The following is a 72089-nucleotide window of genomic DNA, read 5'->3' on the forward strand; positions in this document are numbered from 1 at the left end:
TGCTCAGCATGTTGTGTTCTTTCAAGCGTGATGCCAGCAATTCGGATTTCGCCTTCGATAAGTCGAGATCTCGCACCAAATCATTAAATTCGGATTGTGTAAACAGTTTTGGGTTTCTTTCCAATTCCACCTCGAAGTCTTCCTCGCATTCCTCCTTGAATTCCTCCTCACTTTTTGTAACGGTCGATTCAACAGAGGGCGCTCGTTTCCGCTTTGGATAAACAGGATACGGGACCGAACTTGAATGTGGAACAGGTTTTGTCATAGAAGCCACTTGTGGATACTCAACTGTTTTGTGACGTCCTTGTTGCTTAACTTTTGTCAAGCAGAAATAACAATCCGTTGCATGACAAAACGGTCGACGCCATATGGTGGGCATGTCAAAGGACAAATAACGACTGACAGATAACAAATAAGTGAGTTAGTAAGTAAGACATTAACACTTATCAAAAATAGATGAAGTAAGATAATGTCGATCAGGAAAGAACAAAGCACTACCATGCTGTACATAAATTGTTTATATGAAAGTTATTCAAAAAATCAATTTACCTTGCGCCTGACATCCACCTAGCCAAGCACGTTTTGCACGAACTACATAATACTTTTGGAATCCACGGTTCGTCAAAGTCTCCAGGATCAATTTTAAAATAAAGCCTGTATGCAGTTTGCAACGAAGCAGTGAAATTGACCGATTTTGTAAATATATAGTTGCCACACGCGTAACAAAACTTTTGAGGATCATTTTTACACTTGAATTCACGTTTTGTCGTATACATCGTTAAGCAATGTTAAAGAAAGAAAGCTGTCAAATTGAGTTGGTTGCGTTAGGTTCTCGCCGAGCGGTCTCACAAACACTAGCGTAAATTATATTGTTGAAAATATCCCATTTAATTTTGCGTGACAGCTGGTAGTGTTAGTGAAATGCACCGTATGCGTACACGTCCGCAGAAAGGCTTACTGGAAGTGGTGCATGAACCTAGGAGCGGGACAACGGCCAATCTTGGAACATTCAATTTCCATGATTTTACAAAAAATTTCATAACTTCGACAATTTCCAACCGATTTCATCCATTAAAGGCTCATTTTCTCCAGTTTTTAATGGACTTTAAGAATAAATTATGGAATGATTTTTTGAATCTTTTTATCCCATTAAAAATGTTGATTAAAACAAGATTTTTATGGAAAATTCGCAGGAAAAATAAAAAAAATAAATGCTGTAAATTTTTAAATGACTTCAAAATTAAATTTTTAATTATGACATAATATTCGAGTGAACGATAGCAAATTTATTTAGCTTCACTTTCATAAAAAAAGATTTAAAATTGGTGCACTAGTCCCAAAGATATTGACATTTTAGTAATCGTACTTTTGTCCAAAATTCAAAAAATCAAAATTTTTGTATATCTCAAAAATGGCTCTACTTTATTTTTTTCTGACCACGGCATTGAATTCAGCGTAGGATTTTGCATTAGAAACGTTGGTCAACCACTAAAGTTCACACTTTTTATGTTGTTTTGTAAACTAGTGTAATCAAAAATTTTATCGCATAAACTCTGTTACAACTCATATAAGTCGAATAAAAGCTTCTCGACATAATTATACAACACCAGTAGTGTTCAATGTTGTGGTTGAATAAATTCTCCAGATTTGTGTGGAACAAAGCCTGAACAGAAGTTATTATTAAAAATAGTACAAGTACTATTAAGCATGCAGTTGAATAAATGGCCAACCAGTCGTTTCTTCAATAGACGATTGTTTGTTTGGATGTCCAGTCTGCAAAGATTCATTAATAAGTCCAGCAAGATGTGGCCATAGCAATCTTGAATAACTCTAGCATTAACATTATCTACTCCAGTCGATTTTTCCAATGAAAAGCAAATAACTCTAAGTTCATCTAATGTAATTGGGTGAAGACCTTCAAATCTACAACATATTTTCAGTATGATAGACCAAGTATTTTCCGCAGGAGAGGAGACCCTTTTGACTCAAGAGTAATTTTTGAAAAGGGCCTATGTGTTTTTGCACACATACTTAAAAAAAATGTAGTTCGAAAACAGTTGGTTGTAGAAAAAAATTTACTAAGAAGGAGTTGTAGGCTTTATAAAAAAATATAAACAAAAAATTTTTTTTTTCGTTTTTTTACAAAAAAAATTGAAAATAAACCTCAAAATTTGATTTTTTTAATATTTTTTTTATAAAAACTTGAATAGAAAGCAGAAGTTTTGAAAACAACTCTAGGCTGGACAAACTTTCAATAAAAAAGTTTTAACTTTTGAGGCATTTTTAAAAATTTCATTATTACGGCAAAATGTTCAGTTTGATGTTAGTATATGATTATAAAAATCATTTCAAACGATAGTGCTCATATCGATAAACTTCCTAAATATAACCGTTTTCGAGATATTTCAAATTTACTTTCTTCAAAATCATTTCTTTTGTAGAAAATAAGCCATTTTCATAAGTTTATTTATTTATTTATTTATTTATTTGAGAGGGAAAAGCCCACTTCAGAAGGACCAAACTTGCCCCTTCTCAAGTGGGTGGAAAACCTCTTCTTTTCGTATCAACAGATAACATAAAATCCTACAGATACATATATACTTAAAGTAAATCAGGAAACATTTATCTTTATTTAATCAGGATGCCAAAACATTATAAAATAAATACTTAAGGCACGGAAAGCATTGAAGTCAAAAAAGTTATAACATTTATTGAACATTTTAGTTATGAGAAAGTTAATCGTGATTCTCCATCAGCATTGATAAGTTTAGCAAGATACACATATATTTACCTTCAATTTGAATTTTGACGATTGATTTGACGATCAGACAACCCGTTTAGAATTTACAGGGGAAATGAAAACACTATTATTTTAAATATAGAAACCAACACAAGTTAAGTTGCACTTATTTTCATTATCAAGCGTAGTTTCATCCTATTTATGTTGTTAATATTGATGTACCTATCCATCTTATTATTTTAGGTACATTATAATGTCTTCCATGGTATTTTTCATGAAAAAAAGAGCTTCTCTGTAGAGTAGCTTCAATACCAAAACAATATTTATACCTGAATATCCAAATGGTACCTACGTTTGTATATAAGCATGACCATCCTTTTGAAAGCAGACATCACTAAAAAAAATCTTTTTGAGTGAACAAGTATAATTTGAATATGGAATTCAAGAAGGTCGAGTGTTGCAAGCCGTTTCCTAATAAACGGTGTTCGTCAAAGCTTCGTAAATTATCCGAAAATTTGATTGAAAAACATAAGTTCCTAGAGTGGAGATTTAATTTGGATACATCTCTATCAATCTGTGATACGTGTCGCTTGAATTTAAATAGAATCGAACCATGTGCTGAAAATCTGGAACTAGAAGTGCAACCGTCAGTCATGGACATCGCGGAGCCGCAGCCATCTACATCTCGACATGGCCTCGAAGAAATACCATCAACTACGTCAATAACAACAGCATCATCTCAGGATAATGGAGAGCAACAATTTTCCAGGACACATAATATTGAGCTATTCAACAAGGACATAGCTGGTATCAACGTATCGCCAATATCGACAAAAAAATTCCAGTATGTTAACTATCCCCGGAGAAAGTATATGAACATTACCAATGGCATTAAGAAACGCATCTTCGGTTTTCAAGCGGAAAAAGATGACCTGGAGCAACTAAAATTGAAAGGTGCGGAACACAATGAGATGATCGGACAACTGAAGGAGAGATTTGCTGATCCAGGTTCATCGAGAGACGATCAAATAAGGATTCTGAAGATTTTGCCGAAATCTTGGTCAACGCAAACGGTAATGGACGAGTTTGAAACAAATAAATACATTGTATTGCAAGCTCGATGCTTGGCAAACGGGAAAGGAGTATTGGCCACCCCCAACGAAAGGTTAGGACACGGTTTGGATCCCGAAATTAAAAACGAGGTATTGCAGTTCTTCGAAAGCGACCAGATAAGCAGAGCCACGCTAGGACTAATCGATTACGTTTCAGTGAAGAAGGAAGGTAAGAAGGTTCATATTCAAAAGCGACTTTTAGTTTTTACATTGCGAGAAGCTTTTATTGAATTTCAAGAAGTTAGTAAAAATAGCATTGGATTTAGTTCATTTGCAGCACTAAAATCAAAGCATTGCAAATTACTTGGTAGTTCAAGTTCTCACTATATTTGTGTTTGTACCATCTATGAAAATATTAATTTAATGCTTCATTGTCTTAGAAAATATTTATTCGAAAAAGATTTCAACCATTATTTTGAAGAAATATTATGCAGCTCATCATCCAGAACTAAACATTGTTATCTCCGCGAATGCGAACGTTGTCCAGGTCTCTCAGATTTTAAAAGAAGTTTTTCAGAAAAAATCGAGGAACAGGGTATGTCTGAAATATGTTTTGAACAATGGGTTTCAACTGATCGATGTAGTTTAGAGAAACTTTTAAAACCAGTAGATGGATTTGTTCCTTATTTTTGCGAAAAGTTGGAAAAACTGGTATCCCATTGTAGAGAATAAAAGTGAAAGAGACGAATAAATAAATATCTCCTGAAATAAAACTGTTTTGCGACTTGAAAGATTTCGTACCCATTGAATTCCACCTCGCTAAACAAAAAAAAAGGGATATTGGCTTCATTTGGATGGTTAATATCTCGATGTAATAAAAAATATCTAAACTGGCGAACGGCAAAACAAAACAGCAGCAGCGAGTAGGGTATAAAAGTAACTGTGCCATATTCCGTTGCTCATTCGACTGACTGACGACAAAGCGGACGGACGCAAACAACAGCAAGCACAGCACCAGCCACCTACATAAGGTGCAGTGCCACATTCCGTGGCTCACTCAGCAGTCGGACGACAAAGCGGACGGACGCAACAGCAGCAAGCACAGCAGCAGCCACCTACATAAGGTGCAGTGCCACATTCCGTGGCTCACTCAGCAGTCGGACGACAAAGCGGACGGACGCAAACAGCAGCAAGCACTGCAGCAGCAAGCACAGCAGCAGCCACCTACATAAAGTGCAGTGCCACATTACGTGACTCACTCAGCAGTCGGACGACAAAGCGGACGGACGCCAACAGCAGCAAGCACCGCAGCAGCCACCTACATAAGGTGCAGTGCCACATTACGTGGCTCACTCAGCAGTCGGACGACAAAGCGGACGGACGCAAACAGCAGCAAGCACAGCAGTAGCAGGCACCGCAGCAGCGAGCGAGACCTGATCATGGATCATCATATGTTCGTTAGGGCACCTGGCGAACAGACCACCGGAAATCACAACAATGGCGCAGCTGGTACTGGAACCGCTTCATCTCCCAATCTGTAAGTATAATTATATTCTCATCAGAAAAGTACAAATGGAACTGTAGTCGAGGCAGTATCCTGAAAACACAATGGGCCTCTGATTGACGAAGCAGAGTGCCCAAAGCAAAAAAAAAATTAAACGGAACTGTAGTCGAGGCAGTATCCTGAAACTATAATTGACCTCTGATAGACAAGGCAGAGTCTTTAGCTATCTAAAAAAAAAAAAAAATTGAGTGAACGGAACCGTAGTCGAGGCAGTATCCTAAAATGCAATTGACCTTAATTGCCGAAACAGAATAATTGTGATTGTGTCTTTTTTGTTACTGGGCGAAATTGAAATCAAAAAGCAAAATCTCAAAGAAGAGGCTTTTGGAGGAACTGTTAGCAGTCAAACACAAATTGGCTACTATAAGGTCCGAAAAAGTCCAGTTGCTTCACGCTATGGAAGTCAACAGTACGGAAAACGATCAAGCCAGATGCAATGCTTCCGAAGATCGTCAGGCACCAGGAAACGAGTCTCTAATGGTTACAATGAACCATATGTCCCTCGGTTCTTTTAATATTCCGGAATGCAAGCCATCAGAGGGTGAGACTGATATCGATAAGAAGGCCTACGAGCACTGGAAGGAAATGATTACTGCTTCGTTCAATCTAGTCCATGCCACCGATGAACATGCAAAGATGGACATCTTCAAAATTAAAGCTGGATCGAAACTATTGGAGGTGATGCAGGGAACATCGTCCACTACAGACATGCCGGATGAACGGAACCATCCATTCTCCAACACTATTGCACGATTGGATCGATATTTCGGGTCGAGGACTTACATCATCGGCCAACGAGGAAAGTTGATCAACACTGTGCAATTAAAAGGGGAGTCTAACACATGTTTCGTACGACGAGTGGCAGCCGCTGCTAAGTTATGCGACTACAAGAGCGAAGAAGAAATGGAGGCTGTGGTGCGTACCATTGTAAAGGGAACAACCGATAGTCGTGTGCGCATTCTAGCCCACCGCAACTGGGTCAACCAAGGTGATATGAATAGCTTGATCGCGATAGTCCGAGACCGAGAGATGGAGATTTTTAACGAGGAAGAATATCAAAAGCTAAACCGTCAAAACAGTGCAACAATAGCGGCAGTATCATCAGCTTCACACCTCCAAGCTCAGTTTCGCCGTGGAACAGGACCAAGATTCCCGGGAACTCGACGAGGAAGAGGAGCGTATCATCGTGGACAATCCAATTATCAAGGGTCATCTAGAAGCACTTGCTGGCGATGTGCCAGTATGTATCATGGACCTGCTGATTGCCCAAATCTGGAAAAGGTGTGCCACAATTGTAACCGTCGAGGCCATCTAGCTCGTACTTGTTCAGCCCTGTCTCGTCAAGGAATGAGCCAGAAGCGAGCGCATGATGAACCGGGAGAGGAAGAGCCAAGGCCGAAGCTTGCAGCGATTATGCAAAACAGTGAAGACAACGAGAGCAAGGTACAAGACAATGTTAAACCGGAATAATTTGAAATATCTTCGAGGCTTTCTTATCTCACATTTAAATTGAAGTTGGAATTTAGTTTGTATCGTATAATTTGACAAGGCGAATAAAATATTTGAAAGTTGAAAATTTTGAGTAAAGCAATTTTAAATTCTCTTTAAGAAGGTTTCCATATTTGGGGTTGCAGACGGCTTAATTTAAATGAGTTCGAATGGTTGTTAGGGTCGATTATCTTCTAAAAGAAGCGATTTGATTCAATGTCGCTTCTTGCTGCAATCACAAAAAAAAGCATTGACACTTCATACGATGCTAACGAACGTGAGATAAGGGAGCTTTTAAGGAGGACATTCAATGACTCATTTATAATTATCCTTACGTTTACAGGATCTAGAAGAAGATTATGTTAAATCTTCTTCAAATACCGATTGTACTAACGAGCTACAATGCGACGTACCTGCTTTCGATCCACCGACAGAAGAAGATGCTTATGTTGTTGGCCGAGTAACCGGGAAATGTGTTATTTTTTTCATTGATTCCGGGGCTCAAGTGAATACTATTGAAAAGAGAATGTGGGACAAGATTGCTCAGAATAAGTCCACCGTGTCTAAGCTGCACGACGTATGTTACTCATCGGATAAAACATTGCGTGCGTATGCTTCACCGGGAGAAATCAAAGTGACAGCAACCTTTTCGACAAAACTGTATATTTATAAAGAGAGACCGGTCTATTTAGAAAAGTTTTACGTTGTTGAGGAGGCGCGATCGTTATTGAGCTTTAACACAGCAGTCCGATACAGTCTATTAGACTTAAGACTAAGAGTTCCGATTGGTGGATACGGTGGCATATGGAAATGCGAGCTTGCCATGATGAACACAGTATCAGCTTCAGTCGCAGAGGAATTTCCGAAATTCAACGTTCCACCAGTACTACTGCGCTACAATATGGATTTGCCCCCAGCTAGAAATGTGTATACGCATATCCCGGTCGGTTTCAAAAGATTGACCCAGCAGAAACTCAGTGAGCTCTTGTCAACTGGAATCATTGAACCGGTTACGGAAGATATGGATAGACTTTTGAATCCATACTAATGGAACTGCATGGGGCAAAATGGTTTTTAACCATAGATCTTAAAAGTGCTTTCTTCCATGTCCTAGACGAGCGCTGTAGGCATTTGACAAACTTCTTCTCAGGCGATGCATTATACAGATGTCGTCGGCTACCTTTTGGCATATGCAATGCTCCAGACATCTTTCAAGAGATTATTCAGTCCATTGTTCTGTCGGGATGTAAGGGCACAGTCAACTACTTGGATGATGTCCTAGTGGTCGGCCAATCAAAGGAGGAGCACGATAGAAACCTAGCAGATGTTTTAAAACATCTTGAAAATCACAACGTCAAAATCAATCAAAGTAAATGTGTATTTCACAAACAAGAAGTGACGTTTTTGGGCTTCAATTTGTCAGCTAACGGTTGGAGTATAGAGGACGAGAAAATTAAAGCTATACAACATTTTTGAAGTGTGGGGTTATCCTATGGCAATACAGAGCGATAACGGACCACCTTTCCAGAGTGATAAGTTCGTTAAGATATGGGAAGACAGAGGCATTAAAATACGGAAGTCCATCCCGTTGAGTGCTCAATCGAACGGTGCGGTAGAAAGACAAAATATTGGAATCAAGCATGCTTTGGCAGCTGCCAAATTGGACAATATCAACTGGAGAACAGCTTTGGACAGGTATGTCCATGCGCATAACAAAGTTCGGCCGCTATCGCGCTTTGGAGTCACACCCTTTGAATTATTGGTGGGATGGAAGTTCCGTGGGACATTCCTCAGCTTTTGGGAATCAAATTCTACTGAATTATTAGATCGCACTGATATTAAGGAGAAAGATGCAATTTCTAAACTTGAGAGTAAAAAATACGCAGACAGCCAAAGAAGAGCTAAAAATTCGACTATTCAAGTAGGGGATACAGTTTTAGTCGCAATTCCGAAGAAGCGTAAGTCGGACCCGGAATTTTCTGCTGAAAGATTCTCGATAATTGCAAGAGATGAAGCAAAAGTGATAATTCGTAGTGAAAGTGGGATTCAATACTCTCGTAACGTTCAGGAGGTTAAGAAGGTGCCAGAAGGTCTACAAGAGCTTGATGATAGAACCACAAACGAAGTGACAGACGGAGCGGCTCGAAAACTTTGGTGACTAACCTGCTATTGCAATTTTTCAGTGTACCACATGGCAACACCACTACTACTGGATTGTACCACATGGCAACACTACTACTAGATTGAACTAGCATTTTCACCAAATGTACTAGAATGTTTTGGTTCTATCTCTTTCACTCTACTCAAAACTGAAATGCATAAAAAAATGACAAAATGATACGCACTCTTTGCACACTGTCAAAGAATCATTGTACACAAAATCAACTTTGTTCAAATCAAAACAAAAAAACTAACCCATCTGGTGGATGATGGCACAAGCTTCCAAGAAAATTCTATTACAGTGAACCACATTATTTAAATAGATTTCTTCGCCAGTTAGTCGTCTGTCACTTCGTTTGTGATAGAACGGTCAACAATGACATTGAAGTGGGAATCACAAACACAGAAACAGAAAAACATGGAAGTGAAACAGGAATTGAACTTAAGGACACGTTAGATGACAATATAGAAGTTATTCAGCGACCAACGCGAGCGACAAGAAAACCGAACAGATTCAAAGATATGATACTGTACAGCATTTTTGAATAACGAAAGATAATCAAACCACATCAGAACACCCCAAAACGGATCTACATAGAAGAGTACAACTGCGGAAATCTCACAGGAATCGAGCTTGACGGCATAATTTAACAATTTATTGGTGGGATGGAAGTTCCGTGGGACATTAGACTGATGCAAATTTTGACATTTTCGCTCCACAGTGCTCAAACGGTTCCAAATCGGGTCCTGATTAGTCTACCAAAATTTGAACTCATTCGATAAGAAACTGACTTGGCACAAAGCATTTGAAGTTTATATGGAAATTACTATAGGAAAACCAAATCTTTTGTTCATATCCATTTAAAAATTTACCATATCGCTCTGCTTTAAAAAATGATAACTGAGCTCGTAGAAAATTTTCTCAGCTACAACTTTGTCTTAAACCACATTTCAATATAATGTAAGCATCAAAAGTTATCAATAATTCAAGCCTCTAATGTCTTACGATTATGCTCAATCAGCTGTTCAGCAGGCAACATTGGTGTTTCTGGCGCTTGGAATAGAGCACAAAAATCATGGCTACTATGCCACACTGCAAGATACAGTGTTGCTCACAAAACAGCTGCTTGATCATGCCATAAGATTATCAATCTCTTAAACAATTAATAACTATTTTATTTGACGTTTAACTCAACAACTATATTCTGCTAAGTTGAAGCTGAGAACATTTTCCATAAGCATAGCTTTTGAATGTTTAAACAGTGCAATATGGAAAAAGGTAAGAAGACAATGAACAAAAAGTTTGGATTTCTCATAGTAATTTCCATATAAACTTCAAATGGTTTGTGCCAAGTCAGTTTCTTTTCAAATGAGTTCAAATTTCGGGAGATTAATCAGGAACCGATTTGGAACCGTTTGAGCACTGTGGAGCGAAAATGTCAAAATTTGCATCAGTCTAGTGGGACATTCTTCAGCTTTTGGGAATCAAATTCTACTGAATTATTAGATCGCACTGATATTAAGGAGAAGGATGCAATTTCTAAACTTGAGAGTAAAAAATACGCAGACAGCCAAAGAAGAGCTAAAAATTCGACTATTCAAGTAGGGGATACAGTTTTAGTCGCAATTCCGAAGAAGCGTAAGTCGGACCCGGAATGTTCTGCTGAAAGATTCTCGATAATTGCAAGAGATGAAGCAAAAGTGATAATTCGTAGTGAAAGTGGGATTCAATACTCTCGTAACGTTCAGGAGGTTAAGAAGGTGCCAGAAGGTCTACAAGAGCTTGATGATAGAACGGTCAACAATGACATTGAAGTGGGAATCACAAACACAGAAACAGAAAACCATGGAAGTGAAACAGGAATTGAACTTAAGGACACGTTAGATGACAATATAGAAGTTATTCAGCGACCAACGCGAGCGACAAGAAAACCGAACAGATTCAAAGATATGATACTGTACAGCATTTTTGAATAACGAAAGATAATCAAACCACAGCAGAACACCCCAAAACGGATCTACATAGAAGAGTACAACTGCGGAAATCTCACAGGAATCGAGCTTGACGGCATAATTTAACAAAATAATAAATACTATAACTACTACGACGAACTTAAATAAAAAAAAACGATTATATTAAGACATTTTTAAATTCTTAATTACAATAACAGAGTAGAGGACAGAGGTATTGTAGAGAATAAAAGTGAAAGAGGCAAATAAATAAATATCTCCTGAAATAAAATTTAATTATTTTGATACTTGAAAGATTTCGCATGCATAAAATTCCACCTCGCTAAAAAAAAAACGAATATGTTAATACATTTTTTTAAATCTTAATTACAATAATAGAGTAGAGGACAGAGGTATTGTAGAGAATAAAAGTTAAGGAGACGAATAAATAAGTATCGCCTGAAATAAAATTGTTTTGAGACTTGAAAGATGTTGTACCCATTGAATTCCACCTCGCTAAACAAAAAATAGATATTGGCTTCATTTGGATGGTTAATATCTCGATGTAGTAAAAATTATCTAAACTGGCGAATGGCAAAACAAAACAGCAGCAGCGAGTAGGGTATAAAAGTAACTGTGCCATATTCCGTTGCTCATTCGATTGACTGACGACAAAGCGGACGGACGCAAACAGCAGCAAGCATCGCAGCAGCAAGCATCGCAGCAGCAAGCACAGCAGCAGCCACCTACATAAGGTGCAGTGCCACATTCCGTGGCTCACTCAGCAGTCGGACGACAAAGCGGACGAACGCAAACAGCAGCAAGCACTGCAGCAACCACCTACATAAGGTGCAGTGCCACATTCCGTGACTCACTCAGCAGTCGGACGACAAAGCCGACGGACGCAAACAGCAGCAAGCACCGCAGCAGCAAGCACAGCAGCAGCCACCTACATAAGGTGCAGTGCCACATTCCGTGGCTCACTCAGCAGTCGGACGACAAAGCGGACGGACGCAAACAGCAGCAAGCACCGCAGCAGCAAGCACCGCAGCAGCAAGTACCGCAGCAGCAAGCACCGCAGCAGCAAGCACAGCAGCAGCCACCTACATAAGGTGCAGTGCCACATTCCGTGGCTCACTCAGCAGTCGGCCGACAAAGCGGACGGACGCAAACAGTAGCAAGCACCGCAGTAGCATAAGGTGCAGTGCCACATTCCGTGGCTCACTCAGCAGTCGGACGCAAACAGAAGCAAGCACAGCAGTAGCAAGCACAGCAGTAGCAAGCACCGCAGCAGCGAGCGAGACCTGATCATGGATCATCATATGTTCGTTATATCACCTGGCGAACAGACCACCGGAAATCACGACACCCATGATTATATGAAAAAGCAGTCTAGTTTCTTGAGAAATACAAAAAATACTCTTAAAAATGGAAAAGTTGTCATAATTTGTGATTTTTCCGAAAATTATTCATTTGTTCTTCAAGATGCTGCCCAAAGTAGTTACTGGAATGATCCACAAGCTTCTATTCATCCTTTTTTGCATTTATTATTCAGAATCAGGTATAATTAAAAATTTAAGTTTGATCGTAATCTCTGAAGTTTTAAAACACGATACAATTGCGGTGCAAGTATTTATTTCAAAATTACTGAACTTTTTGCAAACAAAAATACAAGTAAAAAATGCGATGTTTATGTCTGATGGATGCCCAATATAAAAATTGCACAATTTTTGCAAGTATTTGTAAACAAGGTTGCAAAGACTCATTTCAGCTAAAACAATGTTTTTCTAAATTATGAAATAATTAGATGCCATGATCAAATTTTGAATTGGTAGGATACAAGAAGAGGTTGCAAAGAATGTGTTTGACATATTAAACCTGTTTATTTCACTTCATGAGAGTCACAATCAGCGATTTTTCACAAACTCACTCACTCACTCACTCACTCACTCAGCGATCAGCAAATCGCTGATTATGACTCATAGAAAGCAAAATTTACAGGTTTAATGTTTCCAACGCATACTTTGTAACCTCTTCTTGTAAGTTACAAGTAAAACATGCCATCATACCATCTTTTGGTTTTATTATTCCGAAAAACATTATTTTAGCTGAAATGAGTCTTTGCAACCTTGTTTGTAAATTTAAAACGAAGTACAATATTGATGTTGAATGGCACTTTTTTGCAACTTCGCATGGCAAGGGACCATGTGACGCGATTGGTGGCAGATTAAAACGAATGGCAAGGAATGCAAGTGTGGCTGTAGAACACGAACATCCAATCACAAGTGCAGCAGAGTTATATGCATGGGCTAACCAGAAGAGTAATGATTATTTAACAAAAATGTCATTTTGTTTTGTGTCACAAAAGGAATACGAACAAGGGGGCTGCAGAATGGAAGAGCATTTTTGAAAAGGCCAAAACGATCCCAGGTACAAGAAAATATCACTGTATTGTTCCGATTTCCGAAAATAAAATATCAGCGAAACTATTTTCGAATGACGAAGAACGCACCATTCATAACATATAAAAACATGCCAATCAAAAGTTCATCAAATTATTATTATTAAAGACGATCGAAAGTAATAAATGTAAGATGCAAATAAAAACGCATGGGTATTTCATTTATTTATCTTATTTATCTTATAAGTTTAAAACCAATTTTCCAATAGTCTATTGGTGGAAGGGTAAGCCGAAGGTAAGTACATTCATATCTTGCAAAACTTATCATATTTTATGGACAATCACGTATAACTTACGAAAAGGGCATATTTTCTACAAAAAATTGATTATGATGAAAGTAAATTTGAAATATCTCGAAAACGGTTACATTTAGGAAGTTTATCGATATAAGCACTATCGTTTGAAATGATTTTTATAATCATATACTGACATCAAACTGAACATTTTGCCGTAAATAATGAAAGTTTCAAAAATGCCTTAAAAGTTGCTCTTAGAAAAAATGTATTATTGAAAGTGTGTCCATCCTGAAGTTGTTTTCAAAAGTTTTCAAGTTTTTGTAATAAAAATATAAAAAAATAATCAAAAATACCTTTTTTTTTGTTATTTGAATTTTGAGGTTTATTTTTAATATTTTTTTTATAAAAAAACGAAAAAAAAAATTCCGTGTATATTTTTTTATAAAGCTTTATTAGTTTCCTACAACTCCTTCTTATTAAATTTGTTTCTATAACCAACTGTTTTCGAACTACATTTTTTTTAAAGTATGTATGCAAAAACACATAGGCCATTTTCGAAAATTACCCTTGAGTCAAAAGGGTCTCCTCTCCTGCGGAAAATACTTGGTCTATCATACTGAAAACATGTGCCAAGTATCATCCAGATCGAAGATAGTCAAGTTTGGTGACTGACCTATTTGGCGTGTTCTGACGGTTCTAATGTGCCATTAAAAGTTATGGACCGCGGTTTGTGTTTGGTTACTAGGTTTTAATAACGATTTCAAAATGTTCCATAACTCTTTGATGTAGTTTTGATGCTGATCAATCTTCCTTTGGATATATTCAGAACGAGTTTTTTTTTTATCGATTGTGAATATTTATTACGCGCGTATGTGTACGTATTCCAATGATTGTCACTATTTGATTTTCACAAATGTTTGTACCATTTGTCCCTTTTCCGTTTAAGGGGGAAATGCAAGTAAAAATTTTTTTTTATCTTTTTTTTATATTTAACTTTATTTTTTTTTTTTAAATGCTACGAACACGAGGAAGGAGTGATCTATGGCCCCGGTATCGCCGATTAACCGTAAGTTCCAGAAATCATGTTTTTACACAACTTAAAACTTTAAACACGTTTTTCTCGAAACGGTGTTTTCCAAATTGGCGGGAAAGATAACTCAAAAAGTTCTCATCCAAATGACTTGAAACCTGGCACATCTTAAAGGAAATAAATTTTTACTCTATGTGAACCACTGATATCATGAAAAAAATTAACAATAAATAATTTTCAGGCCTGCCTAAAGTGAAAAAAAAAACAGTGGAAAATCAACTTTTTTCCGATTTTTTTTTCAAAATTTTTAAATTGTTTTTTTTTTTGGGTTTTAGAGGTTCACAAAAAACAAAAATCTTTTCTGAATAAGGTCCAATTGATAAAAGTAAGTTTTGTCCATTTTTCAGGTCTTTAGAACGCCCCACCGGAGGCGACCTCGTTCCGATGTGACCCCAAGGAGCCACAGAAGTCACATACCAATGAAAAAAATCTCAAATGTATAGGGAGATTTAAGCAATTTAATGCAAAAAACCCCAAACGTTTGCGTTGTTTCATTTGCTCACAAAAAATTCCGAAAATCGTCGAGTTTTTGACGTGTTACTTGTATTTCCCCCTTAAGACGCAAAAGTTCAAAATTGTACCAGTTGTTCGAGTTTTTCAAAGAAACAAACTTTTGTTCAACTAATTGATTGGTACACGTTTTCAAAACGTCAGCTAATTGCCGGCTGCAAATGGAAATCCACACTTCTCTCAACAAGATTCGAAATAGCTTGCTTCAAATATTTCCTCCAACATTTGGCATTTTAACATTTGATGCCTACATACGCGCGCGTACTTTGCTTTCTCAACTCGAAGCGAAGCCTGGCTGGAGGGATCCAGCAGGGTCGCAGAGAAAGATTGTTGTTAACCGTCTGAAGGGTCGATAAGCTAACTGGGGACTCCCAGCAGGTTCGAGCTTCAGAATAATGATCGCCTCTTTATTGAATAATACTTCCTTTTTATACAGTTTGGTTTTCAATACATTGTGTGTGTTCGAAATGCCGGCGCCGGTGGTGTAGTGGTAAGCGTGACTGCTTTCTAACACCCCAATGGGTCTGGGTTCAATCCCAGCCGAGGTCGGTGGGATTTTTCTAAGGCATAAAAATCTCTGGTCACGTCTTCCTTCGGAAAGGAAGTAAAGCCGTTGGTCCCGGCCCATGTGTGTTGAATGGGTGTGATATCCTACGCAGGTGTGGAAGCTGCCTTCCTGCACATTCGATTGCCGTCAATGGATGGCAATCGATGTCCGTCGGTGATTGGCACTAGATTGCGGAACAGAGACCGACGTTAAATAAAGGAATGAAGAAGAAGAAGAAGTGTGTTCGGAAGAGTGATTAATTAATAGAGTGAGGCGGAAGCAGAAATAATGGATATAGGGTTAACTACCCCATTTCCGACCTATTAAGCACAACCCACACTTAGTCTTTCTCAATCTAGCGCAGTTAACCACCAAACGGAATGTTATTATTACTGATGGCTTCCAAATTTATTTACCTTTCCGTACGTACCGTAAGATTTGATAAAGAGAAACCAATCGTTGAGATATTGTCAAAAGTCTAAAGGCCGGCGCACAATAGATACGTTTTCAGGTTTTTTTTTACAGTTAGCCCATGCATTATCTGTCAAAAAACCCGAAAACGTATGTATTGTGCGCCGGCCTTAACACTGCTTCTTGACGCCAAACTCGGCCTACGGATTCTAAACTCGGCCTACGGATTCTTAACTCGGCCTAACGCATTGAAACGCCAATAAATTCACTTCGGCCTATCGGATTGTAGTGGCAAGGCAAAAAGCCTCCACGTTCGGTAAAATGGAGGAACCCGCTAGTCGGGCACTCAGAGCATAGGCGAAGCGAAAGAAGATTGAGTGGAGCAGATGCTCTAGATTTGCACAGTCCGTGAATAAAATGATAAGTAGTTTGACTATCAACTGAACCAGTCGTGCCTACGGTATCAAGAATAGAATCTACACTTTAACACCATAGAGGGAATATAGCACGGATGAACATAAAAATTGATTCGGACGGAGCGCTTCTTTTGTTTTTGGAAATAATGTGTGCAAACCTTCATATCACGCGTTCTCATTGACTTCTTTCCGTAGCTTATTAACTAAAGTATCGTACCAAATGCATAATTGACTTGTTAACTCTGAAATCATGGATTTATTTGATGTTTTCTGCTCGATAGGCCCAAAATGGGCGATTAGGCCGAAGTAGTTTTCAACCCTATTTTGGTTGCGGACCCGGCGTTGACATTCAAAAACATTCCTGCTGCGCGAACGACCTTCGGTCCAAACAGGAAGGATGGAAAGCGGGCGAGAGAGCGCTGCAGTTATCGTAAGAGTAATTCGTCGTATGGCTGGTTTAAAATTGCATAATAAATGCAAAATTGCATACTAAATCTATTGGCCGGGCATTGGCTTTGCAGCCCGGGTAAGTTTATTTTTGTTTTGATTGTGAATGCTGCTTGCATAGAGATGGGATGGCATACTACAAGCACCTCAATTAAAAAAAATATCGTTAATGTTAACATGGTCTAAGTCAGGGGTGCCGGTGGTGTAGTGGTAAGCGTGATTACATCTCTGAACGGAAGTAAAGCCGTTGGTGCCCGGTTCATGAGTTGATGGGTTGATAGGTAGGGTCCAGGTGTGGCATGTGGAAAATATGAACTTTTATTTTTTTAGTGGTAATCTAGTTGATACGTTGCATAAGCTGCCTGTATTTTGTTACAATATACGAACAAAATGCACATATAAATTCAAGAATGAATATCTCCATAATACTAACTTGAATCATGATGATGTTTTCAGCAAAGTTGTTCCTTATAGACTAAGCTACATGCGTTGAAATTCTGTGCTTAAAAGAGTTTGCTTAAGCAGTTTGATCGCGCACGGGCAGAACTTTTCCTATACGTTGAATAAACACAACGGATGTATGAATAAAAGACACAGTTTGCTTGACCGTCCTGCCATGGTGGAGGTATTCGAGATACTACTCTATTTATTGATAGTGTATAGGGATACAATACAACACACAGCTGGTAGGGTAGGAACACAGGTTGTGGACGTTTGCACAAACACAGTTCTATGCACGAAAGAGTGAAGGGATGTTATTTCACAATACATTTCGAAAAAAATCCTCATACAAGCTTAAAGTCAAAAGCGCCAGCTCGTGTTACATCAGAATGAGCTGAAATTTTCAGAGAGTAGTTGTCCCACCTAATGGCACAAATCTAGGGGTAGCCGGTTGAAAAAAATCATAAAAAATCTCCCATATAAATGTGGGCCAGTCTAGTGGATAATTGTAACCCCACCCCCTTTTTATTTCTCTGTTCGGGACCTAACACCACTGCGACCAGTAATTTGATCTAAAGGGTGATACGGTCAAAATTTGGTCAAGGGAAAACGCGTGTAAATCGGTGAAATCGTTTATATAAAAAATCAAATTAAATTTCTTTTTCAAGTTCAATTAGTATAAAATTCAGGAAAAATATTCAGTTAGGCTTCCGCTTTTCCAAATCCGAATTGCCGGGCCTTACGCTTGACCCCTGTCATCAGATTTTGTACAGCCACCTTGTCCACCTTCTTCGCCGCAGAAAGCCAGTTTGCCTTGAACTGCTGCTCGCCCTTAGCAGTTTTTTTGGTCTTCTTTAGGTTCCGCTTGACAATAGCCCAGTATTTCTCAATTGGGCGGAGCTCTGGCGTGTTGGGAGGGTTCTTGTCCTTGGGAACCACCTGCACGTTGTTGGCGGCGTACCACTCCATGGCCTTTTTACCGTAATGGCAAGATGCCAAATCCGGCCAAAACAGTACGGAACAACCGTGTTTCTTCAGGAAAGGCAGCAGACGTTTATTCAAACACTCTTTCACGTAAATTTCTTGGTTGACAGTCCCGGAAGCTATGAAAAAGCTGCTTTTCAAGCCACAGGTACAGATGGCTTGCCAAACCAGATATTTCTTTGCGAACTTTGACAGTTTCATGTGCTTGAAAACATCTGCTACCTTTCCCCTTCCTTTTGCCGTATAAAACTCCTGTCCCGGAAGCTGCTTGTAGTCGGCTTTGACGTAGGTTTCGTCGTCCATTACCACGCAGTCAAACTTCGTCAGCATCGTCGTGTACAGCCTCCGGGATCGCGCTTTGGCCGTCGTATTTTGTTTATCATCGCGATTTGGAGTCACTACCTTCTTGTAAGTCGATAGTCCGGCTCGTTTTTTGGCTCGATGCACGGTTGTAGACGATACACCCAGCTTATTTGCGGCATCTCGGAGAGAGAGGTTAAGGTTTCGCTTGAAACTACCGGCAACTCTCTTTGTCGTCTCAGCGGCTTCCGGTTTTCGATTTCCCCCGGATCCAGACTTCCTGGCTGTCGACAAACGTTCCCCAAACACTTTAATTACATTTGTAACGGTTGATTTGGCAACTTTTAGCGATTTTGCCAACTTTGCGTGAGAGTAGCTCGGATTTTCGCGATGCGCGAGCAAAATTTTGATACGCTGCTCTTCTTGCTTGGACGGCATTTTGACAACTGAAGAGTGAATTCCAAAATCAAAATAGGAGCAACATTCTGCACACACACACCTTCAAAATGAGGGGTGTTCAGGTTTTTTTTAATGCAAAATTGAAAGAAATACTTCAAGTTGATATTGACCAAATTTTGACCGTATCACCCTTTATTGTAGTATATCCCGTGTCCTTAGTTTAGTGCATGTCGTATTACTCCATTACTATTGAGAAATGCTGAAGTATTCGATTTTTTTACAGTTGTCATTCTTGCATGTATCGCAAGGATCCGACTCTAATTGAAAGGTTCCGCTATTTATTCTCTTCGGAATGTTGAAACACCCTCCAAAGGCGCACCCCTTTGTCAGTCAAAATTGGATTTCTTAGCAACAATATTAAGGAATGACACCGATAATGACCATACATCAGAACCCTAGTCTTAACCACTTCAAACCTAGGGAACAACGAATAGAAGATTAGGAATCACATAGATGAAGACTAACTAACTCATTTTTTCCTTGTTTCAAGATCATCCTTGGTGGACAAAGCCTAGTCTTGTCACTATCAACAAGGCATAAAAAAGTAACAAGGACTAAGATGTGTTCCTTGCATTACTGAAAAATCCTGTCCCCCTAGTTTGAAGTAGTCAGGACTAGGAATCGGTGGTAGATCTTACATTCCGTAACGTATCACGAAAAGGTGATCTACCCACGTTAAGGGGTAACCCCCCCCCCCTTAACTGTCTACGTAGTTTATGAACAGCCCCTATCACTATTACTAATTACTAATTAACGTTTTAAGCGTCCGATATTTTGGTCCGATCCCGACTGAATCGTCCTAGATACACTGCGCTGGTCATACGCTACAGCTAGTTTTTCGCAGTAATTTGAAAAAATGAGTTTTTCATATTGTTCAATTCCTCACAAATTAATTTTTCAATGCCATTTACATTTCGGCTAATGTCTGCCATCCCGCTCTTTAACGCGATGTCCATCTGAGCAGCAATGTGCTCCCGCATGCCAGTGATTGAGTCCGAGTGTTGAAATACATTCTTCATCTCTTCCTCTATCGTTTTGACGCGCAAGATCAGATCATTCTGCTCGTCACAACTCTGATCTGATAAACAATTATCACACTTGAACAGAACATTTGCATTGTCCGTGATAAACTTTGCCTGAGTTCTCGTAAGTGTAGTACATTTGTAATGAAATACACGGGCACACTTATCCACACATAGAACCGGTAAATCACTCACCACAACCGTCACATCGCAATTACCGCACACTCCCATCTCTGCTTAACCAATACACATAAACGAAGACGCTATTTGCAACTACTACTACAGAGTGACAAATAAACTAAATAAACAAATGTACAATGCCCCAGGTTCAAGGAATCAAAAATATCTCCAAATGACAAAATGACAAGCGATCAACGCACCGAATGATAACGCTTTGTCAGAAGTGGAAAGCCATAATGATATAATCTTCTTCCTTTTTTTCATGACAAGCAGCCCGTGCGACACAGCTCACTCGGGCCTTCACGAAGTAAAGCTGAAGATGATACACGTGTGTTAATGGGAATTTTGTTGTTATGTCTTTTCTCGATTAAGATCAACCTATGTCCTCATCCATGTATATTGTAACAAAGCAGGCAAGCAATATATCATTATCCATAGAGATAATAAATAGAGATAATAATAATAATATTAATAATATATCATTATCTTTCTACCACTCCGATCGAGCTATGTTTGAGAGCGAGTTTGTCATTGAAGTCGTAGCAACCGTTTTGTCTGTATCGTTGGTTACTTTATGTGTTTGGATTCGCTGCGCCAGCTTGCTACAGGATATCAATAATTCGCCACGGCGAATGTAAAAAGCAAATTAAACGAGAATCAGCTGTAGTGGCAGCTGTTCTTCTACCCGAAAAAATAACAACAAAAATACATTAAAAAACAATGCAACAATAAGACGAAAATTATTGTCTTAACAATGAGTTATATTGTTATGATATTGTTACGTCTACAATAAATTTACCTTGATTTATGTTGTACTAAACTGTAAATTTCATGATAAATGTAAAATTTACGATAAAAAAGGGGGGTTGTTAAGTATCTTAACAATGACATTTTCGAAATTTCCCTATATATTTTTTTTTCAATAACATTATAAATTATTGTTATTTTACTTTTGGTTGGCGAATTTATTTATTAAAAAAAATAACAGTGTACTTAAGAGTGTATGTGTTGGCTTGACAGATCTACTTTATCGACTTTAAAAAGAAATCTAAAAAATAAAACATCGCCCCGGGAAGGGAAAAGGGTGGTATCAAAGAAGAATACTAAGATGAAACAGTCGGAAGAAAAACTTTTTGTTTTAGTGTCCTCTTCCACGGTCCCTTTCATCCAATTAATACCCCCCGTATGCCAAGTAATTTGTTGGTTTTACTGCCCCCTCGGTAGAGATGAAATTTGGCGCTCTTTTTTATCAAAACAATCACACCAAAATCAGAGATGTCCCATATTTTAAATTATTCGATTAACATCCAATCGATTATTTTTTGTCTGCTGTCCTGTCATTTTTCCACCAATGAGAGTGCAAAACTTGTTTGAAACGATCGGTGATGATCCTCTGAAGAAGTTAATGCTTATATCAGCATGATATAACCGATTGCAAATATTTTACTTTTTGGTTCGTTAATCGATTATTCGAATGAAAATCGGCCATCACTAGATGAATGTGAAACGTCATTTCAAATTTAAGGCCGTACATAAATAATGATACAATTTGAAAGGGACCGGGGCTAATCACAAATTACGTCCCCATGGTAACTGAAATAAACTCGAGTGCGGACCGGTTGATGGTATGGCTGTTACGGATGAGTCCTTTTTTACTGGTTATGGATTGAGATTCGATCCGGAACTTGTGAGAAATGCAGGCCAATTCCCCTGCACTCGATCTCCCTAGGTCACGTCTCTTGGTGGTTGAGCGTCGTTGATAAGTTAATGCATTCGACTGGAGAGAATCGCCCATGAAATATGCTTCCACCTGAGAGTTCGTTCCTGACATCTTCAAGTGGTGGATTTTTAATATTAGTATTGTATGATTATTGACTGCACGGAAAAGGTTTGCATTAAACGGGATTGAGATGAGGCAGGTGAGTTGAATTCAACTCAAATCGATCTGGCCATAGGCTTTCAATTGACTTGGCAACGAATAGAGCAAGTCCGATATCGGTCAGATTTCTGGACGTTCATTTCGCAGTTCAAGTGAGTTGAACGCTGAATTGAACCATCTTAACCCAGCTTTAGAGAGGGTCTAGGATAAGAGATGAGCGGACGCGGACTGGCTGGTTTTGAGCCAAACGAACTGTCAAAGCCAGAGCCATACCAGCGCCTATCTTGATTACATTAGCAGTGTTGCTAACCCTTGCATGCTTCAATCAGATTTATTTTTATTGTTCGTGAAGTAACCCACAATGAAAACACACCAATATTTAATGTAACAACAATTTTTATTGTAATAGAGTTGTTCATCATGGTTCATGATCGAATCATGTTAACAATAAAATAAATAAAAAATACGATAAAAATCATTGAAACAATATTTTATTATGTATATTCATTGTACAGCTAGGTAGCAGTTTTGCCGTTTTCGGAAGGGTACAACATTATAACAATCATTTTTTCTGTCGACAATAAATATTAATGTTAGAGCATTGTTTCCATTGAAAATTTCACTGTAATTTTTTTTTCGGGTGCTTCCAGATCGAAAATCACTACGGGGTATGCGAAGAAACAATTCTTCTGCGGCACACAGCACAATTTCACACTGTTCAGACTGGGAGGGAACCTTTTGATAGTGGACTGTATCGGCAGGCTGGTGGAGGAAGCAAGCGTCAATCGGAAATCAACTCGTAAGGGCTCTGAAAAGAGCTTGTCGGTTCGACGCTGCTCCAAACCAGGGATGTGTGTAGCAATAAACTACATCGGTTGGAACGCGTAGTAAACTATGACACGCATGCGATTCACTTTTTTGTATACTTCGCACACGACTGTCATCGGCAGCAGCGGAAGTAGTTTTGTTTGTTTTGCACTTTGCTAGCGTCGCACGTCCGTTTCTTTCGGTGAGAAATCCGCTTCTTTCCTATTGGCAGGAACATATATGCGCAAAACTTTCATGGCGAAAGTTTCTTGGCTCTTGCCTGGTTCGAATGACAATTTATGTTCGGAATGGGAGGGAACTTTCCCTTTTGATAGTGGACTGTATCGGCAGGGTGGTGGCGGAAGCAAGCGTCAATCGGAAATCAACTTGTAAGGGCTCTGAAAATAGCTGGTGGGTTCTACGCTGCTCCAAAACAGGGATGTGTGCAGCAATAAACTTGATCGGGACGGCTACGCTCTCTACAAATTCTGCTTCTACTGCTGCTGATGTTCGCTGCTGCTTGGTCGGAAAAGATCTCTTGTTATGCACGGTGATGCATGCCTCTTTTAAAGCGGCGAGCGTTGATGTGGTCGTCGCTGATTGGTGGATGTTGTAGCCTATTGATGGTCTCATTCTTCGCTGCTTGTTGGTGGTGTTCGTATCAGTTGACTTTCGGCGGAGTTGGAACACACACTTAATTGTCAATTAATTATCACAGCACTACGGACTAATCTATAACGTTCACCATCAATACTATGCAAATGACTAATGTTGAGTCTCTATCTTCTTCTATTTTTGAAACGATACCTGAAGGCACATACATCTTCATGCAAAATAGCCATCCCTCTCCAAATGGGGAGTTTGGTAAAGAGAGATGATAAAACTGATTTGTACCTTTCTAAAAGTTGTCTAGCTCGCTTTCTACTTCTATATGCAATGTTCACACTGCCGTACTCTAAACGGAACTATCAATTCTATACTTTCATCTCCTCGTCTATCGTATAAAAATTACAACTTTAGTCTGTTATTTGAAATTAGCATCTTCAACTAAAGGAAAGTAATGTTTATTCCAACGTAATTTTTGAATGGAATACGTGCTGCGTTGGCCAAAGAAGACTGCATATTTTATTACTTTTAGCAATGATTTCGATACGTTGCATTTCCAGTGGCTGGGTTGTTGGAATAATTCTTTAGAGAGAGGGAAGAGTTTCCTCTGTTAACTTCTATGCTTATTAAGATTATGTTGAACAACAGCTCCGTAAATCATCAATTAGGGTTTTTGATCTAATTTCCGTCCTACTAAGCACAACCCGCGCTTTACCTCTCTTTTCTTAACGAATTTAAACAAAAAATGGAATATTTCTGTCAAATTTATTCACTTTTCGATACGTTCTTCTTCTTTCTTCTTCGCATTTCAAGCTTATTGCTTATGGCATATTAGCTTATTGCGTGCTCTCAACTTAGTGTTCTACATGCACTTCCACAGTTATTAATTGAGAGCTTTCGATGCCTGCTACCATTTTTGCATTAGTATAATTGTGTGGCAAGTACAATTATACTCTATGCCCAGGGAGTCGAGAAATTTTAAAACCCGAAAAATTCCTAGAACGGACCGGGAATCGAACCCAGTCACCTCCAGCATGGTCTTGCTTTGTAGCTGCGCCTTAACCGACTGAGCTAAGGGAGGCCCCTTTTCCATACGTGCTGTTGGATTTATGTAATAAAGAGTCACACATTGTTGAGATATTGTTTAAAATCTAATAGGGTAGAGAACTATCTCGGCCTAATCGCCCATTTTGGGCCTATCGAGCAGAAAACTTCAAATAAATCCATGATTTCAGAGTTAACAAGTCAATTATGCGTTTGGTACGATACTTTAGTTAATAAGCTACAGAACGAAGTCAATGAGAACGCGTGGTGTGAAGCGCTTGGCGTTTGGCGTCAAGAAGCAGTGTTGAACTTTTGACAATATCTCAACGATTGGTTTCTCGTTTTCAAATCTTACGGTACGTACAGAAAGGTAAATAAATTTGGAAGCCATCCGTTATAATAACATTCCGTTTGGTGCTAAACTGAACTAGATTAAGAAAGACTAAGTGCGGGTTATGCTTAATAGGCCGGAAATGGGGTAGTTAACCCTACTGCTTCTTGATTCTAAATTCGTTCTACGAGTTTCAATTCCGTCCTAACGCATTGAAACGCCATTAGATTTTCTTCGTCCTACGGATAAACGTAGAAAAAGGGGATTCTCTAGGAGCGCTTCTTTTGTTTTGAGAACAATGAGCGTAAGTATTCATACAATGCACTCTAACAGGGTTTATGTTATAGCTAATGAACTAACGCATCGGAACAAACCTGTTATTGATTTCTGCACGGTGAAATCATTGATATTATTGATCTTTTCTGATCGCCCATTTCGATTACGACGAAGTAGCGCTCTACCCTACTATTAGAGATTTGCATCTTACTGATACCGGTGGTATATTGGAAACTCTTACGCTCGAAAGCAAAACATATGACAAGCACATCATAATAGCTTGGATGTGTGATTGTCTTCTCATGTGTTTCTGTTGCGTATAAAGCCTGGTACGCAGCTGAAAAGTAATGACGTTTTTACGTGCTACGGGATAGGACACGGAATGCAAAAGAAATTAAAAAAAAATCGGTAAAGGAAAGATCGATTACATTAGTATCGTGATCGACATGAAGGTGGCGCATTCTGAATGCAATTTCACTTTCCTTGCGGAATAATGGTCTGATCAATTATTCCGTTAGGTAATGTTGGCGTTTATTGCAAAACTGATGTTTTGGATGCATTTAAACAACATAAACACTAATAAGTGTTGATTTTACAATTTGACGACATCTCCCTATAATCTCAAAATTTAGCAGACTATAGCTGTCAAATTTTCTTTTGGGAAAAATCCTCAAAAATTACTTTTCCGTTTTCTTTTCAGCTGCGTACCAGGCTTAAAGTGGTAATGATTGAAAATCGAAGCAATCAGAAACAAGTAAGAATCTTGCAATCGCAATATAATCAACAATCAATACGAAACTAACGATTTTAAATTGGCTCACTGTTTGACTAGCCTATTGGTCCCAAGCAAACGATTAACGTACCCCATTTTAGTCGAAATTCTAGTACTACGCAATGTTTGTTTTGATTCGCTATGAAAGTTTGACAGATAAAATGAGGGGTTATTGGTTTTTCCTATGTTTCGAGGGGTGAATCGATTAGCTTGGGACCGAAGAGAGTACCAGAGCTGAGCCAAAAAGTTGAGCACGTTATTTCGGGACCTTCTAGTCTTAGAGTTACCTCTATGATATAATCATGGAGGTCTTAGGACCAGAAGGTCCCGAATAAAAGTGCTCAACTTTTTGGCTCAGCTCTGGTACTATCTTCGGTCGCAAGCTAATCAATGCACCCCTCGAAACAGGAAAATCCATGAACCCCTCAGTTTATCTGTCAAACTTCCATAGCGAATCAAAACAAACATAGTTTAGTACTAGACCAATAGGCTAGTCAAGTAGTGAGCCAATTTAAAATCGTTAGTTTCCACCGGTTGATATAATGATGATTACTTACGATTTTCTTATACCATAGAGGTAACTCTAAGACCAGAAGGTCCCGAAGAAACGTGCTCAACTTTTTGGCTCAGCTCTGGTACTTTTTTCGGTCCCAAGCAAATCGATTCACCTCTCAAAACATAGGAAAATCAAATAACCCCTCATTTTATCTGTCAAACTTTCATAGCGAATCAAAACAAACATTGCGTAGTACTAGAATTTCGACGAGAATGGGATACGTTAATCGTTTGCTTGGGACGAATAGGCTAGTCAAGTAGTGAGCCAATTTAAAATCGTTTGTTTCGAATTGATTGTTGCTTATACCCCGTTCACATTACAGCCTATATCACGTAATATAGGCTGTCTTGCAATGAACACTCATACATAGGATTTCCAGTGAAAACTAGATGTATGAGTGCTCATTGCAAGGCAGTGTATATCACGTGATATACGCTGTAATGTGTTACCTGTATGATGATATCGTCCTCTTTCATCGGCTGATCATCAACGTCCGCGTTGACATATGTCATGCTGACACCTGCCAGTTATTGAGCCCTGTTGGTAAAGTTGGCGGGGAGCTCCAGATAGCACTGCGATCACATAAGGGTGGTAACTATATGCCTTGTATGAGGAATTGATTAGTGGGATATCTTGTTAATTAGATATCTTTGGTTGCATGCTCAGTAATTATTGACGTTGGCGGCAACTCTTCACTCCTATGGTAAAATCCCATAAGCATCTGACAATTGGTTGGATTCATTACAGAAATTATGTTAATTAAATGTAATTTAATGCAAACAGTTCGAAGATTTAGTGATAATGTTGAATAGGTGTAAAACTACCATTTTGTCTATAATTTGTTGGAATATTGTTCATTGCGCTTTTAGTAAGACAACTTATGATTACATCCCAAAATATTCTGTTAATGTATATTAACATTTACATAAAAAAAATCATTTTTTTTTTCCAAAAAAGCTAGAAAAAAACGTCAAATAAAACCAAACGATTACTTTTGCGTGTAAATAGTGCTTATTGTTGCTAAGTAGAAAAAAAATGTTTAAGTCTTGCCTGGTAACTTTGAGACAGCTAGCCATAGTGGTTGAAAAAATGCTTTCTTTTGGGATATGAGCAAAATTTTAGATTGCTTTAGTCGCAGTTGACCAAAGAGAGGGTTTATACCATCGATAAGTGCTCCATATAATTTATCTTCCTGGTTGCAAGATCAGCTCAAATTACTGAAGATTTTTCGTATGGTACTTATATGAGGGGGTTAGAAGGAAAGGGGTGTAAGTGACCTTGATTGATTCTCTTCATCGACTTTCTTTATTGATAGCCACAGCTTTATAATCTCTCACAAACCCAAAGTATAGCAGCCCCGGTCAGCTTGACTACCTCTCACTACAAAGGGCCAGGGTTCAAACCCAGTCGCGCCATCGAGATTTTCTGAATCATACAATCTCTGATAACGCCTTATTCGGAAGGGTCGTTGGTACCATGAGTTAATGGGTAGTGTAGGGTCCAGGTGTGGTAGCTGCCGCCCTGGCGTGTTCATTTTGTGCTAGATGACGTTTGAGCAATTTTTAGTTTGCATGGCGTGCAGATTAGCGGGGTTCAAACTATTGTGTCATATTTCTCAGTACGGAAAACAATATCGACGGGAAACAATCAAGGAACATACACATTTTACCGGAGGCATCGTGTTCAGAGTGTTAATCAAAACAATAACAACGCGTGAAGTCTGGCATTCTCGTCGATCATGCATTGACGTTTTTCTCAGCAAACGTAATAATAAAAATTAAAAATTAAGTGTTTTTAACGTGTAAGTATGTGTACACATTTATATACCTATCGCAATTGATCCGAAAAGTAGCCCTTTTTTACAAAGGTGACCGGGCATGAGCGGAGACTGGTACCCCAGAACAGAAATCTAAATTTGATGTTGTGATTTCGCTTTTTTTTAACGGTTAAAATATCAAAATTGAGAGCCAGGCTTGATGGAGCCTCGCTCGCGAGTTTGAAATGAGCCGAGCGTAGCATTTTTCTGAGGAGTAGAATGCCTACTCCCAAATCATTCCACTGAGCTTCAGAGCTTGCGAACAAAAAAGTCATCCGGAGTCTCGAAAAGCGCATCTCACTTCAACTCATCCTCTCGCTGAAGTTCACTATCCCTCTCTCTCAAGGAGTTTTTGTTTACTTCTTCCATATTCCTGCCGCCACTCACTCGAGGTAAGGGCTGGCTAAACTCACAGGAAAAGAGTGTTTTAAAACCTCCAGTGAGTTCGAGGAGTTTCAGCAAGCCTGTTGAGAGCAAACAAATCTTCCTGTGACATCACATTGAAAGCTATTTCTGCTATCAGTGAGAGAAAACTGAAAACTTAATTTGATATCAATTTTTCCTGTTGATATCAAAACAAGTATTAAATTTGATGTTATGCTAAGGCAATGAAAATAAACCCGCAACAACATATTTTTGAAGAGCAAATGTACAGTAAAATGAAAACAAAATTTGGTATCAAATTCATCAATTGCATAAACTGAAATCAAATTAGGATTTCAGTTTGATGTTGATATCAAAACTTTATTTCAATTTGCTGTCATTTTGATGCTGGACTTTGCTCGGGTAGCTATTCAAATCAACGTATCTGATTTTTTAAACAATCACTTCAACCGACGATTTGTGGCAACTGCTAGCTCACTCAAAGAAACTAACAAAACCAGCTAGTAGGGGAAAGATTCTCCTACTGATGGTGGTGTTTGTTTGCGTGGGTGAATTAGCAGTTAAGACTAGACAAATCGTCGATTAAAGTGATTGTTTACAAAAGCAGATACCCTCACCCCAATGGGTCTGGGTTCAATCCCAGCCGAGGTCGGTGGGATTTTTCTGAGGCATAAAAATCACTGGTCACGTCTTCCTTTGGAAGGGAAGTAAAGCCGTTGGTCCTGGCCCATGTGTATTGAATGGGTGCGATATCCTACGCAGGTGTGGAAGCTACCTTCCTACACATTCGATTGCCGTCAATGGATGGCAATCGATGTCCGTCAGTGATTGGCACTAGATTGCGGAACAGACACCGACGTTTAATAGAGGAAAGAAGAAGAAAAACAGATACGTCGATTTGAATAGTTACGGTTGTAAGTGTTCTGTTTGTTTGTTTATTTTTTATGTTTACATCAACAGACTAGAAATAGTCCGAATGGTGTGTTGTAAAAAAAAATACAGATTATACAGACTACATATACTACAGTTTCAAACGAAAATAACTAAGAAAGCATTGTCAAGTTACTAAGTCTTAAATAATCAAACCAATCTCACCAAGGTAGTCATACTTTAAAATAGGCCTGATAGGACTAGGAACTGTAAATAATAATTAAAATCTCAAATGTACCAAAGTTGAAAAGACGCATCTGTTTCACTTAACAAATTCATACATGTAAACCACACAATCACAAGAAATAAAGATCATTTAAATGGCAAAAAACTAAGTCTTAAATTTTACACTTAGCGCTGTTGGGCGTCAAGCGCCTTCGGTCAGCAAAAAAGGTAGAGAATCTTCGGCGTAGTATGTGTCAAGTGGAAATTATACATCGACGCTACTCGGTTGAACACTCGCTGCAAGCCGTAAATAGCGCTCCTAAGTTATAATAAGTTCGAAGAAGTGGAAGTCTCAGCATAAGACTGTTGCGTAGGGATCGAGGTTGAACATTAATGTTCACTTGTTGCAGAATTGCTTCGCAGTCGATTCTTCCTCACAGTATCGGCGACGGTTAAGGCTCTTAAAACATCTCTTCGGATACGTAAGACATTGATCAATTGGCAGCGATTCTCGTAGCTTGGAAGACGAAGTGGGTATCTCCAAGGCAGCTCTCGGAGCGCGAAGAGAATAAAACGTTGTTGCATAGATTCAAATTGCTCGGCCCCATTATAGTAGTTCGGACTTCAGACTGCAGAGCAGTATTCCAACGTAGATCGTACGAGAGAGCAATAGAGCGATTTCAAGCAGTAAATGTCTGTGAAGTTCTTATTAATCTTGAAGACAAAGCCAAGAGTTCTGGACGCTGTGTCGACGACATACGATATATGGTGTGAGTATGTCAGCTTTGAGTCTAGAAAAACGACCAAGTCTTTCACGTAATGCACCCGTTCGATAGTCGTCCCTAGTAGTTTGTAGTTGAAAATAATCGGTTGTTGCTTGCGTGAGAAAGTAATGATTGTATACTTAGCTGGGTTGACCACCAGCCGGCTTAGACTACACTACCCATGAGCGTTTGGTTGACCAAATGAACATTACTGGCCGCGGAAATAATTAGATTAGCGGAGAGTTGCTCGTCTTCAAATACACTAGCAAATTTGGCTGAGAACAGGTTGCAAATGTCTTGTTGATTTCCAGCAGTTTCACCATTAAAAATCATGGAAGAGGGTAAGCATACTTCCCTGCGTTGCTCATTTACGAAGTTCCAGAAGGATTTCGGTTATGATCGCCGTCTAGACGACTAAACCGCTTATACTCGTGGTTGAGTTTGACATAGTAGCATTTCAGCGGCAGTGTGCGGAATTTAGTAAATCTTCTGAGAGCAGCCTTCTTAGTTATTTTCAACGAGCGAAGATCTTTCGTCATCCACGGGACGCGAGAGTTGATATGGATGATCTTTTTGGAAACGTGCCTGTCAATGACATATGCCAAGACGTGAGAAAAGGTTTGTGCAACAATGTTGACGTCTACAGGATCTAGAATGTGCTCCAAATCTAGGTTAGACAGCACATGGACAATACTGCGATGGTCAGTTCTACGGAAGTCATATGACACAGCGTTTGAAGTGCTGATGAAATCATCGACAATATTATTTTCGATCACGATAACTAAAGCAGGGTGATGATGCACTTCCGTGACTAAAGGTTCGGGTGCCGTGAAGAGAGAAAAGGAGCTGTATCACGAGAACTTTATTATTTTCGATCACGATAACTAAAGCAGGGTGATGATGCACTTCCGTGACTAAAGGTTCGGGTGCCGTGAAGAGAGAAAAGGAGCTGTATCACGATAACTCACAAAGCTCACAAAGCATAGATCCAAGGTGCGGTTGTTTGCATTCAACAGGCCATTGATTTGTGACAGAAATGCGGTACTATAACTGTCCAGGAGCTGGATGGTTCCTACGTGGAAAGATGAACGCTCGTGATCAGGACAAAATAAACCACTATGGGTTGGAGTCTAGCCGGCGCCGGTGGTGTAGTGGTAAGCGTGACTGCTTTATAACAACCCGATGGGTCTGGGTTCAATCCCAGCCGAGGTCGGTGGGATTTTTCTGAGGCATAAAAATCTCTGGTCACGTCTTCCTTCGGAAGGGAAGTAAAGCCGTTGGTCCCGGCCCATGTGTGTTGAATGGGTGCGATATCCTACGCAGGTGTGGAAGCTGCCTTCCTGCACATTCGATTGCCGTCAATGGATGGCAATCGATGTCCGTCGGTGATTGGCACTAGATTGCGGAACAGAGACCGACGTTAAGCAAAGGAAAAAGAAGGGTTGGAGTCCATGCCGGTAGGTTAAAATCGCCAAGAACAATAACTTCGTCGGAAGGGCCTGCTTTGTCTGAAGCGACCAAGACGGATCGACAATGTGCGTCAATAAGCTCCAAGCTCCAAGTTCTGTGCGGGTACATTGATGCTATTTTTTGCATTTCAAGGTTTTTTTTCTCTATTGTTCTCGAATAGCGTATGAATGATACAAAAACTTAAAATAAATACTTGGTTGTACTTTTCCTGTCAATTTTTAACCTAAACATTGCCTTACATGAGCGGAAACTGATTAGTAAGAAGGTTACTCTTTTATTATTTTATTATAGGTGAACGGATCGCGTATCAAAGGATGGTGGAGAGCCCATCATTTTATTTCAACTGTGTGTGCAGGTGTTTTATTGGTTTGGCCACAAGGCGAACCATGGCAACTTTTCAGGACTCAGTTTATGTACTTCAACGTTTACATAAGCTTGGTACAATACATGCAATTTGGATATCAAAAAGGAGTACTCTACAGACTAAAAGCGCTTGGCGAACGACACGATATGGACATTACAATTGAAGGCTTTCATTCATGGATGTGGCGTGGACTAAGCTTTCTGATTCCATTCCTCTTTATGGGTTATATCTTTCAAGCATATAATGCGTGGACATTGTATAAACTTGCAGAGCATCCCGATGCAACTTGGCAGGTGTGATGAAGTGCAAATCTGTACGTTTGATTTTCAATGATACTTATTTTTTTTTTTTTATTCCTGTTTAGATTCCGGTTCTTAGTGTGCTATTCCTTATTTTGTTCATTGGTAATACCACAACCACGATGTTGGTTGTCCCACAAAAATTGCGAGGACGTATAAAGGAACGCTACAGATTGATGAGCCTATCGTGGGCTTTGAAAGCACGTCATCAAAATAAGGTAAGTTTAAAAACTACCTCAAAGTATCATATAGATCTACTGATTTTAAAACTATTTTTTCCACTAGGGCGATAAAACAACGGTTGGCGAATCTGTTTCAACCAATGATTGTGATAAATTAAAGGAAATCTAAGAATACTATCAAAAATTTCCTTGCATAAATGATGTGGTTTAACAGTTTTTTGTTGGGATTTTAGAACAAAAATGTACACGCTAAAGAGGTTTATGTATGTATATTCAAAATTGACAAAAGGGTATCTGAATAAAAATGCAAATTGTACGCAGTCGGTTTTGTTGCCTAATTCACATCCATACTTCTTTTTTTTACATACGTTACTTTGGGTTTGTTACTGATGATTATATTTTTTCGTGATAACTTAATGACACGGAAAAGTAGAAAAGTTTATACCTATTCGGGAATGTAGGCAAACAATTAAGCGAAGCGAACGAAGAGCTGAACTGGGAGTGCGAGTTGTGGGTGTGGCGAGATCCATTGATATCCAATGTAGTGTATGTGGAAAATGTTTCCGGAAAAAGTGAGTGAGCTCACGAAGGGCGATTCAGATACGATGACAAAAGCTCGAGAGTCGGGAACCAGCCACCATCCCATTTCTTGTGTTTAGTCCACCAGTCAGTTACTGCACGTGAATTATCGTTTTTCTTCTGTCATAGGATTTGTGTTTCCCCTAGATGCTAGGGAGAAATGGATGTAATGTTGGGCCCATACATAAATTCAGCAATTGACTAAAGTTTCAATAGTGACCAAAAATATCCATTAGTACGGTCCCAATGATGCGTTCATCTATATAAAATTGATAAATAGCAAATTTTTAGCGATAAGCCCAACCTTAGATCCATAGGGCAACATTAGAGCCATTTCGCCTATATGGTAATATTTCAATCACCGTCACAAGTACTTGGTCGTAACGTCAAAGTATCTCTTCTTTAACTCATGTAAACAACAACACAATCAAAATCACCGACAGCGGCTTCAAGAACTTTTGATTGTGCCAGAGGATTGGTTTCGACCTATTTAATGCTTTATTAATGAGATTTTTAGCCGTAATCTAGTTCATTACAGGTCTGTGCTAATAGCTTTGTATAGTGAGAGGTCGTAACAACTAGCAACATGTTGCTACCTATGGAGTGCGAACTGAGACGATTTTGATTTTCAACCGAAACTACAAGAGAAAATTATGTCGAAAGTAACATTCGCGCGATCCGAGAAAAATAAAGTTTTGTTTTCATGACCAAAAAGCTATTGATATTTCGAATTAACATGCTTCTGCGTTAATATTCTTTCAGATGTCACTACTGTTCTTAATGGTAACATCTATAAGAAATTACGCATATACTGAATTTCCTTAATTATTAACAGAGGGCAGTGCGGTTTAATCATGCATTTATGGAGCGTACTTCCCATCACAGTGTACTCAATAGATGGCGGTATTGCGACGAATATTCAATGAGTTAACAAACAAACAACAAACAAATCAAAGTCACAAATAAGCATACACATTGAATAAATGCTGTATAACAGTGTACAATGCTGAATAAAACAGGATGTCGAATTATGTGCTGAAAAGAGGTCATTGAGATCGATAGATGCGCCTTTATTCCGCCGTTTGGTCTGATATGATAAATTTCCTTATTAAAAGCTTTATAAACGTTGACTGTCTTCCTTATTCAGAACCAGAAGTTTGATCTAATAACAAACTGAATAAGTGTAATTTGCACATACATTGTCGCTTTAATTCGACTGTTTTCAATTGATTGAATAAAATGCTTTATTAAACGTCTTATAAATGTTTACTAGCTCCATTATTAGATGCCATTACATTGCTTTACTATATTGCTGTATAAAGGTGAATACTCTCAGCAAAATAGCTCTTATACCACCCAACAAACAATTCAGAGTCTCAAATAAGCATATATACTGAATTAATGCTGTATAACAGTGTACAATGCTGAATAAAAAGAGTTGTCGAATTATGTGCTGAAAAAGCTCATTGAGATCGATAGATGCACATTTATTCAACTGTTTGCTCTGATCTGATTAATTTACTTATTAAAAGCTGTGAAAGTGTTAAATGTCTTTGTTCGATCTAATAACAAACTGAATAAGTGTAATTTGTACATACATTGACACTTTAATTCGACTGTTTTCAATTAATTTAATAACATGCTTTATTAGACGTCTAATAAATGTTCTCTAGCTGCATTATTAGATTTCATTGCATTAGTTTAGAATATTGCTAAATAAAGGTGAATATAGTCAGCATAATAGCTCTTATACCACTATGCGTCCATGTAGCAATCACATGATTTTTTGTAAATGCTTCATAAACGACGTACTAGAGTCATTATTCGACAACACTGATTCAGTCTTACAACAAGGCGAAATCAGTAGAGTAGTGGTTATCGTTTCCGCTTTCCAATTAGGAGGTCGTGAGTTCAATCCCAAGCTCAACCCTTTTTTTATTTGTGTAGAACATAATTAATTTAAATAGTGGTCATCGATCACATGACTCACGATAATGAATGCATTAATCTAGTTTAAAATATAACCGAGCATCCTTTCTTTCGACTTGGAGATGTGAAGAGGCAACATTGGTCTCATTTAAAACAACGATGAATGAATTTATCATTCCCACAGGGCCTTGAAGGAGCTAGAGTTGCGATCGGGAGTGCTGATAGGTATTTACTTTCATGCAAGCTTTTATTGATTATTGAGTTGCCCATATTATGCATTCTAGGATAGCTCAGATGACAAGACAAGCGGCTGGTGATCGGAAGGTACATGGTTCGAATCCCATACAACGACATGTATAAGTATTTAATAAATTTTCTAATATCTGTGTGGTGCGAGCCACGTCAGAAATATTGAAAAACAATACACTTAAGAAACACACACTTCCCCCTGTCCCCGTCCCTCTTATTTTCGGGTTAATTTTCCCACAGTTGAATAATCGTTTAATAAATGTATAATAATGTCTAATTAAACGTTACTTCACATGAGTATCAAGCGTATACAGAGTATCACTGTTTTAAGGAAGCAGTGATGTCTAATAAACGCTGAGTAATCAAAAATTTTATCGCATAAACTCTGTTACAACTCATATAAGTCGAATAAAAGCTTTTCGACGTACCTTATACAACACCAGTAGTTCAATGTTTGTGGTTGAATAAATTCTCCAGATTTGTGTGAACAAAGTCTGAACAGAAGTTATTATTAAAAATAGTACAAGTACTATTAAGCATGCAGTTGAATAAAATGGCCAACAAGTCGTTTCTTCAATAGACGATTGCTTGTTGGGTTATGTCTGTTTGACTGTGCTATATGCAGGATTCTATGACATTTCCCCGAATTCCATTCAGCCGAAAGAAATTCGCCAGAATGTAACAAAAACCCAATTGTCATTTACCCGATTTCCATCTACCATAAATAATAATGTTATGAGTAAAATACTTACCAATTGATATTTTATTTTCTCGTACGAATCGGATACGACATACAAAATTGTATGACGTATCCGATTCATTCGAAAACAGAAATAAGGGTTAAGATAACCAAACCCATTTCTAAAAACGGAAATGGGCATTATATTTTTTAAATAAAATAAATCATAGAACGCAAAAAAATAAATTAAAGAAATCGAGTATATAGACAACTTTTATTGTATTTGTAATTGTTCAGTGTATAGGCTGTGCCAACCGCTAACTATAAAATACTGTCCTTCCCGTTGCACTCGTCAGCTCGTGCGATACTTAAGACACACATGGGTGGTCGTATCCGGGTCCTTCCCTGGGTAGGCTCGTGTCCGTCCAGGTTCTGGAATATTAACTTATCTCTATGCATGGTTTTTTTTTTTTTTTTTTAATCTTTATTTTAGAGATTTTTAGCCTGAGGCTAGTTCATCTCTTCTCTATGCATGGTGATAATACTTTACAACTCACCTTTTGATTATAATGTCGATAATGCTGAAACTATATGAAGGTTAGAGATCAATATTAGGTGTGTGTGTGTGCTGTGATGGAGTAGTAATTGAAGGAAATGAGGTTCTGATGTGGCTTATAGGTAATTCTAAAATAGGTAAATCATGCAAGCACACACCTTTTACAATTCTTATCCTACTTATCAGTTCCGTCCAGTATAAATTTGCTGTCTCAAACCAACGTGTTCCTTTCTGACTGCTTACTCGTTCCGATTCATGTCTTATTTAATTCTTCTTTTCTTGCTCATGCTTTCTCGCTATTTTTGCTCTTATTGAACATCTGACCGTGTTCCCATTTGTTCTCAGGCAGGTAATATTGATACATAAGAGGAAGAAAATAGAATAAATTAAGTGTGAGCCGCATACGTTGGTTAGTCATTTGGGTCATGGTGTTGTGTTCCCTATTTTATTTGCCTCTATTCAACTCTCAGATCAACCCTCCCTCCAAACTATTGTGGATGAAAAAGAGAACCCATATTTGGTAACCCCTCGCGAGCAGCAATGCAAAAGATATTAATAACAAACTAATCTAGAACTGGGCTTAAACATATAACATTTTCTAAGACTGATCATGATTAATATCCCAAAAGAAAGTTCTCTAGAAACTATTACTCTGAGTCATTTCAAAATGGGAATCCACAAACAACATACTCCAAAACTATACCCGATCTCAACAAACTCTACCGAAATCAGAACAGCTGAACTACTGAAGATTTTGGCATTTCTATTTAATTGTATTAAGCTACTTTATATCGAGCTCTTTTCAATAATTGCAACATGTGAATAATGCAGAACAAGTTTTAAATTGTTCTAGAGCCAAATTGGTTTTGAAAGGAAGATCAAACTATCACCGAACAGCTCAGCCGCTCTGAACACTTCAAGTGTGAACATTATGCTTTCCCTAAGCGGTCCCTCCGCGTTCTGCCTCTGTTAACCCAAAAACCTAAAGGTGATGATGATGATGATGATGGTCCCACCTCTTACCCCTACAAAGATTTGAGCTGGACGATTTATCTTTAAGATAATTAAATATGAAATTTTAACCAGGTTAGCAAACAAAATCGAACTGGTTTCAGTTACAGATATAAATTCCCTTTAGAGTTTACAGTTGCTTCACAGCGATATAAATGTGTAACAGCTCAGGCGTTCACCTTTTTGTCCACCTAAAATATTCATAAGTATTACAAGCAATCAACAAAGCATCCTATTACACTAGCAACCCCGCAATCTGATGCTATCACAATTTTCAGCAATGTCAGGAATGCTCACGAACCCTCGACATTTGCCAGAAAACTTACTACTAACTCAAGGAATCTTCCAAATAAGCAAACCGACAGATGTTGCTGTCTACGAGGTTTATTCTATTGAGATGAGCATCTAGCGAGTAGTGGTTGGACATAAGTCTACTCATCACGCGAATGAAGTCACGACTTAAGTCCAAGCCTTTAAACCACGCTCTCGAAGAAACATTAGGAATAATTGAATGTAACCACCGTCGAAGATTTCCAGGGTACTCTGACGCACTAAATGGTAAAATTCATCGTGTGAAATTTGCCTGTCATAAAATTCGCCTTCCTGCGCGCCCACCTTTGCGCCTTCTCATTGCCTGGGATTGAGCAATGTGAGGGGACCCATACAAAGGTAATCATATATGATCTTTCTACCAGCACACTCATCTGATCCCTTACCTTTGAAAGGAAATAAGATGAGTGCCTACCTTGTTTCATCGACCGAATAGCCTCGATCGAACTGAGACTATCCGAGAAGATGAAGTAATGGTCTGCGGGCATGTTGGAAATCATCCCCAATGCGAAGTTGATTGCTGCCAGCTCAGCAACAAAAACGGAACAAGGTTCCTGGAGTTTGCGGAAGGCGCTATAGTTTTCATTGAAGTCACCGTAGCCAGTGGATCCACTGAGACGAGACCCGTCTGTAAAATATCTGTTCACGCAATTGACGTGTTGGTACTTTTCAGTAAAAATACGCGGGATAATAATAGGTCGAAGTTGATCGGGAATCCCATGAGTTGCTTGCTTCATGGTCAGATCATATTCAATTGAGGAACTGCGATTGGTGAAGTGAGCACGGTCTGGAGTGTAACAAGGAAGACACATATCTGACTATATGTAGTGATGGTAGATTCTCATAAATCGAGATTGTGTGTTCAGCCCAAGAATTTCTTCAAAATTTTCAATTGTAAGAACAAAAGTTGATTATTGGTTGATTTAAGGTGTACGAAGCTGATTAACACCAGGCTGAATATACAGTTGATTAGTAGTGTATCAAGCGAATTGTATCCCCGTAATTCAACCTCAGTAAGTTAGCTGGTATAAAGACTGAACAAGACTTATTTAAGCTTAATACTACTCCACAAACCAGCAATGCGCTACAAATATTCTGATAGCCTGATAGAATAATATGAATTTATTGCACAATATTGTTAAATGTCGTCAGTCTCACTTGTTGCATTTCCGACATTTTAGTTATTCTAAATTCACCGCCTACCTTTCTAATCCCATACAGCACCAGCAGTAGAGACAAGGAAGAGGAGCTTTTTAAGAATAGCTCCATCTAGAAGTGGACTGCTACGACGTCGGAAGTATTAACATTAGTATTCCTGTGTTTTGTCTGGTCACCACTTTATATTGCACTTAATTTTCATACCGCATTTCAAAAATAGAATTCAATTTGTTCGTGACAACGAAAATGCATCGACGCGCTTCCTGTTGCTCATCGGTCACATCGTAAAAACTCCCTTTGATCGACGGCTATAAACGCCCAAAAGGGAAATTTAGATTGATAGCATGGCGTTGTACCGTCTTCCGCCGCGCCCTGTTATAAAAGTCGAAGAGTGACAGGAGTCATCCTCTTTAGCTACAGCGACGTCATCAATCATCATCATCTGTGCGAAGCAGAAGATAAACAAACAAGTAAAAGTAAAAGTGAAATTAATCTTACAAAAATTTTGTAATTTAGTGAAAGTAAAAGCAGTTAATTGAGTAGAATTAAAGTTTATTGTGCGTGAAGTAAGTCGCGAGTGCTTAAAGTTAAGCTGCTTCAAGAAACATTCTTCTTTTCCGCCATTCTGGAATTCCTGAAAGAGAAGAAATAGTGAGTAAAAGTTTACCTGCCTGTGCGGAGCTGAGAAACAAAATCAGCTGAGACAAATTTTCTGCTGCTGCTCGCTGTGCTCCCGACATTTGGTCCTTCGAGGCGGATTGCGTCGAATCTCCGCTAGTCCGATAGTCCAGCGCCTAGTGAGCCGCCATCGCACATTCGCTATTGTGCCCGCTGAAGAATCGCTTCTTATCGCCATTGTCCCAGCTGAACAATCCGCTACGGAACGCCATCTTCCTGCTTGGTTGCTGCTATTATCAAATACAAGGTAAATTAATTGCCTCAACAAGGTAATTAGGTTTCCAACTACTTTTACTTTCTGTTTGTGTGCTACGCTGGTCCATTGTCCACAGATTTCACGGCAATGTCGACCGAGCGCCGTATCAAGACGCTAAAGATGCGGCTGAAGAGTCTAGTGACGTCGCTGAACCTCATCAAGACCTTCGTAGACGACTACACTGAGGAGACGCAGGCCGACGAAGTCCCTGTCCGTCTTGAGAACCTGATAAAGTTGTGGTCAGACTACACTACCGTCCAGAGCGAGCTGGAGACGCTCGATAAAGCTGCCATCGAGACCCACCTAAAGGAGCGGACGTCGCTTGAGTCCGCTTATTATCATATCAAGGGCTTTCTACTGGCCCGAAATAAAACGCCAGTTACACCAACTCACCCGTTTCCTAATCAATCAGAGACGCAATTCCTTCCGTCGGTATCGCAGGTACGTTTGCCTGACGTTAAACTCCCCGTCTTCGATGGCAAACTGGAAAACTGGCTAAACTTCCACGATTTGTATGTGTCGCTGGTCCACTCGGCAGTCGGTCTCTCGAATATCCAGAAGTTTTATTACCTCCGATCATCATTATCGAATACAGCTCTTCAACTCATCCAAACGATCCCAATATGTGCGAACAATTACCCGGTGGCATGGAACCTTCTGCTGGAACACTTCCAAAACCCTGCTCGGCTGAAGCAGGCGTACGTAGACACTCTCTTCGATTTCGCCTCTATCAAAAGGGAAACGGCAACGGAACTCCACAGTTTGGTGGAGAAATTCGAGGCAAACGTCAAGGTTCTGCAGCAATTAGGTGAACGTACGGAGTATTGGGATATTTTGCTCATCCGTATGCTCAGCATTCGACTGGATCCAACGACAAGGCGAGATTGGGAGGAGTACTCTTCGACCAAACCAGCGATCACTTTCAAGGACCTGACATCTTTCATCCAGCGACGAGTCACGGTGCTGCAATCCATCCAGGCTAAGCCCATCAAAGCTCAACCGTCGACCGTTCAGAAGAAGCCAGTTCAGCGATCCGTCTCGAGCCACGGAGCCAACCAGGTCAATATTCGGAAGTGTGTCATTTGCTCAGACCATCACCCTTTGTACATGTGTGGAAGTTTTTCGCAACTTTCGATAGAAGAAAAAGAGAAGGAGATACGCCGTCATCAACTCTGCCGAAATTGCTTTCGAAAGGGTCACTTATCAAGGGATTGTTCGTCATCCACCAACTGCCGAAAGTGTCGTGGACGTCATCACACTCAGCTATGCTCTAACGATTCCTCTTTCTCGTCGAACTCGAAACAAGTCCAGTATCCGAAACCTGCTACACCTACTCCAGCTACCATTCCTTCGACCATGTCCTCATCTGCTACGGTCGTCGAATCCATCAGTTACGCTTCCGCTGGCCATAAGAAGAAGACAGTTCTCCTTGCCACTGCTATGATCATCTTAATCGATGACAACGGGGTCGAGTACGTTGCCCGCGCACTTCTGGACTCAGGAAGTGAATGCTGCTTCATCACGGAAAGGTTTTCGCAGCGCATAAAGGCTCAGAGGAAGAAAATCTATCTTCCAATCTCCGGAATCGGTCAAGCGTCCATTCAAGCTAGGCTAAAGTTTTCATCCACAATCCGCTCTCGAGTTGGCACGTACTCCACCAGCGTCGAATTTCTCGTTCTGCCCAAGGTGACCATCGATCTACCAGCTACTTCCGTTGATACTTCGACTTGGGACATGCCACCCAGCATTCAACTCGCAGATCCGTCAACAGCACCAATTCCATCGATGTCATAATTGGAGCCGAAATCTTCTTTGACCTGTTCAAGGTTCCCGGACGCATTCCTCTCGGCGACAATCTTCCGGTATTGGTCAATTCCGTCTTTGGTTGGGTAGTAGCTGGGAAATCTACAATGAGTCCGTCTACCGCTCTCGTCGTTGCAAACGTCGCTACCGTCGCAGATATCCATCAGCTCATGGAAAAGTTCTGCACAATCGAGGAAGACAGCACATCGACAGCGTACTCCGTCGAAGAAGCTGCCTGCGAGGAACATTTTTCTCGTACTGTAGCTCGTACTCCAGAAGGACGCTACGTAGTCCGCTTACCGTTCAAGGAAGAGGTCATAAATCAAGTTAGCGACAACCGTCGTACCGCTGTTCGTCGATTCCACCTGCTTCAAGGTCGTCTAATCCGCAACCCCGACCTTCACCTGCAGTACAAGGCTTTCATCGACGAGTATCTCGACCTCGGACACATGAAGCACATTCATGATTACGAAGACCCAGAGGTACAGCACTATCACCTTCCACATCACGCTGTGATACGAGAGGAAAGCACGACGACGAAGTTACGGGTCGTCTTCGATGCCTCGTGTAAAACCCCGAACGGACCTTCGCTCAACGACGCTCTGATGGTTGAACCAACGGTGCAAGAGGACATCCGATCGATCACGATGCGCTCCCTAAAGCATCAATTCATGGTAGTTGCTGATGCCAAGATGATGTACCGTCAAGTTCTCGTCGACCCTCGTGACTGCCGAGTCCAACTCATCGTCTGGAAACCATCACCGGACCATCCGATGGAGACATATCAACTGAATACCGTAACGTACGGTACTGCCAGCGCTCCTTTCCTCGCCACTCGGGTACTGATGCAACTTGCCGACGATGAAGGTCAATGTTTTCCCCTTGCAGTCAAAGCTCTGAAGAAAGACGTCTACGTTGACGATCTCTTTTCCGGCGGAAGTAACGCAGCAGAAGTTATTGAACTCCAGAACCAGCTAGATGCACTCCTAGCAAAAGGCGGATTTCAACTACGCAAGTGGGCGTCAAACGATGAGGCAGTACCATAGAGGTAACTCTAAGACCACTGGGTCCCGAAGATAATCATTATTATTTTTGGCTCACTCAGTACCAGAACAACGGTCCCAAGCAGTCCCAAGCTATTTCACTCACCCCTGCATGTTCTGCATGAATCCACACACCCCTGATGTTATCTGTCAAACTTTCATAGCGAATCAAAACAAACATAGTGTAGTAATAGAATTTCAACTAGAATAGGGTACGTTAATCGTTTGCTTGGGACCAATAGGCTACTAAAGTGGTGAGCCAATTTAAAATCGTTAGTTTCGTATTGATTGTTGGCAGTACTCAAAAGAATTCCACCTGAGAATCGCGCACTCAAGACTTCCATAGACCTCGATCGAGATCAGGTCATCAAAACTCTCGGGCTACATTGGGAACCAGCCTCAGATTGCCTACGATGCAAAATCGACCTACCATCTGATACAGCAGACCAACCTGTTACTAAACGAATCGCTCTTTCGCTCATCGCCCGTCTCTACGACCCGCTTGGCTTAGTGGGACCTGTCGTAACTGCTGCCAAGGTTTTCATGCAGAACCTATGGAAACTAAAAGACGACAGTGGATCTTCGTGGAGTTGGGACAAGGAACTACCGATGGAGTACCAGATCCATTGGACAAATTACCAGTCCAAATTGCCGCGACTCAACGAACTTCGCATCGAACGCTGTATTATGCAACCCGAACCTGCAACGATCCAGATCCACATCTTCGCTGATGCCTCGCAGCTTGCCTATGGAGCCTGTGCATACGTCAGATCCACTAATGCATCTGGAATAGTCCCTTGACTATACCAGTTGCCCTCCTCACTGCAAAATCAAGAGTAGCACCTCTAAAAAGGCAATCGATTACTCGACTCGAGCTCAGTGGAGCACTACTGGCAGCGCAACTCTACGAAAAGGTCCAATCATCGCTCCGTCTCGACTCGAAATGCTACTTCTGGCTCGATAGCACCGTCGTACTCTGCTGGCTCAACGCATCTCCTTCTACTTGGAACACGTTCGTTGCCAACCGAACATCTAAGATCCAGCTCGCCACCCAGAATAGCTCGTGGAATCATGTCGCTGGTCTAGAAAATCTTGCGGACTGCATTTCACGTGGGATAACTGCAGACACTATCATTGACTTTGACCTCTGGTGGCAGGGACCTGAATGGCTTCGGCAACCCCAAAATTGCTGGCCAGTAGTTGGAAGTACACAATATCAACCTTCTGAGGCGTTGGAAGAAGCACGTCGAATCTCCCTAACAGTATCGTCGTCTCCAAACGAATCGTCATTCGTCGACCTGCTCGTCGAAAAATTCTCCGAATACCAGCACCTTTTGCGTGTGGTCGCTTACTGCCGTCGATTTCTTCAAAGCTGTCGAAAACAATCCAGCGGACTGCCAAATTCTAATCTGCTGAAATTAGAAGAGATGTTAGAAGCGGAGAGAATACTCATCAGATTGGTTCAACAACAAGCATACAGCGAAGAGTGGAAGCAGCTTCAACAGTCGGAACCAGTATCGATAAAATCTCGCCTCAGGTGGTTCCACCCGTTCATCTCTTCAGAGAAGGTAATTCGCATCGGTGGCAGATTGGAAAAGGCAGAACAACCATACGATAGCAAGCATCAAATTCTCCTGCCAGCATCGCACAAACTTTCGCTGCTTTTGGTTTGCAGCTATCACGAACGGCATCTCCACGCAGCTCCACAATTGCTCCTCAATCTACTTCGGCAACGGTACTGGATCAAAGGGGCCAGGAACATGGCCAAGCGCGTGGTTCACACCTGTGTTACTTGCTTTCGAGCAAGCCCTCGAATGCTCGAGCAATTTATGGCCGAGCTTCCTGCGTCGAGAACTACTGCAAGTCGACCCTTCACCATTACAGGAGTAGACTATTGGGGACCAATTTCACTCAAGCCTATACATCGTCGTGCTGCACCCGGGAAAGCTTACGTTGCCTTGTTTATTTGCTTCTCCACGAAAGCAGTACATCTGGAACTTGTAGCAGATCTCAGCACACCGAAATTTTTACAAGCGCTTCGTCGGTTCGTGTCTCGCCGTGGCCTTTGCTCCGATCTACACAGCGATAATGGTCGAAACTTCGTTGGAGCGAATAATGAACTTCGGGAACTCGTTCGCAACAAGGAGCATCGCAATGCTATCGCACAAGAATGCAATCTGCAAGGAATTCGTTGGCACTTCAACCCTCCTAGAGCATCCCACCATGGACCCAAAGGGTAAGGACCTCCTTCACGCGATTTTTTTTTGGTTCACCTAGCTGTTTTTTTTAGTGTACCTGGTGCACCCGGTACTAGCATAGAGGTAACTCTAAGACAAGTAGGTCCCGAAGAAACGTGCTCAACTTTTTGGCTCACCTCTGGTACTATCTTCGGTCCCAAGCTTGTCGAATCACCCCTCGAAACATAGGAAAAACCAATAACCCCTCATTTTATCTGTCAAACTTTCATAGCGAATCAAAACAAACATTGCGTAGTACTAGAATTTCGACTAGAATAGGGTACGTTAATCGTTTGCTTGGGACCAATAGGCTACTAAAGTGGTGAGCCAATTTAAAATCGTTAGTTTCATATTGATTGTTGGTACTAGAGCAAAAGACAGCAATTTGTACCAGAACAGGTGTCAAAAGTGACACAGACAGCACAACCATAGAGGTAACTCTAAGACCAGAAAGTCCCGAAGAAACGTGCTCAACTTTTTGGTTCAGCTCTGGTACTATCTTCGGTCCCAAGCTAATCGATGCACCCCTCGAAACATGGGAAAATCCACGAACCCCTCATGTTATCTGTCAAACTTTCATAGAGAATCAAAACAAACATAGTGTAGTAGTAGAATTCCGACTAGAATGGGATGCGTTAATCGTTTGCTTGGGACCAATAGGCTAGTCAAGTAGTGAGCCAATTTCAAATCGATAGTTTCGTATTGATTGTTGGCACAACTGCCAGCAAAAAAAAAGCGCGGTACCCGCTGCCGTGGCAGTCAGTTTAATTTAAAAATTAGAATTGAATCCAACCGTTTTGCTTGGTTTTGCTGCTGCCCAAGAAGGTCTCAACTTTGACAACATAGATGAAGCAGACATGTTGCCAAAATCGAGATCCATCTGTACTCTGAGAACTTTCAAAACAGAATTTCAAGATCTTCTTGGTGACCTGAAACCCTCAGAACGCTTTTAAACTCCAAGAAATTCTAGAGCTATATAACTGCAAGAATTCTCAGAACTGCCAGGATCTGCTGGAGCTCCAATGAATCTTAGAAGTCTTTGGAAAATTCTAGAAATTATAATATGTACTGTAAGATCTTTCAAAATTTAAATCACTACATGACTTATAGCAGCGTTTCTCAATCTATGGCTCGTGACCCACTGGTGGGTCGTGGGCTGTGATTTGGTGGGTCACATAAACTCAGGAAACTTGGTCTTGTGTTTTCGAAATTGAGTTAATACGCTAGAAAAAAATGGCTTAAATTTCGAGACAAACCGTGCAGTGCTTTCTCAAAAATGTAGTTGTTGTCGATGTACATTAATTCTTTTAAGATAAAGTTTCATTTGTTTATTGAATCCTGCCTTAAATTACTTAGTTCCTACACTCAATAATGACTACAGAGATGATTCTTACACCAAATGATCACACATCTACGACAGAAGTGAACTACATATTGGGATGTAGAGGGAACGAGGTGGGGCGCGAACTAGTTCTTGCCATACATTAGCCTAATGTTGAACTATGTTTAAAGTTTTCATTCATACGTGAATAATGTAAATCTAGTTTTAACCACACAGCAGGGTGTTAGGAATTCCAACGTACACCACAAACCAGTGTACTTTTTCCTACTTAGTATCGTCCATCATCGAACCGTCCGGACACAGGGGCTCCATATCGGTCTTGTGGTCGTCCACCGCTGCAGCCACCTCCCATGAATTGACTCTGCCTCGATGGATCCATGAAGGGGCTGACGCTCATTTGCGGGGCTTTCCTCTCGTTGTAGGTACGATCGTACCGATCCTGTCCGTTATCCATTCGCCAGCCATCGTTTCCCATACCAGCCGGTGCCATACTCATCTGCGGTGGTCCAGCATTCCATGGTCCCTGCTGCTACCACCACCGCCACCACTGATACCGGACCGATCAGGGTAGCGTTGATCCATCCGATCCATATAACGGGACTTTGGTGCCGATCCATTGCGATCGCGATCATCCCGTGGACCACCGCTTCCACGATAGTCAGTTCCAGCACCGGAACGGGAATCCGTATAGCGACTCTCCATCGAAAACATCGACGGGCGATCCAAATCCCGCTTGCTGTAGTCGTCCATTACGCCACCTCCGCCGTTGCGCTTGAAACTGTCCCGTCGGTAGTCATCCACCGGGCCCGAGCGTGATTTGAATTCGTCACGGGACTTGTAGTCTTCCCGTTTCGATGGCGGGTAGTCATCCAGGCGTTTCTTTTCAACAGCCGAATAGGAACCGCGACTGCAAATGAAAATCAGTTGAATGAATAAATCTAGATGTGAAAAAGCACAAAAACTTACACCGAAGTGGAAATAGATGGTGGTGGAGGTGCCTCGAATCGTCGGTCCGATCCCGTCGAGCGTTTCCGATCGTCATCGTAGTGATCCGTTGAGGCTGCTGGGCGCTTCAGGTTCCGTTTCGCCTCTTCAATTCTGCTCGGTTAAGGGTTTTTATTTTTTGAATATACGTTTCAAAAAGAAGACAGAAAGAAACAATGTGGAAACAGAAGAGAGAAGATGAATTAGCCTATCTAGAAGTGAAAGATGAGGTCGGCTTTTCGTGAAGCGAAGCTTTGTTCGCTGACAAAGTTCTCATTAAATACGCGCCCATCAAAGATTTCAAGAAGAGATAAATTGGAAAACCGATCGATTTTTCGCATCAGACACAATGTTCAAAAAATCGTTGGCTTTGACTATCGAAACAAAACAAAAGTGCCCGAATTCCCGCGAGAAGGTGACAAAATATTTCCCAAGCCATGAGTTGCACAACAACTGCTGCATCTGCTATTCTGTTGAGCGCACGAACAGGATGAAATGGCTGCTACTTGCCAGGAACATTGGACTTGAAGTTCATCGTTGCCGTTTTTCTTCTGATTTGGATGGATTCGTGTTTCTATCGCGGTTGAATCATCTCGGGCTGCCTCTCTATCTCAAGTTTAGTTTCTGCTCTATAACGGATGTCCGAATCTACTAAACAGGTACTCTCTGCATATTGGATTTTCCGGTTTAGAAGACAACAGATCCAATCGAATTCCAAAGACATTTCAAAATGTCTAAATGTTCAGTGTTTACTGTTTGGACTCGACGTTGCAGCAGATGATGATGGTCCTGGGAATGCTGCTAGCTGAGCTGCAGTCGGGTTGTCGTCTTCAGCATCATCACGGGAAGTTACGCTAGGAAGTCACTTCGACTTGTGAATCACCGTGGAAACGCCAAGAGACAGTATTCTTAAGGTTGTACGGGAAATATTTTGTCACTTATAAGCTACAGATCAAGAACTTCTAAGAAAAACTACATCAACAGGTTGCCCAAAATAACTGCGCGAGCTTTGTAGCTTCGAAGTGGCGGGAGATAGGGAGGAAATACCGTAATAAAATAGAGAATAGAAAATATGGATTAATCTTAAAGAGATAAATTTCAACCGTAATTCCTTTGCTGACGCTTCAGCTCCAGCCGCTCGAGTTCGATCTTCTCCCGTTCCAACTTCTGGCGTTCGCGTTCGATGCGCAACAGTTCGGCTTTTTCCTTCTCGATGCGAGCACGTTCGATGGCCAGTTTCTCCCGTTCACGTCGCAGTAGTTGCTCCTCTTCGCGCTGGCGCTGGCGAATCTCTCGACGGTGCCGTTCTTCCTCGCGCAACTGGCGATCCTTCTCGCGCAGTCGTTGACGTTCGCGCTCTTAACGAATCTTCTGTAACGATAGAACCTCGCGATCCCGGTCCTGATTGCGGTTGTCTTTGCATTCGCTGCTGCAGTTATCACGCCGGCGGTCTGCATCTTGGGTTCTTGGTGGACGATCATGATCCTTGCGGGTCGCTCCTTCCTTGCCATCCTCCTTCTGGATGTCATCTTTCTTCTTGTCGTCCTTCGGTTTGTCGTCCTTCGGTTTGTCGTCCTTCGGTTTGTCGTCCTTCGGTTTGTCGTCTTTTTCCGGCGATTTACCACGGTGTTGAGACCGGCCTCTATGCTGAGATCTACTCCTGTAACTCGACCGACCACGATCCCTGCTGCCGTGCGATCCGCTGCCGCTGGTTCCATCTTGCTGGTGCTACTGCTACCATTGCTTCCACCGGAAGGTTTTGTTGGCCCCAGATCTGACTTTGCTCGTTCTACCAAAATCATACGTCCATGCAGCTCGGTCCGGTGCAGATGGGTGATGCATTCTGTTGCGTCCTTGGCCGATGCCATAGTCACATAGCCATAACAACGGGCTCCCGGAGTACGAGTATTCGTCACCAGTTTAGTGCCAATCACTTTACCGTACTTGGAGAAGATTAGCTTCAGATCCGTCGCACGAGTTAGCGATGATAGACCGGAAACCCACAGATTCCGGGATACGGTCGACGTTTTCTCACTCGAGCTCGGTGACGATTTTGACTTGGAGTCGCTGGATGTGCCGGACTTGGCAGACGACGATGACGACGGCTTTTCAGCGCTCTCTGCAAACACACAGATTCCGCATCCGAACGAATGAGAAATATAGACAAACATTATACATTATTTTTTGGTAGTGGCAAAATTAGTATGGTTTGGTTAGGTTAAAACAAAACGTCAGCTATTGTTGGTAAACAAACCGACAGCATTGTTGATAGCATTCCCCCATGCACTCAAAAATATAACTACCCACACATCTAAAAAACCTACTACTGCGTGCACTTCCATTCTATTACCGAGAACCATGATTTTTCGATAAATTCCTTCCACGCCATTGGTCCTGACCTTTGGGTCCATGATCCCACTTCGGCGGGCTATGGGAGGCCGCAATAAAGTCTGCTCAAAAGCATTTCGTGCGGGTCCTCGGAAAGCACACAATTGACTACGCTGCTGTGCCAGATCGAATCCTGTCTGAACTCTCGACCGATTGTTCCACTGAGCGATGATCCTAGCGACTTTGAGCCACTCACTCCGGGACACTTTTTAACGGGATCCGCCCTCAAGGCTGTTCCAGACGTCAATTACATCAATATCCCAACGAATCGACTTCGACAGTGGCACCTGGTCCAAAAACTGTTCCAGGAATTGTGGAAAAGATGGCACTTGGAGTACCTTTCCACACTGCAGCCACGAACAAAATGGTGCAATCCACCTATTCAGCTGCAGCAAAACCAACTTGTTGTTCTTCGCGACGAAAACACTGCACCAATGCACTGGCAGACCGCCAGAATCGACCAGGTTCATCCCGGTTCAGATGGAGTCATCAGGGTAGTGACGGTCCAAACACCAACCGGCCGTTACATTCGCCCGGTATCAAAAATTTGCCTTCTACCAGTGCAATCATCGTCCGACCAAAACCAACCACCACAGATGTAAACATCAACACTGCAGCCATCCAGCTACTTGCATTCCAAAATTCACCTGCAATGATAGTATTCCGATGTTCACGACTATCCGTCGACAACAGGAGCATCTATAATTAAAAACCAATCCCTTTCATTAGAAAGGACAAGGTACACTCAAAAATATTACAAAACGAATATAGATTAAATTATATGCATTTTATGGTTTTTCAAAATTTATACATTGGTTCGATTAAAATTTTCGTCAAAATTATACTAAGTCCGAATAACGGAGTGGAATTCGATCAGTGTTTACTAAAATGACAGGAATAAGAACATCTGGATTCCCTTCGGAGCTTCGTGCTGGTGAAGGGCTTTGTCCCAGCGGATTTCTACTGCGCCTGTAATCTGCTGGGCAGCATCGAAATTGTAAGTATTTTTTTAAATATTATTAATAAAAAATAAACTACCCTAATAACCGGGTACCATACACTAACGATATCATAGATGGTACGACCGTACCACATAAAGTTAGAATTATATCCCGAATTGGTGGTTAGGCGCATCTTATGGTTATTGTTTATGCGGGTAATGAAAAAAGCTTCCTGAGACAATTTTTATTTTCATTTGAAAACAATAATATTTACCATAAATGAAATAAAGTAGCGAAAAATACATTCTCTTGAATAAACCGTATATATGCATTGTGAGTATATTTCGATTTTATACTATGGCACGCATAAACCATTTTTATACTAAGTTTGCATTCTCTCCCTTTATACCGACCTTTGCGTCGGTACGGAGAGTTGCTATTTAGCGTAACTTTTATACTATTTAGATTTCAATATTTTTTGAGTGTAAGCACCTGTTCAATCTAATAATTTATATCAAACCCCGCTACCGCCCACATACAGCGGGCTAGTCGCCCAGGGCTCGCCCCCGGACCGCTCGGCGGACGGGGCGGACTTGGGCGACTCGAACCTCGCGGCGCCGCTTGGTCCAATTTTGGTCGCCGGCGCGCCGGGGGCGACCATATTTGCAACATTTGGGCGCCTGAGGCGAAAACGATACCTGTCAAAAAACTGATCGTTTCGGCCATTTTGTCCGCCCCCAGGCGCCCCGGCGCGCTCCCGATTGTTCACCACCATTTTCTTTTTCAATGGGTTTTAAATTAATAAAAATGAAAACAGTTGAAGCATAAACATGACTTCATCAATAAATTTTATTTTTCATTTTCTTATAACTAACATATGTTTTTTTTTATTAAATAGATCTTAACCTAACAATAATATCTTACAAGCTAAGTCAACCGCATCATGCGACACATCAAATTACATGAGAATTCAATTTATGGTTCAATGGAACTCAAATTTAGTTCCAAGAACCACTTTACCCTCATCCGGACATATTCCGGGTATCCCGGGGGAAGAGGCCAACATTTGATTAGGGTCAAACCCATCATGCGACACATCAAATTACATGAGAATTCAACGACTGGTTCAATGGAATTCAAATTTAGTTTCTAGAACCGCTTTGGCCAGATCGGACACATTCCGGGTGTCCCGGGGGAAGAAGCCAACATCTGATTAGGGTCAAACAAATCATGCGACGCATCAAAATACATGAGAATTCAATTTCTGGTTCAAAGGAACTCATATCTAGTTCCAAGAACCACTTTGGCCACATCCGGACACATTCCGGGTGTCCCGGGGGAAGAGGTAAACATCTGATTAGGGTCAAACAAATCATGCGACACATCAAAATACATGAGAATTCAATTTCTGGTTCAAAGGAACTCAAATCTAGTTCCAAGAACCACTTTGGCCACATCCGGACACATTCCGGGTGTCCCGGGGGATGAGGCCAACATCTGATTAGGGTGAAACCCATCATGCGACACATCAAAATACATGAGAATTCAATTTCTGGTTCAATGGAACTCAAATCTAGTTCCAAGAACCACTTTGGCCACATCCGGACATATTCCGGGTGTCCCGGGGGAAGAGGCCAACATCTGATTATGGTCAAACCCATCATGCGATACATCAAAATACATCAGAATTCAATTTCTGGTTCAATGGAACTCAAATCTAGTTCCAAGAACCACTTTGGCCACATCCGGACATATTCCGGGTGTCCCGGAGGAAGAGGCCAACATCTGATTATGGTCAAACCCATCATGCGACACATCAAAATACATCAGAATTCAATTTCTGGTTCAATGGAACTCAAACCACTACAAGAACCAGAACAAGAACCACTTTGGCCACATCCGGACATATTCCGGGTGTCCCGGGGGAACCCGAATAAAAATTTACGTTTACCTAACGTTTGATGTCTACATCAGCATCGAAATAAAATATATTCCTGGCATCAAACATTAGAAAACATTGCTATTTATATAATGAGAGAGAGAAGGATTAGTATTTTCCATTTAATTCCACTACTTTATTTGCTTATCCTTGACAGATACGCGTATTTCGTCTACAATGTGCAGACTTCTTCAGTGTCTTGTACTAATACTCGACAGTCGAGTATTAGTACAAGACACTGAAGAAGTCTGCACATTGTAGACGAAATACGCGTATCTGTCAAGGATAAGCAAATAAAGTAGTGGAATTAAATGGAAAATACTAATCCTTCTCTCTCTCATTATACAGGTATTCCACTAAGACGCCCACATTCATCAGGATTGCTATTTAGATGTAACGTGAAATAAAATTTTGCTATTCAAATGTTGTTCTGACGTCGAGAATTTTAATCGAATTTTTATTTTTTTAGATGATTTTAGACGTACAAAACGTTAAAATTTAACGTTCTTCGGGTGTTTTCAACTGTAGATGCTTCCTGATGTTGTCAAATGTATAAGACATTAAAACAAAATGATTTTCGGGTGTTTTCAATTGTACTAAGAACTTATTGTTTTCGGATGTTTTCAAATGTGCAAAACATTAAAATCTAACTTTTTTCAAATGCTTTCAACCATACAACACATTAGAATTACAAACATGATTTTGTAAACAGTACACAACATTGTTGTTAGATAACGTTATAGAAATGCATACATAATAGTCATTGCTAAAGCTCCCGTTCCCCACCAGTCAGTTAACTGACCATAGCTAACCTAATATCATTGTAGCAACTCTCTATGCGGCATTGGAACCATGCCATCAGCGCGCTAAGAGTTATTAGACTACTGACATAGGCGCCAATTCGTGGATGACGAGGCACTAGGTGACGTTACAGGGAGCTTGACGATTGTTGTAGCATTTTTTAACGAACTACCAGACAATGATGCGTAGTGTTTACATGATCAAGTTTCCAACTCTACTACAATCTACAATCTACAATCAACTGGAAATCGATATCCGACGCCATTTTTAAATCAAATATGGGATATATTATCATATACCGTTGATACCATTGACATCGATATGGGTATTTTTGGAATCGGGGTGACGTGTAGATATAGGAAATCGATATCCGACGCTACTTTGAAATCCAAGGTGGAGGATTCCTGTTGCAGAAAAAGTGTCAAATATCCATAAATATGGGTATTTTTAGAATCGGGCTAGTGACTAAAGGCCGCTAATCCTGCCGCTAATCAATATCCGATAAGTTTTTGAAATTAAAGATGGCGGCTTCTGGTTTATGAAAAATTGGGAATGCTGTCAATTATCTATAAAATGGGTATTTTTGGGATCGGGTGACGTCTAGAGATTGGAAATAGGCATACGACGCCATTTTGAATTCCGAGATCCAAGAAGAGATTGGGAATTACTATCAATTATCAATCAATATGGGATTTTTTTGAAGGTTTTTGGAGGTTGTCGTCTAGAGAAAATCGATATCCGATGCCATTTTGAAATCAAATGTGGCGGCTTCCAGTTTCATAAAAAATGAAAAATAATTTCAAAAGTCCATAAATATGGGTATTTTTGGAATTTGGGTCACGAATAGAGGCCAAAAATCAATTTTAACATAACTTTAACCTAACATTTACTTCCCAACAAACAATTGCCTATTGAAGAAACGGCTTCTTGACTATTTTATATCACTTCATGCTTAATAATACTTGTACTATTTTAAATATTAACTTCTGTTCAGGCTTTGTTCACACAAATCTGGAGAATTTATTCAACTACAACATCGAAGTATTTGGTGTTGAATAAGGTATGTCGAGAAGCTTTTCTTCGACTTACAAAAATTGTAACAGAGCTTATTCGATCAAATTTTTGATTATTCAGCGTTAATTAGACATCATTACTTCCTTAAACAGCGATGATATAAAGGTGTATATAAACGCTTGATTATTATGTGAAATAATGTTTCATTAGACACTATTCTACATTTATTAAACGATTATTAAATTACGGGATAATTTAACTTAAACTTAACTTAAACTTAAGTTAAACTTAACTTAACTTCAACTAAATTTTAACTTAACTTTAAATAAACTTTAACATAACCTTTACTTAACTTTGACTTAATTTTAACATAACTTTAACCTAACTTTAACTTAACTTTAACATAACTTTAAATTTTAACTTAAATTAAACATAACTTTAACTTAAACCGAACATTAACTTAACATATCTTCAACTTAACTTTAACTTAACGAAATTTAACTTAGATTTAACAAAACTTAATCCTAAAATTAACTGAACTTTAACTTCTTAAGTTTAACTTTAACTTTAACTTTAACATAACTTTAACTTTAACGTAACGTTAACTTAACTTTAACTTAACTTTAACTTAACTTTAACTTAACTTAACTCAACTTTAACTCAACTTTAACACAACTTTAACTTAACTTTAACTCAATTTTAACTTAACTTTAACTTAACTTTAACTTAACTTTAACTGAACTTTAACTTAACTTTAACTTAATTTTAACTTAACCTAAACTTAACTTAAACTTAACTTTAACTTAACTTTAACTTAACTTTAGCTGAACTTTAACTTAACTTTAACTTAACTTTAACTTAACTTTAACTTAACTTTAACTTAACTTTAACTCAACTTTAACTCAACTTTAACTTAACTTTAACTTAACTTTAACTGAACTTTAACTTAACTTTAACTTAACTTTAACTGAACTTTAACTGAACTTTAACTTAACTTTAACTTAACTTTAACTTAATTTTAACTCAACTTTAACTCAACTTTAACTTAACTTTAACTTAACTTTAACTGAACTTTAACTTAACTTTAACTTAACTTTAACTTAACTTTAACTGAACTTTAACTGAACTTTAACTTAATTTTAACTTAACTTTAACTTAACTTTAACTCAACTTTAACTCAACTTTAACTTAACTTTAACATAAATTTTAACATTACTTTATTTTTAACATAACTTTAAACTAAAATTAACTTTAAATTTTAACTTAAATTTAACATAACTTTATCTTTAACCGAACATTAACTTAACATATCTTTAACTTAAACAAAACCTTAACGTAATTTTAACTTACATTTAACATAACTTTATCCTAACATTAACTTAAGCATTAACTTTAACTTTAACATAACGTTAAGATAACCTAAACTTAACTTAAACTTAACTTTAACTTAACTTAAACTTAACTTAAATTTAACTTAAACTTAACTTAAACTTAACTTAACTTTAACTAAACTTTAACTTAACTTTAAATAAACTTTAACATAACCTTAACTTTATTTTGACTTAAATTTAACATAACTTTAACCGAACATTAACTTTACCTTAAATTTTAACTTAAATTTAACATAACTTTAACATTAACATAACTTTTACTCAAACCGAACATTAACTTAACAAAACTTTAACTTAACTTTAACTAAACGTAATTTTAACTTAAATTTAACATAACTTTATCCTAAAATTTACTGAACTTTAACTTAACTTTAAGCATCAACTTTAACTTTAACATAACATTAACTAAACTTAACTTAACTTTAACTTACCTATAGCATAACTTTAACTTAAATTTACTTGAACATAATTTTAGCAAAACTTCACCTTAAATTGAAACAAATTCAACATAAATTTAATTTATTTTTAGCATAACTTTAACTTTAACATAACTTTAAATTTAAATTAATTATAACTTAACATTACCATAACTTTAACGTAACTTTAACTGTAACATAAATTTAATTTAAATTTAATTTAAAGTTAACTTTAACATAACTTATACATAAATTTGAATAAACTTCACCTTAACATAATTTTAACTTACCATTAACTTAACGTTAACTTAAATTTTACTTAACTTTAACTTAACGTTAACTTAAGGTTCAATTTACTTTGATGCATTTTCGAAAAAATCAAAAGCAGTTTTTTTCGACGCATTATTTCAGATTGCTAAAAACTCGCGTCATTTTGTGTAGAATAGCAAAAGGAATCGAATAGTGCGAGCATTTTGCAACCTGAACTAATGCGTCGAAAAAAACTGCTCTTGAATTTTTCGAAAAAGCATCAAAGTAAATTGAACCTTAACTTCAACATAACTTTAACTTACCTTTAACTTAACTTTATCTTAAACATAAATTAACTTAACTTCATCTTAACATAAACATAACTGTAACTTACCTTTAACTTAACTTAAACATAACCTTAACTTAATTCTAGCTTAACTTTAACGCGAGGGGTGCGACACATCTAAATCTCGATTTTAAATGGTCGAAAAATCTCACACCAGTGAATCTATCTACGAAAAATCTTTTGTCATCTCTTGCATTTAAACCCATCTACTCGCATCGCTCTCCACCTTTTGCAGGAAATCTTCAAAATCATAAACAATCGTGTTTCTATCTATTAAGCGTGAGTGCATCTCACAACAGCAAAGCAAAAAATGTCCTGCATCTTAGATAGAGTCGCCCCCCTCGCTTTAACTTAACATTAACTAAATTTTAACTTTTGTTTTAACAAATGTTTATCTTACTATTAACAGAACTTTAAATTTAACATAACATTAACTTAACTTTAACATAATTGTAGCATGAAATTAACATAACTCTAACTTAATTAGCCGAACTTTAACTTAACTTTAACTTAAATTTTAACTTAATTTTAACTTAATTTAACTCAACTTTAACTTAACTTTAACTTAACTTTAACTGAACTTTAACTTAACTTTAACTTAACTTAACTCAACTTCAACTCAACTTTAACTTAACTTTAACTTAACTTTAACTTAACTTTAACTTAACTTTAACTTTAACTTAACTTTAACTCAACTTTAACTTAACTTTGACTGAACTTTAACTTAACTTTAACTTAACTTAACTCAACTTTAACTCAACTTTAACTTAACTTTAACTTAACTTTAACTTAACTTTAACCCAACTTTAACTTAACTTTAACTGAACTTTAACTTAACTTTAACTTAACTCAACTTTAACTTAACTTTAACTTAACTTTAACTTAATTTTAACTTAATTTTAACTTAACTTTAACTTAACTTTAACTTAACTTTAACTTAACTTTAACTTAACTTTCTACTCGTGTCTACTCGGTAACAATATCCTCCAGGTCGTCCTTGTTGTGAGGAAACTCCTGAGTTGCTGTTGTCGCTGGTTTTGCCAGCTTGACTATCATCTCCCGTTCGATCCGCATTAGCTCTGTCAATGTCGTCATCCAGATCCGTCATTGTTGCATATTTTATAGGCATCATTTCCGGATCTCTCTTGGGCTGTGGAGTGGCCGGACCTGAAGCAGAATTGCTCGAACCAGCCTTCACCTCAGTCAGATTAGTTTCCGGCTGGGAGTCGTCCATATCCTTTGTCAGATCTTCTGATTGTTCGTCATCAGCACAAGGTTTTTTTTTGGAATACGGCCGGTGGCCGACCGCTCTTCCGTTTACCACCCTTTGCTTGCGGAGAAGGCGATCGTTTGCACTTCTGATGAACAACTTTCATCATTAGCTTTCTTCACTTTATCGTCCGATCCACCGGCCATCAGATCCGTAACACCGAGTCGCAGTTTGTGGACCTTTTTACGACCGGCTTCATCCACTTCGTAATCCTCTTTTGCCATCCATTCATTGTACTCTTCCAGATCGGTTACCCACGAAAGCGAAACAGACCAACGGTCACCCGGTGACATCGGAGAATCCGGCACGGCCTCCGGCAAATCAAACGTATTCGGTACCCAGGTATCGTACGAATCCGGGAAGTAATACCAATGAAGGGGCTCCATATCGGTCTTGTGGTCGTCCACCGCTGCAGCCACCTCCCATGAATTGACTCTGCCTCGATGGATCCAAGAAGGGGCTGACGCTCATTTGCGGGGCTTTCCTCTCGTTGTAGGTACGATCGTACCGATCCTGTCCGTTATCCATTCGCCAGCCATCGTTTCCCATACCAGCCGGTGCCATACTCATCTGCGGTGGTCCAGCATTCCATGGTCCCTGCTGCTACCACCACCGCCACCACTGATACCGGACCGATCAGGGTAGCGTTGATCCATCCGATCCATATAACGGGACTTTGGTGCCGATCCATTGCGATCGCGATCATCCCGTGGACCACCGCTTCCACGATAGTCAGTTCCAGCACCGGAACGGGAATCCGTATAGCGACTCTCCATCGAAAACATCGACGGGCGATCCAAATCCCGCTTGCTGTAGTCGTCCATTACGCCACCTCCGCCGTTGCGCTTGAAACTGTCCCGTCGGTAGTCATCCACCGGGCCCGAGCGTGATTTGAATTCGTCACGGGACTTGTAGTCTTCCCGTTTCGATGGCGGGTAGTCATCCAGGCGTTTCTTTTCAACAGCCGAATAGGAACCGCGACTGCAAATGAAAATCAGTTGAATGAATAAATCTAGATGTGAAAAAGCACAAAAACTTACACCGAAGTGGAAATAGATGGTGGTGGAGGTGCCTCGAATCGTCGGTCCGATCCCGTCGAGCGTTTCCGATCGTCATCGTAGTGATCCGTTGAGGCTGCTGGGCGCTTCAGGTTCCGTTTCGCCTCTTCAATTCTGCTCGGTTAAGGGTTTTTATTTTTTGAATATACGTTTCAAAAAGAAGACAGAAAGAAACAATGTGGAAACAGAAGAGAGAAGATGAATTAGCCTATCTAGAAGTGAAAGATGAGGTCGGCTTTTCGTGAAGCGAAGCTTTGTTCGCTGACAAAGTTCTCATTAAATACGCGCCCATCAAAGATTTCAAGAAGAGATAAATTGGAAAACCGATCGATTTTTCGCATCAGACACAATGTTCAAAAAATCGTTGGCTTTGACTATCGAAACAAAACAAAAGTGCCCGAATTCCCGCGAGAAGGTGACAAAATATTTCCCAAGCCATGAGTTGCACAACAACTGCTGCATCTGCTATTCTGTTGAGCGCACGAACAGGATGAAATGGCTGCTACTTGCCAGGAACATTGGACTTGAAGTTCATCGTTGCCGTTTTTCTTCTGATTTGGATGGATTCGTGTTTCTATCGCGGTTGAATCATCTCGGGCTGCCTCTCTATCTCAAGTTTAGTTTCTGCTCTATAACGGATGTCCGAATCTACTAAACAGGTACTCTCTGCATATTGGATTTTCCGGTTTAGAAGACAACAGATCCAATCGAATTCCAAAGACATTTCAAAATGTCTAAATGTTCAGTGTTTACTGTTTGGACTCGACGTTGCAGCAGATGATGATGGTCCTGGGAATGCTGCTAGCTGAGCTGCAGTCGGGTTGTCGTCTTCAGCATCATCACGGGAAGTTACGCTAGGAAGTCACTTCGACTTGTGAATCACCGTGGAAACGCCAAGAGACAGTATTCTTAAGGTTGTACGGGAAATATTTTGTCACTTATAAGCTACAGATCAAGAACTTCTAAGAAAAACTACATCAACAGGTTGCCCAAAATAACTGCGCGAGCTTTGTAGCTTCGAAGTGGCGGGAGATAGGGAGGAAATACCGTAATAAAATAGAGAATAGAAAATATGGATTAATCTTAAAGAGATAAATTTCAACCGTAATTCCTTTGCTGACGCTTCAGCTCCAGCCGCTCGAGTTCGATCTTCTCCCGTTCCAACTTCTGGCGTTCGCGTTCGATGCGCAACAGTTCGGCTTTTTCCTTCTCGATGCGAGCACGTTCGATGGCCAGTTTCTCCCGTTCACGTCGCAGTAGTTGCTCCTCTTCGCGCTGGCGCTGGCGAATCTCTCGACGGTGCCGTTCTTCCTCGCGCAACTGGCGATCCTTCTCGCGCAGTCGTTGACGTTCGCGCTCTTAACGAATCTTCTGTAACGATAGAACCTCGCGATCCCGGTCCTGATTGCGGTTGTCTTTGCATTCGCTGCTGCAGTTATCACGCCGGCGGTCTGCATCTTGGGTTCTTGGTGGACGATCATGATCCTTGCGGGTCGCTCCTTCCTTGCCATCCTCCTTCTGGATGTCATCTTTCTTCTTGTCGTCCTTCGGTTTGTCGTCCTTCGGTTTGTCGTCCTTCGGTTTGTCGTCTTTTTCCGGCGATTTACCACGGTGTTGAGACCGGCCTCTATGCTGAGATCTACTCCTGTAACTCGACCGACCACGATCCCTGCTGCCGTGCGATCCGCTGCCGCTGGTTCCATCTTGCTGGTGCTACTGCTACCATTGCTTCCGCCGGAAGGTTTTGTTGGCCCCAGATCTGACTTTGCTCGTTCTACCAAAATCATACGTCCATGCAGCTCGGTCCGGTGCAGATGGGTGATGCATTCTGTTGCGTCCTTGGCCGATGCCATAGTCACATAGCCATAACAACGGGCTCCCGGAGTACGAGTATTCGTCACCAGTTTAGTGCCAATCACTTTACCGTACTTGGAGAAGATTAGCTTCAGATCCGTCGCACGAGTTAGCGATGATAGACCGGAAACCCACAGATTCCGGGATACGGTCGACGTTTTCTCACTCGAGCTCGGTGACGATTTTGACTTGGAGTCGCTGGATGTGCCGGACTTGGCAGACGACGATGACGACGGCTTTTCAGCGCTCTCTGCAAACACACAGATTCCGCATCCGAACGAATGAGAAATATAGACAAACATTATACATTATTTTTTGGTAGTGGCAAAATTAGTATGGTTTGGTTAGGTTAAAACAAAACGTCAGCTATTGTTGGTAAACAAACCGACAGCATTGTTGATAGCATTCCCCCATGCACTCAAAAATATAACTACCCACACATCTAAAAAACCTACTACTGCGTGCACTTCCATTCTATTACCGAGAACCATGATTTTTCGATAAATTCCTTCCACGCCATTGGTCCTGACCTTTGGGTCCATGATCCCACTTCGGCGGGCTATGGGAGGCCGCAATAAAGTCTGCTCAAAAGCATTTCGTGCGGGTCCTCGGAAAGCACACAATTGACTACGCTGCTGTGCCAGATCGAATCCTGTCTGAACTCTCGACCGATTGTTCCACTGAGCGATGATCCTAGCGACTTTGAGCCACTCACTCCGGGACACTTTTTAACGGGATCCGCCCTCAAGGCTGTTCCAGACGTCAATTACATCAATATCCCAACGAATCGACTTCGACAGTGGCACCTGGTCCAAAAACTGTTCCAGGAATTGTGGAAAAGATGGCACTTGGAGTACCTTTCCACACTGCAGCCACGAACAAAATGGTGCAATCCACCTATTCAGCTGCAGCAAAACCAACTTGTTGTTCTTCGCGACGAAAACACTGCACCAATGCACTGGCAGACCGCCAGAATCGACCAGGTTCATCCCGGTTCAGATGGAGTCATCAGGGTAGTGACGGTCCAAACACCAACCGGCCGTTACATTCGCCCGGTATCAAAAATTTGCCTTCTACCAGTGCAATCATCGTCCGACCAAAACCAACCACCACAGATGTAAACATCAACACTGCAGCCATCCAGCTACTTGCATTCCAAAATTCACCTGCAATGATAGTATTCCGATGTTCACGACTATCCGTCGACAACAGGAGCATCTATAATTAAAAACCAATCCCTTTCATTAGAAAGGACAAGGTACACTCAAAAATATTACAAAACGAATATAGATTAAATTATATGCATTTTATGGTTTTTCAAAATTTATACATTGGTTCGATTAAAATTTTCGTCAAAATTATACTAAGTCCGAATAACGGAGTGGAATTCGATCAGTGTTTACTAAAATGACAGGAATAAGAACATCTGGATTCCCTTCGGAGCTTCGTGCTGGTGAAGGGCTTTGTCCCAGCGGATTTCTACTGCGCCTGTAATCTGCTGGGCAGCATCGAAATTGTAAGTATTTTTTTAAATATTATTAATAAAAAATAAACTACCCTAATAACCGGGTACCATACACTAACGATATCATAGATGGTACGACCGTACCACATAAAGTTAGAATTATATCCCGAATTGGTGGTTAGGCGCATCTTATGGTTATTGTTTATGCGGGTAATGAAAAAAGCTTCCTGAGACAATTTTTATTTTCATTTGAAAACAATAATATTTACCATAAATGAAATAAAGTAGCGAAAAATACATTCTCTTGAATAAACCGTATATATGCATTGTGAGTATATTTCGATTTTATACTATGGCACGCATAAACCATTTTTATACTAAGTTTGCATTCTCTCCCTTTATACCGACCTTTGCGTCGGTACGGAGAGTTGCTATTTAGCGTAACTTTTATACTATTTAGATTTCAATATTTTTTGAGTGTAAGCACCTGTTCAATCTAATAATTTATATCAAACCCCGCTACCGCCCACATACAGCGGGCTAGTCGCCCAGGGCTCGCCCCCGGACCGCTCGGCGGACGGGGCGGACTTGGGCGACTCGAACCTCGCGGCGCCGCTTGGTCCAATTTTGGTCGCCGGCGCGCCGGGGGCGACCATATTTGCAACATTTGGGCGCCTGAGGCGAAAACGATACCTGTCAAAAAACTGATCGTTTCGGCCATTTTGTCCGCCCCCAGGCGCCCCGGCGCGCTCCCGATTGTTCACCACCATTTTCTTTTTCAATGGGTTTTAAATTAATAAAAATGAAAACAGTTGAAGCATAAACATGACTTCATCAATAAATTTTATTTTTCATTTTCTTATAACTAACATATGTTTTTTTTTATTAAATAGATCTTAACCTAACAATAATATCTTACAAGCTAAGTCAACCGCATCATGCGACACATCAAATTACATGAGAATTCAATTTATGGTTCAATGGAACTCAAATTTAGTTCCAAGAACCACTTTACCCTCATCCGGACATATTCCGGGTATCCCGGGGGAAGAGGCCAACATTTGATTAGGGTCAAACCCATCATGCGACACATCAAATTACATGAGAATTCAACGACTGGTTCAATGGAATTCAAATTTAGTTTCTAGAACCGCTTTGGCCAGATCGGACACATTCCGGGTGTCCCGGGGGAAGAAGCCAACATCTGATTAGGGTCAAACAAATCATGCGACGCATCAAAATACATGAGAATTCAATTTCTGGTTCAAAGGAACTCATATCTAGTTCCAAGAACCACTTTGGCCACATCCGGACACATTCCGGGTGTCCCGGGGGAAGAGGTAAACATCTGATTAGGGTCAAACAAATCATGCGACACATCAAAATACATGAGAATTCAATTTCTGGTTCAAAGGAACTCAAATCTAGTTCCAAGAACCACTTTGGCCACATCCGGACACATTCCGGGTGTCCCGGGGGATGAGGCCAACATCTGATTAGGGTGAAACCCATCATGCGACACATCAAAATACATGAGAATTCAATTTCTGGTTCAATGGAACTCAAATCTAGTTCCAAGAACCACTTTGGCCACATCCGGACATATTCCGGGTGTCCCGGGGGAAGAGGCCAACATCTGATTATGGTCAAACCCATCATGCGATACATCAAAATACATCAGAATTCAATTTCTGGTTCAATGGAACTCAAATCTAGTTCCAAGAACCACTTTGGCCACATCCGGACATATTCCGGGTGTCCCGGAGGAAGAGGCCAACATCTGATTATGGTCAAACCCATCATGCGACACATCAAAATACATCAGAATTCAATTTCTGGTTCAATGGAACTCAAACCACTACAAGAACCAGAACAAGAACCACTTTGGCCACATCCGGACATATTCCGGGTGTCCCGGGGGAACCCGAATAAAAATTTACGTTTACCTAACGTTTGATGTCTACATCAGCATCGAAATAAAATATATTCCTGGCATCAAACATTAGAAAACATTGCTATTTATATAATGAGAGAGAGAAGGATTAGTATTTTCCATTTAATTCCACTACTTTATTTGCTTATCCTTGACAGATACGCGTATTTCGTCTACAATGTGCAGACTTCTTCAGTGTCTTGTACTAATACTCGACAGTCGAGTATTAGTACAAGACACTGAAGAAGTCTGCACATTGTAGACGAAATACGCGTATCTGTCAAGGATAAGCAAATAAAGTAGTGGAATTAAATGGAAAATACTAATCCTTCTCTCTCTCATTATACAGGTATTCCACTAAGACGCCCACATTCATCAGGATTGCTATTTAGATGTAACGTGAAATAAAATTTTGCTATTCAAATGTTGTTCTGACGTCGAGAATTTTAATCGAATTTTTATTTTTTTAGATGATTTTAGACGTACAAAACGTTAAAATTTAACGTTCTTCGGGTGTTTTCAACTGTAGATGCTTCCTGATGTTGTCAAATGTATAAGACATTAAAACAAAATGATTTTCGGGTGTTTTCAATTGTACTAAGAACTTATTGTTTTCGGATGTTTTCAAATGTGCAAAACATTAAAATCTAACTTTTTTCAAATGCTTTCAACCATACAACACATTAGAATTACAAACATGATTTTGTAAACAGTACACAACATTGTTGTTAGATAACGTTATAGAAATGCATACATAATAGTCATTGCTAAAGCTCCCGTTCCCCACCAGTCAGTTAACTGACCATAGCTAACCTAATATCATTGTAGCAACTCTCTATGCGGCATTGGAACCATGCCATCAGCGCGCTAAGAGTTATTAGACTACTGACATAGGCGCCAATTCGTGGATGACGAGGCACTAGGTGACGTTACAGGGAGCTTGACGATTGTTGTAGCATTTTTTAACGAACTACCAGACAATGATGCGTAGTGTTTACATGATCAAGTTTCCAACTCTACTACAATCTACAATCTACAATCAACTGGAAATCGATATCCGACGCCATTTTTAAATCAAATATGGGATATATTATCATATACCGTTGATACCATTGACATCGATATGGGTATTTTTGGAATCGGGGTGACGTGTAGATATAGGAAATCGATATCCGACGCTACTTTGAAATCCAAGGTGGAGGATTCCTGTTGCAGAAAAAGTGTCAAATATCCATAAATATGGGTATTTTTAGAATCGGGCTAGTGACTAAAGGCCGCTAATCCTGCCGCTAATCAATATCCGATAAGTTTTTGAAATTAAAGATGGCGGCTTCTGGTTTATGAAAAATTGGGAATGCTGTCAATTATCTATAAAATGGGTATTTTTGGGATCGGGTGACGTCTAGAGATTGGAAATAGGCATACGACGCCATTTTGAATTCCGAGATCCAAGAAGAGATTGGGAATTACTATCAATTATCAATCAATATGGGATTTTTTTGAAGGTTTTTGGAGGTTGTCGTCTAGAGAAAATCGATATCCGATGCCATTTTGAAATCAAATGTGGCGGCTTCCAGTTTCATAAAAAATGAAAAATAATTTCAAAAGTCCATAAATATGGGTATTTTTGGAATTTGGGTCACGAATAGAGGCCAAAAATCAATTTTAACATAACTTTAACCTAACATTTACTTCCCAACAAACAATTGCCTATTGAAGAAACGGCTTCTTGACTATTTTATATCACTTCATGCTTAATAATACTTGTACTATTTTAAATATTAACTTCTGTTCAGGCTTTGTTCACACAAATCTGGAGAATTTATTCAACTACAACATCGAAGTATTTGGTGTTGAATAAGGTATGTCGAGAAGCTTTTCTTCGACTTACAAAAATTGTAACAGAGCTTATTCGATCAAATTTTTGATTATTCAGCGTTAATTAGACATCATTACTTCCTTAAACAGCGATGATATAAAGGTGTATATAAACGCTTGATTATTATGTGAAATAATGTTTCATTAGACACTATTCTACATTTATTAAACGATTATTAAATTACGGGATAATTTAACTTAAACTTAACTTAAACTTAAGTTAAACTTAACTTAACTTCAACTAAATTTTAACTTAACTTTAAATAAACTTTAACATAACCTTTACTTAACTTTGACTTAATTTTAACATAACTTTAACCTAACTTTAACTTAACTTTAACATAACTTTAAATTTTAACTTAAATTAAACATAACTTTAACTTAAACCGAACATTAACTTAACATATCTTCAACTTAACTTTAACTTAACGAAATTTAACTTAGATTTAACAAAACTTAATCCTAAAATTAACTGAACTTTAACTTCTTAAGTTTAACTTTAACTTTAACTTTAACATAACTTTAACTTTAACGTAACGTTAACTTAACTTTAACTTTAACTTAACTTTAACTTAACTTTAACTTAACTTAACTCAACTTTAACTCAACTTTAACACAACTTTAACTTAACTTTAACTCAATTTTAACTTAACTTTAACTTAACTTTAACTTAACTTTAACTGAACTTTAACTTAACTTTAACTTAATTTTAACTTAACCTAAACTTAACTTAAACTTAACTTTAACTTAACTTTAACTTAACTTTAGCTGAACTTTAACTTAACTTTAACTTAACTTTAACTTAACTTTAACTTAACTTTAACTCAACTTTAACTCAACTTTAACTTAACTTTAACTTAACTTTAACTGAACTTTAACTTAACTTTAACTTAACTTTAACTGAACTTTAACTGAACTTTAACTTAACTTTAACTTAACTTTAACTTAATTTTAACTCAACTTTAACTCAACTTTAACTTAACTTTAACTTAACTTTAACTGAACTTTAACTTAACTTTAACTTAACTTTAACTTAACTTTAACTGAACTTTAACTGAACTTTAACTTAATTTTAACTTAACTTTAACTTAACTTTAACTCAACTTTAACTCAACTTTAACTTAACTTTAACATAAATTTTAACATTACTTTATTTTTAACATAACTTTAAACTAAAATTAACTTTAAATTTTAACTTAAATTTAACATAACTTTATCTTTAACCGAACATTAACTTAACATATCTTTAACTTAAACAAAACCTTAACGTAATTTTAACTTACATTTAACATAACTTTATCCTAACATTAACTTAAGCATTAACTTTAACTTTAACATAACGTTAAGATAACCTAAACTTAACTTAAACTTAACTTTAACTTAACTTAAACTTAACTTAAATTTAACTTAAACTTAACTTAAACTTAACTTAACTTTAACTAAACTTTAACTTAACTTTAAATAAACTTTAACATAACCTTAACTTTATTTTGACTTAAATTTAACATAACTTTAACCGAACATTAACTTTACCTTAAATTTTAACTTAAATTTAACATAACTTTAACATTAACATAACTTTTACTCAAACCGAACATTAACTTAACAAAACTTTAACTTAACTTTAACTAAACGTAATTTTAACTTAAATTTAACATAACTTTATCCTAAAATTTACTGAACTTTAACTTAACTTTAAGCATCAACTTTAACTTTAACATAACATTAACTAAACTTAACTTAACTTTAACTTACCTATAGCATAACTTTAACTTAAATTTACTTGAACATAATTTTAGCAAAACTTCACCTTAAATTGAAACAAATTCAACATAAATTTAATTTATTTTTAGCATAACTTTAACTTTAACATAACTTTAAATTTAAATTAATTATAACTTAACATTACCATAACTTTAACGTAACTTTAACTGTAACATAAATTTAATTTAAATTTAATTTAAAGTTAACTTTAACATAACTTATACATAAATTTGAATAAACTTCACCTTAACATAATTTTAACTTACCATTAACTTAACGTTAACTTAAATTTTACTTAACTTTAACTTAACGTTAACTTAAGGTTCAATTTACTTTGATGCATTTTCGAAAAAATCAAAAGCAGTTTTTTTCGACGCATTATTTCAGATTGCTAAAAACTCGCGTCATTTTGTGTAGAATAGCAAAAGGAATCGAATAGTGCGAGCATTTTGCAACCTGAACTAATGCGTCGAAAAAAACTGCTCTTGAATTTTTCGAAAAAGCATCAAAGTAAATTGAACCTTAACTTCAACATAACTTTAACTTACCTTTAACTTAACTTTATCTTAAACATAAATTAACTTAACTTCATCTTAACATAAACATAACTGTAACTTACCTTTAACTTAACTTAAACATAACCTTAACTTAATTCTAGCTTAACTTTAACGCGAGGGGTGCGACACATCTAAATCTCGATTTTAAATGGTCGAAAAATCTCACACCAGTGAATCTATCTACGAAAAATCTTTTGTCATCTCTTGCATTTAAACCCATCTACTCGCATCGCTCTCCACCTTTTTGCAGGAAATCTTCAAAATCATAAACAATCGTGTTTCTATCTATTAAGCGTGAGTGCATCTCACAACAGCAAAGCAAAAAATGTCCTGCATCTTAGATAGAGTCGCCCCCCTCGCTTTAACTTAACATTAACTAAATTTTAACTTTTGTTTTAACAAATGTTTATCTTACTATTAACAGAACTTTAAATTTAACATAACATTAACTTAACTTTAACATAATTGTAGCATGAAATTAACATAACTCTAACTTAATTAGCCGAACTTTAACTTAACTTTAACTTAAATTTTAACTTAATTTTAACTTAATTTAACTCAACTTTAACTTAACTTTAACTTAACTTTAACTGAACTTTAACTTAACTTTAACTTAACTTAACTCAACTTCAACTCAACTTTAACTTAACTTTAACTTAACTTTAACTTAACTTTAACTTAACTTTAACTTTAACTTAACTTTAACTCAACTTTAACTTAACTTTGACTGAACTTTAACTTAACTTTAACTTAACTTAACTCAACTTTAACTCAACTTTAACTTAACTTTAACTTAACTTTAACCCAACTTTAACTTAACTTTAACTGAACTTTAACTTAACTTTAACTTAACTCAACTTTAACTTAACTTTAACTTAACTTTAACTTAATTTTAACTTAATTTTAACTTAACTTTAACTTAACTTTAACTTAACTTTAACTTAACTTTAACTTAACTTTCTACTCGTGTCTACTCGGTAACAATATCCTCCAGGTCGTCCTTGTTGTGAGGAAACTCCTGAGTTGCTGTTGTCGCTGGTTTTGCCAGCTTGACTATCATCTCCCGTTCGATCCGCATTAGCTCTGTCAATGTCGTCATCCAGATCCGTCATTGTTGCATATTTTATAGGCATCATTTCCGGATCTCTCTTGGGCTGTGGAGTGGCCGGACCTGAAGCAGAATTGCTCGAACCAGCCTTCACCTCAGTCAGATTAGTTTCCGGCTGGGAGTCGTCCATATCCTTTGTCAGATCTTCTGATTGTTCGTCATCAGCACAAGGTTTTTTTTTGGAATACGGCCGGTGGCCGACCGCTCTTCCGTTTACCACCCTTTGCTTGCGGAGAAGGCGATCGTTTGCACTTCTGATGAACAACTTTCATCATTAGCTTTCTTCACTTTATCGTCCGATCCACCGGCCATCAGATCCGTAACACCGAGTCGCAGTTTGTGGACCTTTTTACGACCGGCTTCATCCACTTCGTAATCCTCTTTTGCCATCCATTCATTGTACTCTTCCAGATCGGTTACCCACGAAAGCGAAACAGACCAACGGTCACCCGGTGACATCGGAGAATCCGGCACGGCCTCCGGCAAATCAAACGTATTCGGTACCCAGGTATCGTACGAATCCGGGAAGTAATACCAATGAATCATCACATGCTTATCCCGGCGGAATGTAGGCCTTGCATAATCCTCCAGCAGGGGATCAACCACCGGATAGATGATATGCGTCGCCTCCTCCTCGTCCATCGTCATCTCACCCTGATGATTGGTTACAATGTTCGATATTCGATTAGCAGTAGCCTTGTCCACTTCGGGCCTAACGTAAACGATCGGTAGCCGCATGTATTCAGCTTCGATTAGAGCCGTCTTCATGTTAAGCAGCATCTGTATAATGGGGTCCTTAAGCATAGGGTGGAACATTTGATCAAAAGGGAATTAGCACCGGGCGTGGAACATGCTTACCTTGTTTACCGTAAAATCGAATTTCCGCCAGCGCTGTTCAGCCTTGTAACTGTACATCGTGGCCAGAATATGACAAAGCGATCCACCCGGTTTAAAATCCATAAAACATCGCATCTGCGCAAGAAGTAAGAATTTTACCACTGACCACAAGCTGTTTAACCCTGAATTTAGGGAACACTTACCGGCAACCTAGTAGTGAGTTTGGTCTCCTGGTACTGCACAAACTGTACAACTAATTGCGCTAATGATTCCTTTGTCGCAGGATCAGGTGCCAAGTACTGAAATTACGCAAAATAATATCAGTAGTAATTTCCGGATGCGTTAAACATCCTTGTTGATGCGTTGCATCAGTAAATTAAACATAATTGCAATAAATATAACAAATATTTTAATACTTACTGTTAGCTGCTTCCTTTCGCTCGCGGCTCGGGTAAAAGTAAACAAACTTTTACCAAACAAGATGGCTGAGCGCACGACAAAAAAAAACACACCAATTTAAAAACGATCAGTCTTCAAGTCGCCCAATGTCAAATGACGTCACTTTTTCGCCGGCAATTCGTGTGGGCGGGTCTTATGTTTGCAGACCATTTTTCTATCGTCGACTTTCGTGTATAAACAAATCGTCCGTCGAAGCTTCATCGATCGTATAGCAGTGACAGTCCCGATGCGAGAAAGAGACCGGTAGCAGAGCAGCTGATCATCGAGTATACACGAAGTTCCTGAAGGGGCCAGTATGTTCGTGACAACGAAAATGCATCGACGCGCCATCTGTTGCTCATCGGTCACATCGTAAAAACTCCCTTTGATCGACGGCTATAAACGCCCAAAAGGGAAATTTAGATTGGTAGCATGGCGTTGTACCGTCTTCCGCCGCGCCCTGTTATAAAAGTCGAAGAGTGACAGGAGTCATCCTCTTTAGCTA

The 72089-nt window shown here is 39.3% G+C and overlaps 4 protein-coding genes and 2 pseudogenes across 4 annotated transcripts in view; 3 read left to right on the top strand and 3 right to left on the bottom strand.

Moving 5' to 3' along the window:
* Positions 1-14692: 14692 nt before the first annotated feature.
* LOC135714125 (transmembrane protein 120 homolog) lies at positions 14693-33400 on the top strand. The gene is given in 4 exon segments (XM_065237403.1): positions 14693-14717; positions 32521-32915; positions 32987-33139; positions 33207-33400. Coding segments are annotated over 4 exon segments (639 nt in total). The 3' UTR covers positions 33273-33400.
* Positions 33401-40615: 7215 nt separating this feature from the next.
* LOC135714126 (uncharacterized) lies at positions 40616-42322 on the top strand. Its single transcript, XM_065237404.1, has one exon. It carries the CDS (start codon positions 40616-40618, stop codon positions 42320-42322), a length of 1707 nt encoding a protein of 568 aa, XP_065093476.1.
* A 116-nt stretch (positions 42323-42438) lies between these two features.
* On the top strand, positions 42439-43377 carry LOC135714127 (uncharacterized). Its single transcript, XM_065237405.1, has one exon. The coding sequence runs from the start codon at positions 42439-42441 to the stop codon at positions 43375-43377; it is 939 nt and encodes a 312-aa protein (XP_065093477.1).
* A 3829-nt stretch (positions 43378-47206) lies between these two features.
* Positions 47207-50148, bottom strand: LOC135714129 (SAFB-like transcription modulator; annotated as a pseudogene).
* An 8865-nt stretch (positions 50149-59013) lies between these two features.
* LOC135714128 (SAFB-like transcription modulator) lies at positions 59014-61945 on the bottom strand (annotated as a pseudogene).
* An 8228-nt stretch (positions 61946-70173) lies between these two features.
* The window catches only part of LOC135714130 (SWI/SNF complex subunit SMARCC1-like), a 1957-nt gene continuing 41 nt past the window's right edge, over positions 70174-72089 (bottom strand). The window contains exons 1-4 of the mRNA XM_065237406.1: positions 71567-72089; positions 71350-71445; positions 71168-71281; positions 70174-71104 (exon numbers count right to left, since the gene is read on the bottom strand). The exon at positions 71567-72089 is cut by the window's right edge and continues 41 nt beyond it. Of these exons, the coding sequence (XP_065093478.1) occupies positions 70523-71104; positions 71168-71281 (696 nt within the window). The 5' untranslated portion in view covers positions 71350-71445; positions 71567-72089 and the 3' untranslated portion in view covers positions 70174-70522. The remainder of the gene's footprint in view (positions 71105-71167; positions 71282-71349; positions 71446-71566) is intronic.

This window comes from Ochlerotatus camptorhynchus, unplaced genomic scaffold, assembly GCF_037179485.1.
Source record: "Ochlerotatus camptorhynchus isolate MF236.1 unplaced genomic scaffold, CSIRO-AGI_Acam_v1.1 ptg000619l, whole genome shotgun sequence".
NCBI classification, from domain to species: domain Eukaryota; kingdom Metazoa; phylum Arthropoda; class Insecta; order Diptera; family Culicidae; genus Ochlerotatus; species Ochlerotatus camptorhynchus.

What these genes read in the sequence shown, in the direction of transcription:
- LOC135714127 (XM_065237405.1), top strand. Translation starts at nt 42,439, where the DNA reads ATGAGTCCGTCTACCGCTCTCGTCGTTGCAAACGTCGCTACCGTCGCA.
- LOC135714126 (XM_065237404.1), top strand. Translation starts at nt 40,616, where the DNA reads ATGTCGACCGAGCGCCGTATCAAGACGCTAAAGATGCGGCTGAAGAGT.